Here is a 72089-nt window from a genome sequence, read left to right as displayed (position 1 = left end):
CAGACAGGTTGATTAATAGGAGGGTCTGCAGAGGTGCGTGCCGCAGTATATTTTCACACCCAGCGAACACTCGTTCATTTCATTCGCATGGACTTTTATGGGATGATCCTGTCACTGTGTGAGTTTGTCACTTCATAAAAATGGTCCCCCCTCTTTGAGTGTCTTTTAGTGAAAACTTATCAGAGCTGTTACAGACATGTTGTTTTAATGTCGAGAGAGCACACTGTGACTCAAAAGGGCAACACAGTTCACAGACCATATTAGTCCATAGCAGAATTTGGGTGTAGAGACCTGGTTGTTCCTCTTAACTCCGCACTGTGGACTGGGAGGTATGGAGAAAATCAAATATCACAATTAGGGCCGTCAAAGTTAACGCGATAATTAGGTATTAGCGCAAATTCATTTTAAGGCCTCTAATTTCTCTAACGCATTAACACAACTTGTGATTTTTAGGTTGTAACAGGCTCAGTTTTAAAGCTGGAGTGAAGATACTGGTATCACATGAAACTAGAAAACTTATTTAGGAATACATTGGTACCATGACATACTACCTTGTCGCGAAGGAGGCTAAATAACGCTCCAACTTTACGCTAAATTTTGTCAAGGATAAACTGGCATGGCCATTTTCAAAGGGGTCCCTTAAACTCTGACCTCAAGATATGTGAATGAAAATGGGTTCTATGGGTACCCACGAGTCTCCCCTTTACAGACATGCCCACTTTATGATAATCACATGCAGTTTGGGGCAAGTCATAGTCAAGTCAGCACACTGACACACTGACAGCTGTTGTTGCCTGTTAGGCTGCAGTTTACCATGTTATGATTTGAGCATATTTTTTATGCTAAATGCAGTACCTGTGAGGGTTTCTGGACAATATTTGTTATTTTTTTGTGTTGTTAATTGATTTCCAATAATAAATATATACATACATTTGCATAAAGCAGCATATTTGCCCACTCCCATGTTTATAAGAGTATTAAATACTTGACAAATCTGCCTTTACGTTACATTTTGAACAGATGAAAATAGTGTGATTAATTTGCGATTAATAACTATGGACAATCATACGATTAATCACGATTAAATACTTTAATCGATATAAAGCCCTCATCACAATATTTTTCACCAAATACGTTGATATCAATATTGCAACAATATTGTAAGGTTGACTATTGGTGCTTTCACAAATATTTACACAATGATATTTTTGATAAATGGATCATCAGTAATGTGGCTATAATGACTAAGTGGGTAAAGGCAAATGTAGCCAATTAAACCAGGAAAAGCTTAAGAAGAAAACACTTATGCCATACTACGATATCTAGTCTCATATCACGATATTGATATAAAATCGATATATTACCCAGCCCTACTCTGCACCATATACTCCTAACATTTCTGCACAAATTGATATGAATGAGATTCATAAATAAAACTCTGCTTTACGCTCTGACTGACCAAAGGGATTATTGACTGATGCTGCACTCCTACTGACTGTCATTGATGATTACTGTGCTTTAGTAACTCTCATGCTGACCCAGTCCTCTGTGTGCTGTTGCTTAGCCCAGCTCCAGAGCTATAGGCTGAGAATGATGAGCTGAAGATGGATCTGGGATGTCTGCGGAATTAAAGCTGAAGTGGAGAAGCTGTCTGGCCTTCTGGATCTTGTGTCTGCAGGAGGAGAGAAGCCTCAGCGTAGTGAAAAAGGAGACAGCAGCAACAGGGCGGGACCTTCAATCTGGATGAGTCTACGGCAGTAATGATGAGTAGGCTCGGGGTGATTGCGGTCGTGGAGGGGAGGGAGGGGAGCCGGTGGCAGCGTGCCGTGCGGTCACCCCCTCATCACATCAGATCACAGGGTTCTAATTAACTTCAGCACCGCATCAGACTGCAATCAGCAGAACCACAGAGGAAATGAGATTTTTTTTTTTTCTCCACGGCGTTCAAAAGCGTAGCGTAAAAATGCATATTAGCCTTGTGTTTTTAATTAACATTTTGTGCTTAGGAAGCATGTTAACAGTATCCCTTAATGAGCTTTGTGGAAAACGAGCCGCACAGAGGACAAAGGGCAACTCCCCCATGTGTTTTCTGATGTGCTGTTCTTTATTCTAATACAATGAGATTAGTAATCGTTGTTTAACCCCTCATTCAATATTGCCTCCGCATAATCCTTTACCACCGTCTCTGTAGAGTCGGACATTAGATGTGATAGAACGAGGCCTTTATTTATTAGGACGTTGAGTCGTGGAATGGAGATCTGTCTAGATTTGGACTCGGTTTACTGTGCGCATTTGTTGTTGTTGGACTCTTCACCCATTCGCTGAGACAACATTATCCTCACACTACTGTTCTACGATCTTTGCAGCTTCGTAGTTATAATTTATAGGGGTGTATTGATTCTATGATCAACGATCCAATATCATCGATGCAAAGCGAAGATATCGATATACTGTATATCATCATTTTTTAAGATATGCCTTTAGTTTGAAATTCCCACTTTATATTTATTCTTTTTATTAAAAAGAACAGATAGATGTCTGGAAGAGCCCAGTAATAAAATTGTCAAATCATATTTTAGTAACACTTTTTGAGAGTTGATATACATGTAAATGTAACTGACTGTGTTAAACAGACATATGATATCATCTCATATCGATCGCAGGGCCCTGAATTAAATCAAATCTAAATCGTATCGTGGGATACTTTGTGATATCAGAAAATATCGTACCGTTGTCTAAAGACTCAATATAATACTGTATCGTGATGAAATTTGTGATTTACTCCCCTAATATTTTCTCTTTTGAACTTGACTTTTGTTACAAAAAAAAACGTGGAATATTTTGAACTCTAACAAAGTTAACACAGATTTGTTTGGAGTTGTGTATGTGCTCCTCTAAAGCCCTCATTATCCAGGTCCCCTTACTTGTTTTTTTCTGGTTGAAGGCCACATCATGTGTCTTAGAGCTGTGTCGTTGAGCTTGCTGCTGCTGCTGCTGCTGTCTGTCTTGATTTGATTTCTCATTCTATGACCCTAGCCTCCACGTGTTCTTATTACCATACCTGGTTGTGGCATCTATATATTTTGTGTATCCTGTGTCTCAGTGATATGTGTCTGCTGTGTGAAGCACAAAGGGATTTGTTATACTCTCCAGTCCTGTGCTGCTGTTTAGATTCACTGGGGAATGCACTCGTAAAAACAAAGCCTTCTCCAACCATTTATGCTCGAAACCATCATCCTCTGACGCAAGTGTCTCTAACTGAACTGTCTCTTCGTCGTTATAAAATCTAAACTTTGGGCCGTCCCAGGGAAACTTTGTCAATAACTGAAAATGACTATTATCTTGTAGTGTCCAACTGTTCCAATAACTGTTCAATATGAGAATTCAACTTGTCACCATCCCTCCTGCAGGACTTAGAAAACACTGTTTCTTTCATAGCACTTGGAAGTATTTTTTTCCCCTTCTAACGACTTGCTGAAATTTTGGAGATCCTGTCAGTGGCTGCCAGCTCCTTGCTGGTTTATTTATTCCCTCTTGCATCTGACTGGTCAGTTATTTGTTTTCCACAGTGTCCTTGTGTGTTATAAATGGGACAGGCCTGTCACTTCAATGCAGAGAGGATGTTTTGAGTTCCTTAAGAGATTTTTATTTATTTAATTTTGGTTAGAGCAGAGCAGTGAATAATGCATCTCAACCTGCTACATGTACTGTTTTTATCATTAGCATGCAGCCCGACTTATCTGTAGAATACTTATGAGTACCGGCGAAATGTTTGTGATGTTATTTATTTATGTTGCTCCTTTCAATTATTCATTTGTTTATTTATTCATGGAAGAACTAACTGAAATTGGAAAATTCATTTTTGCTGAAGGGCACTTGGCCCCACTCTATCCTCTCCCGACACAAAGGGAAAGGAGGGGGTGGCACATCAGGCTTGTTAGTAATTGCTTTATGTGGTGTTTCCTTAGACTCACCAGCGGACGTCATTTCCATCCAAACAGATGGGTCAGCAGACAGGAAAGACAGACAGCAAGAGAGACAAGTGAGTGGAAGCTGAGAGGTGGAAAGAGCATCAGAGAGAAAGTAGGAATCCTGTGTTTTTTCTTCCGAAACTTCCAGTTTGTTCACAGGGCTGAGCCGAGGCAACATGCAGCGATAGGTGAGGAAATCCGATTTTCCGAACACCCAGACGGGAACTCCACAGGTTGGTCTGGAGGCCGAGGTTCAGATAGAGAACCAACATAATAAGCTGTGGTTGCCTTCGGTTGTATCCACGGCTTCATGCTCTCCTGGCCTCTCGGTGTTATTGTGTGCTCACTGTGTTTTCTTTAATTATATAGAGTGGGATTTTGTTCAATTTCACACTTGCACAAACATGCAGCAATTATTCCTGATAAGTGATAACGATTCGCTGAACTTTAAATGTGTGTGTCTGTGTGTGTGTGGGCAAGCATGCATGCGTGTTTGTGTCTCTGTGGCAACGACTTTAGCCTCGTGTCACAAACTGCTCACGGACGTAGAATTCCAATTAGCATTAAACGTAAAAAGAAATACGTATTTGTGTGTCTGTGTGCATCCATAGTAATCGCTGATCACTTATCACTTCGTTCGTTCTGACATTGTTGTGTCCTTGAACCTTCTGTTTGTGTGTCTCTGTGTTTGCTCGTGTAGCTGGCGGCGGCGCTGAAGCTGGAGGTGTTGATCCTGCGGATGGAAGTGAAGAATTGGAAGCTAAAGAGGCACAGAACAGCTCCAGCAGGAACGGTACAGTGATCTGCCACATGCCTACGTAAACTCATATTTAGAAACCTTCAGCACACATTCACCTACTCGTAGTTCACCACAACTTAAGCCAAAGAGCTGTCTTTCTAAGTTCCTGGGTTCTCAGTTAGACATGTCTCCTAAAAAGGAAATTGTAAACCAAGTTAAATGTCATTAGAATACTAGTTAGGGCTGTCAATTGATTAAAATATTTAATTACAATTAATCACATGATTGTCCATAGTTAATCGCGATTAATCGCAAATTAATCACACATTTTTTATCTGTTCAAAATGTACCTCAAAGGGAGATTGGTCAAAGGTTTAATACATTTATCAACATGGGAGTGGGCAAATATGCTGCTTTATGCAAATGCATGTACGTATATATTTATTTTTGGACATCAATTAACAACACAAAACAATGACAAATATTGTCCAGAAACCCTCACAGGTACTGCATTTAGCATAAAAAATATACTCAAATCATAACATCGCAAACTGCAGCCCAACAGGCAACAACAGCTGTCAGTGTGTCAGTGTGCTGACTTGACTATGACTTGCCCCAAACTGCATGTGATTATCATAAAGTGAGCATGTCTGTAAAGGGGAGACTCGTGGGTACCCAGACGACCTGTTTTCATTCACATACTGTATCCTGAAGTCAGAGGTCAAGGGACCCCTTTGAAAATGGCCATGCCAGTTTTTCCTCACCAAAATTTAGCGCCAGTTATTTAGCCTCCTTCGCGACAAGCTAGTGTGACGTGGTTGGTACCAATGGATTCCTGAGGTTTTCTAGTTTGATGTGATGAGCCCGTTACAACCTAAAAAAAGTAGTGGCATTAAAACGAATTTGCGTTAACTCATTATTATTATGTTAACTTTGACAGCCCTAAATTAGAATACTTCATTAGAATACTTATCTTTCTATTCTTATGTTGTTGTAATTTACATTTCTATCTTAGTTTACTTATTTTTCTAAATTTCATATGCATATTGCTATTCTATTTTACATGGGTGTTAATATTACTTCTTCTACACTTTATATTTATTGTTTTTATTCGTATGTTGTTGTAATTTTGAGCAATCTGGCAAAAGAATTTCCCTTGGGAATAACAAAGACATATCTTATCTTAATAGAATATTTTCTAATATCAAAACTGCCTTTTTCTCTTATTTCACGGCCAATTCTAGTGTAAGAAAATGGTGCCATCGGCAAGATAACAGTCCTAGCAAATGAGAAGAGGTCACCAAGATCTTGGATGTTCTCCAGTTCTTATTCCTCATTTCTTGTTGATTCTTTTATCTGATCTCATATTCAATCTTCTTTTACTGTAAAACACTAAAAATGTCACAAACACCAAATATTCCACCAATACTTTTAAAAACTTTTTTCATTTTTTTTTGTATTGTCTAAAGTAAGTAAGTTCATACCACCGACTTAAATGTTGAACATACAACGAGTTCAATTTCAAAATGCATGTGGGGCCATTTTTAACTGAAGTACTTTGTTGACAAAACGAAAACACGAGGCTGACTAAAACTGGTTACAAATAGTAACTGTCAGGCTTCAACAAAAGACCTTTTACAAAATGGATTGTTAGCATCCTTCATATGTACTTGAACCTTGTATTAAAGGTGCCCTGAGGAGTTGTAAACAAAGTCATGCTTACATTCAGTGTAACTCACAAAAATACATTATGTGTATCCTTGAGGCCTGACAGACATGTTGAATGCATTTACCTCCTCAAAACATTTGCAGAGTGGAAATATGGAACTATTGTGGAAATATTGAAAATGCATTGTTTACATTCATATTTAAGTTCATATGGTGAACCTGTTTGCAAACAATTCTGTGTTTACACATCCAGCAGACATACAGTAGAGCAGCATTAGTATTCACTTGGAGTTGTATTTCTTGCCACCTGATGGAAATAATTCCAATATTCACTCTCTCTTTAGCTACGGTTTGGGCTCCAGTAACTCCTGAGGGATATATCTGGCTCTTTAGCTGCTAAATGCGTCACTGTGTCGACGTATCCTCATTCAACGGTTCGTATGATATCTTACAAAAAGTTATTCCCTATTTTTGTGCGTTTTCCTACAAATGTGCAGCAACACGTGATTCACCTATCAATTTCTGCTCCAGTCTTTTCAAAATAAACTTCCATCTTCACAGGAAACAACTTAGGTTTAGGCAACAACACTTCTTAGTTAGGTTTAGGAACAGATCCTGGTTTGGGAAGTGGCATATCTTAAGTATGGAAGTTTTGTGACAAATAAATAAACGTTGACTTCTGGTTTCACACGAGGTACGAACACCGGTCTCCTGGGCGAAAGTTCGCTGTTGTTTGACGCGCCCATCCACCCCGACCTCCTCCCTACGCAGCGTTTCTCGCTCTTTATACTTCCTAGTTTACAATTCGAATGATTTTGTGGGATATATAAGAATTACAGTTCATTAACTTCCGTAGGTATAGCTGCGAAAGCTGTATGAGAACAGCCTGACTGTGTTCACCAGCTCGATGATAACTTTGTCTGTCTGCTGTTTGGTACTGAGCAGGTAGTGTACAGTTGGTTTTTAGAGCTTTTTTTCTCCCTAAAAACGGCAGTGAGGATGAACAAAAGAGTTAATTTGTGGGCTGTAAAATGGAAACAATGAGTTAAAACACACTGTAGAGCTGAGAGGAACTGTAGAGTCAGGGGATAATTCTCTATGGGTTTTCACACACAGTACACAGGATCCATTGTTATGAGAAAAAAAAGATATATATATATATATATACACACAGTATGCTGTATATATACATATATATAATCGCAGCGTTGAACATTAAAACAACTCACTTCAAGAGACCAAAAGGTGAGCAAGTCTACCGTCTGGCCAGGACTAAATTCACCATGTACCTTCAGTTTAATGAATTCTATTAGAGATGCGATAGAAGTGGGCCTCATGAGGGTGGTCAGGCGTGTCACGCTCTCTTCTTCAAGGTGTCAACAAACACCCGCACAGCCATGGAATGACAATTTGTATCATTTAATTAGAGCACGCTTCTCTTGGCTCAGTTCATTTGTTGTAATCTTGTTTATGCACCTTGATTGTTTCTCAATACAGTTTTTTCTTTTAATTAGCTCAGATTGATTAAATTGCATTGATTCGGTATCCTTATTAAAATAAACCCCCCACCGCTCTCCTTCCTTATTTTTCATAATTAATGGTACAGTGTGCCGCTTTGGGGGAGGCACCGGTGACAGTGTTACACATTTTGTAATCAAAGCAATGGTTAGGATTATTTATAGTGGTGGCTGTCAAAGAGCAGCACGTTGACAGGCACTTTATGAGTTTGTGGAGGTGTTATGCCATGTGTGGTGATAGATTCACATATGTGAACGTGCTGCTGACTTAAAGCACCAGAAGATGAGAAATTAAGCTGAGCTCACATGTTTTGTTTTGTCCCGGCCAGTGTTCAGATCAATCCCAGAGACGCCGCCCCACCCGTCCACCCCGCACTGACCTTGGCTGTTTAGGCCCGCAGCATGCGAGCATGTATGCAGGCGTGCACGCATGCGTGCATACGCGTGCCTGCTAGTACAAAATCTCATTCCAAACCTAGTGCTCGTTTTAATTTTGATTGATGATTCCGTTTATCTTTGGAATAACAATCCTGTGATACCCCCCCCCCCACCACCACCACCACCACCTCGTCGACAGCCTCCGTTTCTCCACATCGTAGCCCCTGATTCCTCTCCCCATCACTCCCCCAGTATGAAAATGATATTAGAAACAAAATGAGATTTGAAATTTTGTGTTTGACAAGCAGCTTGATGAAAGGGTTTCATAGCTGGGCTTGATCCATGGACATTTTATGCTAATAATACTGCTGGCCAAGCAATCTAGTTGGAAATTAATCAGGGGGCTGGATGGATAGAAGGAGAGGAGAGAGGAGAAGAAGGTAGGTTGCTCCATAAACACCCTTCCCCCCTCCTCACCCTCATTCCCTCTCTCCAGCTCTGAATCTCATCAGAAATAGCCATGGGGTGTTGTCTGTGTGATGGGGTAGGGAGAGAAATAGGGAGTTAGAAAATTACACTGCAGCTTAGCACTGATTGATGCAGTAATGTATGCAGTAATGTATGCAGTAATGTATGCAGCCATGCAGCGAGCCGCCGTATTATGGATTAGACCTCTCCCCTTCTCAAGCAGTCCCCTTCCGCATTAGAGAGGACACACACACATTTAGAAACAGATACACACACACACATCTCTTTAGCCATGTCTGTTCTCCTGTTATTATTCTATTTATCCTGTGCAGCCTTTGGTGGTGTCTTTTCTGTATGTATCATTTTCTTCGTTTTTTTGTGTGCGGTTATCTAAATAGTGATTCAACAGACCACCTCAGTGCGCGTGTTCTTTCCTCTGTCTCGTCACACACACATATACACTCTTCGTCTCTCTGTATTTATTCTCTTTCCCTCTAAACCCTGGGAGTTATCATTACACCGAGTCACTAATGAAGTCATTATCAGATTTCACTCGTTTAAAACAACACAATTAGTGCAGAGGCCTTAATGATGTTTGCAAGTTAAATGCAAACGAATCGCTTTTTTTCCCCATTTCTCTGTCTCATTTCCTCTCCTCCCGGCTTGCTGCTCAGTTGGAATAAAGAGAGTAAATGAATCACTGAAGTGTTTCGTGGATGTGGGTGTGTTTGTGGGCGCATATTTCTCAACCGTGTTACAAGTCTGTGTGATTTATTATTTTTACCCCGAGAGACATCTGTTACACCATTCCTTATTTTTGTAATGCATCATCAGCCAGAGGAAAAAACAATATTATCCAGTCTGGGATATTGTACTCTGGAGTCTAATAATCTAATGTACACTAGAGCTGGTGTCATTAAAGTGCCAGTGGAGCTGTAGGGAGATGGTAGGTACACATCTGTCTGTCTCTGAATCCCCACCGGTGCTCGCGCTCCATCCCACCACCTGCCCCAACGCAAATACACACATACTAGAGCAAGACACACTCGCACACTCAGTCACAGCTAGTTCTGTTGCTGTTGGAGCGGTCTAGTAGCCAGCAGGAGGCAGAGAGGAGAACGTGACCAGGCGCTGAGCTCCAGGCATCCTAGGACAGTGTGCAATAACAAGTCCATGATAGCACAGCTCTGCTCTGACATGGAGGACACATAGACTGGCTGAGGACTATGTGGCTGATGCACAAACTGTTTCTATAATAGACTGCAGAGCTATATGTGGCTTTAAAGGAACAGTGTGTAACATTTCGGGGCAATCTATTAGCAGAAATGGAATATAATATTCATAAATATGTTTTCTTTAGTGTATTATCACCTGAAACTAAGTATCATTGTGTTTTTGTTAGCTTAGAATGAGCTGTTTATATCTACATAGGGAGCGGGTCCTCTTCACGGAGCCGGCCGCCATGTTTCTACAGTAGCCCAGAACGGACAAACCAAACACTGGCTCTAGAGAGGGACATTCACATTTTCACATTTCTGCGTCAGCCACCATAGTTTTTCAACACGCTGGGCACATGGGAGAAGCTTCAGTTGGTTGCAATCTGCAACCTCGCTGCTAGATGCCGCCAGATCGTGCACACTGCACCTTTAACAAAAGTATAATTTAAGGATATACCTTTTTCAATGCATCTACTAATTAGAGTAGACATCTACGTGCTTCTCACTTGGAGAGAAAAGCCATATGCAGGTTCTGGAGGCAGACCGGTGACACAGCAACCTCCCTCGCTACCCTTGGAGCTCTACAGCTCTACAAGCACCAAGCTTGCCTCAGTAAGGTGGCCCAGCAGGACAGCACTCTTGTTTGTTTAACCGGTTCATAAAACACTGAAAACCTGACATAAAGTCTGTGGTTAACACAAGCTTATCAGCTTATCAGTATTAAATATCCCACTCGTGAATTTTGAAGCTTTTATGCATCTTTGCTAACAAGTGGCTAAATGAGACCACAAAACGTCATCACGCCGAACGCTAGTCTGCCTTTAGCTGGTGTCGTGAAGTCATGCTATCTTATGGAACAAAACAAGCAAGTATCATAAACGTGTGTTTGCCACAGAGCTTTTTTTCTGCAATAATCCAAAACCCATTGGAAAAATCCCATTGGGTTTTTGTCGAGAGAACCATTGCGATTCTAACTTCTGGGTTGGTCTATAAAACTACGTCATGCCTGTAGCACTCTATGAGCCATATGAACATAAAATCAATGTGGAGAGCATGTGTGGATGAGCCGACTCACGACTTTTGGGTGGGTGGTGTGTGTGGGCCAGTCAGGAGCCACTGATTGCAACCACCTGAAAGCCCAGGCGGTGTTTCTGCAAGGTGAAGGGCAATACACAATGCCAGTGATGGAGCTTTTTAGACATCTGTCAGTTGTCCATCTCGTGAAACAAATAAGCTTCTGTGTCTACAAATGTGTTAGTCTAAAGCAACTCAGAGATATGCGACCCTCTCCATTTTTGATACTCTTTTCTTGCACACCTAAAGAAGCATATTCTACATCTGTTGTTAAAATCACATAAATCTCCTACTATCTATATGTTGTAAACTTTTATCTATAATAATCAATCATTGCCTCCAGTTTCACTTTTACCTTTCCAGTTTCACTATGGGCAGAGAGGAGTGAGTGAGAAAGAGAAATTAAATTAAACAGCAAATTAAAAAGGGGCCATGTTCTACCTGCAGTATATACATGGAGGCTACTTAAAACTACTTTTGTCTGTTGAGTTTCTGCCTGGTTAACAAAATGTTGTCTTTAGGGGCCGTGTTGCTGAATGGACAGGTGGTTGGGAGGACAAATTGGTTTGAATGATGCTAAAATAGTAAGGCGGATTAGCTGGATGGAGGAGAAGGGAGCGTCAGGCGTTGTAAGAGCCAGCGTAGTGAAATGCAGACAGAGCTGAATAGCAGCTGTGTCTAAAGAATATGATGTGGTCCTTGGCATTTTGCAGGAGGTTATTGCGATGTTCGCTATGGCTGTCAACTCTCTTACACACACACTATTATTCTTATACCAGCTCACCATCCTATTCAGTCAGGTTCCAGTGTCGGTCATTAACAGATGCTCTGGCATGTGATCTGCCTCTTTTACAGATATTTATCAGAAAGACAACCTCAATGAGTGCTTCTGCTTATTCTCATTGAAGGCAGTCATGGGGAACATAGCAAGAAAATGCTTGACTGTAAAACAAGAGCAGATCAGAGGCCATCCTGCTTAGCAATAGAGCATCATTCAGAGGCAGGGAGGGAAATTCAGGGAGGTTTGGTGACCTTGGACTACATGGTCCACTCCAAGAAATGGATGAATTGATGTTTTGATGAGTAGCAAGTTGTATTGATGTATGTGATTGTGTGTAAATGTGTGTGAGAGAGAACGAGTGTGTGTGCATGCTTGAATGTGCACATGCAGGATTTCCTATGCATACTACTGAGTGTGCGCACATACCCAAGCCTGTGGAGAGACAAAGAGGAGAGACCATCTCAGAGCACTGATGGACTAAAGTGGAAAGTCATGCTGAGGGAGAGATGTGTGCGTGTGTGTGTGTGTGTGTGTGTGTGTGTGTGTGTGTGTGTGTGTGTGATAAATAATGGGTGTTGGTGACCAGTGGAGACCAGTAGTGGAGGTGGCTAAAGGTCTGATGGGGAGCTCACCTCCATCTGGGGAGGTTTGGTGATCTGTGTGGAGGTGCTGCTCCCTACACACTTACTTTCACACTCATTTTCTACTTGCTCATAAAGTGCAGTAAACAGACACAACAAATCCCTCAGTGCTCAGTCCTGCTCTTCCAACCACAGCTCTCCCCGTAAGCATCCAAAGAATAGGAATCTCTGGGTGTCACTCTCTTACGTCAGACCTTGATTAGCAAAACCTCTTAATCACACACACATATTGGGGTGACCAGGTGTCCCACTTTACGAGGGACTGCACATCCTTTTTATCTCTTGTCCCACATCCCACATATTGATACGATGTCCCACATTTTCATTGGCTCTAGTTTTCAAAAGTCAAACCACTGCAGGACAGATGCTTTTTTTAAATCTGGCTTTTTTTTCCAATGGCTCTGAAGAAAGCAGGGAAGGCTGTCATCACGGCGCTGTGTTTGCTGTCAAACTGCGCACACGTGGGTCAAGTGCAGGTTTGACATTTCACCGTCTTTGCTACGCCCAACGGAGAAAATTGCAAGTCACCACAAAGTCACAAGCTATGCAGATTTAGGAGGAAGATGGTGGAAACTACCACAAAGAAAAGAAAGAGCAGCTCCAACAAAGACTGCGAAACTACGTATTTATAAGCCGGTGGAAGGCGATTCATAGAGTTTTGGGGGAAATATGCCAGTTATTGTGCAATTTCACACAGGGGGGTAATACGACATGAAGCGACACAGTTCATGTGAGTCTCACAAGGAACATTTGGCTCAAAAAGAGATGTGCCGATCTATGGATGCATTCGGGCAACATTGAGATGTTACGAGCTAAGGGGCAGAATAGAAATGTTTATTATTTAAGTTAGATAGACATTACATCAAAATTGTAGACTACCTCTCGGCCTTGGTAACGTGTCCCACATTGTCCCACACAAACATACTCTTTGTCCCAGATTTGGTTTGTTGGGATCCGGTCACCCTAACACATACTGTAGGCCTGTCACACACAGCACGGATAGTTAACCGGTTGTGTACCCCTGCACTGTTTACTATAGAATTTAATACAAATATGACAGATTATTAAAGTTTAAAAAGTTACGAACATTATGAAAAGGATTGATGCCAAAGGTATTTTTCCTGTATAACTTAAACCCAGCCTCTATAATTATTCTCAATTAATCACTAGCAGGAAGACGTGGTTTGAAGATTAGAGAGACTTCTCAAAACAGGACCAAATGTGTTAATTAACTTGCATCAAACAGATCACACAAAAAAAAGCTTCGGTTAAAAAGGTGAAAAGATGGTGTCAGAGCAAAGGTTGAACGCCACCGATTTAGAGCATGTGTTCCTAATGAGAATCATGATAATTACAGAAAATGTAACAGTTTCTACCAGATAGAAGAGCAGAGGGAGGGTGTAGTGAAGATCCAGGATTCTCACGCAGTCAGGAGTTACAACTGCTACAGTTTTACATGTAATGAAGTTTACTTATTTCACTCACCAATACAGAGAACAAAAAAATCCTTCCTTCCTCATAAGACATTTGAAAAGCCAAGTTTTTGATTATTTTGAAGCCGCATTGTTTTCATCTGTTTACTTCTTCTTCACCGCTTTTGTTGCTGCATTGCTGTGTTTTTTGGCACATTACCGCCACCTGTCGATCAGTGGAATAGTTTCATTAAACCCGTTTTATGTGGTTCAAGTCATTATTAGTAATTTATCAATTATCTCTTTGGTATTGATGATACCTGAGATCCATGTTAAAGAGTCAATTTTGTTGGACAATGTTGACAAAGAGGTTGATTCCAACAAAACAGAGAAGCCTGTGTATTATGGTACATTTTGGCATAAAAAAAAAAATGTCATTCAAAACAAAACTTGGAAAAGTTGTATTGGCACCGAAAAAATAAAACTCAAGCATTCAAATATTTTATTTGATACTTTATGGATTCTGATGTTTTTCGATGACAATCTTCAGATTTTTCCTTCATGGTACTCTTTTTTTTCAGTGTCCGATTATTTTCCTATGACTATATGAAATATGTAGTAGTTTCACTGCACATTACTGTATAGGGAAAGTCACCTCAGAGGACATTGTAACACATTGACAAATCCTCATATTTGACCTTTAATAAAAACTTTATGACTACATATCATCAGTGGATTATGGAATCATATGCTAGCTGTGTGATGATGCCAGAGGTTTCGGAGCGAGCTGTGGGGCAGATTGTATGTAAATCACGCTCTCCTTGCCCTCAAAATCCTCCCCTCCACGCCAAAACGGTGACAAAAAGTTCAAACTGAAAACCACTGACATTGGAAAAAAAATCTGTCAGCGTAAAACAATCATGCATTGAAAAAGAGTGACATGAAGGAAAGATTGTCGTCAAAAAGCACATCAGAATGTAAAAAACTGAAATAATATCTAATGAAAATATCTTATACGTGTGTTTTATCTTTCAGTGGAACTTGTTTCAGTGCCAATACAGCTTTTTCCCAATACAATGCCAGTGTTTCCTTTTTCAATTGAAGTTTTGTTTTTCAATGCCATTTTCTTATTCGGTGCCAAAATGTTCCGTCACTGTTCGCTTCATGGTGTATTTAGTTATAGAATTATTCATCGTAGTGCTGATCTAAGTCTCTGTGTTTGTATTGAGAAAAGTCCCAATGACTGGGTGCTCTGTGATGATCATGAATGATATACAGTACCTGTGACAATCACAAAAGAACCAGGGACATAAGGTTCCTCAGTGCCCAAGAAAGGAGGTGAGTGCCCATCACCAGGCAGGCCCTCGGCATGTAAAGTCCATACCCACAGCAGTGACTAATTGTTTGTTATGTCAGTGCTTGTCGTGCCCGTTTGCCTTTAATGGAGTGTAGTGTGGTGATCCATCAGGCTGTCGAGCAAGCCCCATGTCAGTTGAAGTGGCTGTGTGTCAGTGGGGCGAGCGTGCCGTGCAGATGTGATTTACTGCCCTGCTTGTTGCGCCGCGTTGTGCCTCGCCTCTTACCCACGCGATGCAGCCCACTCCTCGTCTCCTCTTTCCTCTCCTCTCTCTCCCCAGATTGATTACCAGCGCAACTGGCTCACGACACTCGCCATCTTCTGGCAACCTTTTAGTGCCGTTTTATAGATGGTTAGCGCACCTCATTTGGCTATTTATACATCTGTAAGTGGCCATGAAATATAGATTTGTCTTGATGGGTGTCAACATTGGAGCTGTGGAAGCAGAGCTCAGTGACACCTCGTTATTTTAATGGTGTGAGATAGAGAGGCCGCGTGGCACGAGTAATTTTCAAACATGGCAAAATTATACTGTTTTTATTTTCATTTAATGTTTGCACTCATATTTTACTCAAAGCTAAACGGCTTTTTTTGCGTGCAGTGTTTGGTTGGTGCTGAGAGATGGAAATAGGGAGAGAGAAGTGACTGAGGATATGCACACACATACTCTAAACCACATATTCTATGTGAATGTCGAGGTGGTTCAGAGTGAGAAGAAGCCTTAACAGTAACATGATGTGTGACCTGTCATCCACACACACACACGCACATATTTCACTCCATTCACAGTCAAGGTCTCAGAGGTAATTAGGTGCTGGCACCCACTCAGTGCGATGTGCTGGTTAATTGAATAGTTAACACATCAGAGGCAGGCCTGTGCAGATTGGAGGTGACACCTGTCAGGAAGCTGTTCTCTCCCGACCCAGGACATTTCCTGCTCTGCCTGATACATATGTCATCTTTGTGAAAATACCAAATTAGGGGCAGGCAGCCGAGTGAGTGCAGTGCAGCAGGTGTGGAGATAGCTTGGGGGTGGAGGAAGGCAGGCGCTCCTCTGCTCTGTCCTTCAAGAGGATTTGTAAAGCTCCGGGCACCTATCCTGACTTCACCTCAGGCCATTTCCATGGGTATGTGACAGGAAAGTGACAGCGATGTGCGCTTGTGTGTGTGTGTGTGCGTGCGTGCGTGTGTATCGTACACTTCGGCAGGCTCTCCCCTAGGCCCCGCAGCAGTGTGCCCAAGGCATCCAGGAGTTGAGTATGCATTGCGTAGAGGTGTGTCAGCTGAGTAGAGGTGTCCAGACTCAACCAGCTCAAAGACGACTTTCTGACAGGTAGACTGGCATTTGCAAAAAAAAAATGCCAGTTTATCAAATGATGACTTTTTATCTCCACATACCGTAAAAATTGTGTGAAGTTACATATGTGTCCTTACTGAGTGCTTGCATTCTTGTCTTTAGGTGTTGCACCTTCAGGAGGCAGGGGATCGGCTGCAGGCGGAGGTCCTGTCAGGGGCCGGTGCAGTCAGCGGGAGGATAACAGCTCGAGAGCAGAGGGTTACCATGCTGGAGCAAGACCTGGAGGCTGCTCACAGCCAAACCACTGAAAGGAAGCAGGTACCAGCTGGGACATGTACAGTACTCATGTTACAGTTAGAAGCCAATCCCTACATATGAAAATTGACCGATTAAATTTGCATGCATACAATCTCTCACACAATATGTCCTCTCACATTCTCCACAGCAGGGCAGAAAAAGGGATGGACTACTGCATTGGGTAGAGGTGGATCTGTAGGAAACACAGGCAGCTCTGTAGAGAGAGGCTGTGAAAGCACAGCAGCAAGCAGCTGGAGGCCCACAGCCGGATAGCAGTACTCCACTGATACAACACAGAGTGACCCAGCATGGCCTCCCCTCAGCCCAGCTGCTGCCGTGTGTGTAGGTGCTCAAGGAAGACCACTGGAAAGACTCGGGTATGAGAAAACAGTGTCTCTCTACCTGACTGGGTACGTATTGTCGTACAGTTCTCAGTGGTTTGTAATAATAAGTTTAATGTTAATATAGCCACTTGAATTTACACTGTGAGTTTGAGTTTACTGTTCAATTTAGGGGTTGTTTTTCAGAAAAAATAATAGTTTTTCCTACAATGTACACACCAGCACATACGGGTACTACAAAAGTCAAGGCCGCGCCCCCTTTTGGGAGAAAGAAAACCAGAAATCCCATAGACTTCAATGCAATTTGACATATGTTTGGATTGTAAATTTGACACATTCGTATGCCTTCATCTCTTGTTATACAAACGTTTGTTTTATACACGTCTAATAATTATTTTGCGACCTTGCCTGAACCTGAGCTTTCGCGATAGCTTAATAAAATAAGGTTGATCGCTGCCATGCCCCTTCAGTCTTCCCAGGTCTCAGTGGTTTGTGTGAAAATCGCAATAGTTCAAGACAGTGTGTCTGTGGGTCCAGATTATCACTTGTGTGACACATCACACTTCATCCCTTTGTTCTACCTCTACTGTCATTCTTCACTGTCAGATGGGGTAGAAATGTTTTGAATCTTGAAAAAAAAAAAGTCTGTTGGAAGGGAAAGTTGTAAGACAACTGCTCTACTGTCAGCTTCTCCTCAGTGTCTGTTTTTCTCGTCTTTGAGAAGAGGCTATTGAAATTACAAAATGAAGAAATGAAAAAGACATTGAAACAGAGAGAGAGAATGATTGAAAGCGTATAAGTCAGGGAGAGAGGGATAAAGGAGGGGGAGTGACAGTGACAGGCTTTCGTGTCAGGTCAGCTAGCCTCCAGTCCTGGCTCTAATATATTGCGTGAGACAGTCACCTGAGTACGTGATGTGGCAGCTGCCTCAGCCACTCACCTGCAAGGAAATTGCCCATCAATTCACAGCCCTAGGCCTTTTGTGTGATACACACCATTAATCCACACAACATACTCACTTACAAAAACCCACTCACACATTCCACCATGCATATACAAAATTAATCTTTACATATGGATGCATATAAAAAGAAGATCTGCAAAAAAAGTAAATACAGGGAAAGAAAGTGAACAGGCCAAAACAAAGTACGGTACTTGGAATTATTTCAAAAAGTAAGTGTACTTGGCAGGAGACTTTATAAAACTCTACACACTTGTTAACACTTTATGGCAACCACTCTTTAAAGTGCCACCCAGCAAAGCGGCGCTGCAGAGACAAATGTGTCTTTAGGATGTGTGTTTGTGTGAGAGTGCATATACATTTGTTTTTGTGTATGTTTCATTTTAGATGTCTGTTTTTTTTGTGTGAATATATCAGCCCAAGGAACAGGCAGGAGGAGAGGACTTTGTTGTCAGCAGGTGGGCATCAGCAGAGGTGGTGAAGCATCTGGGTATCTCCAGAGCAGTAACCGCAAAGCTACAGGTATACCATATTCCCTATAGTGTTAAAAGATTAAACCTGAAATATCTGCATCTCCCAGAGCTGTTACGATATGAATTATCAAGAGACGCCAGGAAATCATCTGTGAATGCTTTAAAAAACACAGCTGTGCTCACAGACACAACTAGTGGCTTTTTAGCGCCGTGACTCTCGGTGTCCTGTATCCTCTATCCCCTCACCCTCCCGCCCATTCCCGTTCCTCCCATTCCACACCATCCATCTGGGCTGTGTGTGGGCCAGGCGCTCAATAAGCGGATCATTTCAGGTCGGGGCCCTTGTGTGAAATCAGATGTTTAACTGGCCAGCTGAAGTGGGACAGGAGCATCTTAACCAGCACCTTGCCAAAGGTCTCATGTTCACTCAGCCACTGGGGCCTCTGCGAGTACGCCCGCCACCTGCCAATAGGCATTAGGGAGGATTTAGTAATTAAGTGATAGGCTGAAGACTAAATTGGGTGTTTGTGGGCTGGCGAGCCACCCCAAGGTCCCTACAGCCATGCAGATAGGGGATTCTAATTGCCAAGAATATTGATCAGCCTGGCGAGGGGGGTGCACAGGGAATTCACAAGCCATCGATTAGCTGTTACTGCACCTCACTTGTCAATGGAAGAGGGAGGTGAGCATTGGAAAGGCTCCGGGCTTTTCCCACAGTATCCCTCACCACCGGCAGCTCCTGACACGCATACAGAGTCAGTGACACAGCATGTTGTGATGAAAGCACTCTCTAAACTTCCCTCTACCCCCTCCGCCATAGCTGTAAACCAACTTTATTCTCTTAGGCAGTCCAGAGGTGAAACTGGGAGCAGAAAAAGGGCTTTCTAGAGGGCTCACTAGCAGTGTGTTTTTTTTTTTTATACTGATAAAATGCAACCCGCTACCCAGTCCCATCTTTCTCCCTACTCTGTGCTTTTTCCTTTTCCAAACAACTTGCATCCAAGTGTTAAGGGCTCTGACCCATGGCTGTGGTCCTAGTTAATGTTGGAGGGATAGAGGGGACTGAGCTTTCCTGCACTCTGATATTTAATTAGTTGCTTCACCTGGCAGTAAATAGGCTCTGGTTAGCGCTCTCTCTCTCTCACACACACACTTCTCGGATTCTAGTTCTATCACTTATGCTCCAGTGACGCATCACCATCACATAACAACCTGCCGTACAAAACAAAAGCAAAAAATCCTCTCATTAAATGTTAAAGCTCTGCCTGGTCAGATTGAATCTGTCACACATGCACACATTGGGTTACGTTTATTGATTTAGTTCCATGCATGACATACTTACAGCACTTTAATTTCCTACGACTGGGCTGAATGGAGAAGCAATCGATAAGGAGATGTGTTGGAAAAGGATTCATAATAAGTTTCATGTTAATATAGTCACTTGAATTTACACTGTGGGTTTTAGCTTACTGTTCAATTTAGGTAGGTTTTCAGAAAAGTTTTTATTTATATATATACACATAAGGGTACTACAAAAAGTCAAGGCTGTGCCCCCTTTAGGGGTAAAGAAAACCAGAAATCCCATAGACTTTACAGTTTACAGTTTGACGTATGTTTGGATTGTAATTTTGACAAATTCATACGCATTCATCTCTTGTTATACAAACGTTTGTTTTATGGACATGTCTAATAATAATTTTGTGACCTGAACATGAGTTTTTTCGATAGCTAAATAAATGAAGGTTGATCGCCTTCGATCTTCCCTCGTCCAACACAGTGGCCGGATATTGCTTATCCAGACATCTATACATATTTGATTGAATCACGTTAGGCTAAGTGTTGTCTGTAAATAACCAACCAGTTAATAGCCAACTGTTTGATCTATAGGTTGAGATTTAGTTGGAGACGACAGTCTGATGCTGCTATAACGTTAATGTATGACTGTATTACCGCAGCAGCCTCCCCCTCAAGCCTCGTAACATTTAAGTAACGTATAGTAGCGTATATTTTCCTCGAACGAACATATAACACATTGCAGCTCACGACTATCACTGAATCAGTGCAGTACGATCGCGCGTTCCTTATGTCCAGTCTATTGTGCAATTTAGTTTTTGTTGCATTCATTGCATAAAACCGCGCTTCGCAGAGATATGCAACATATAGTAGGTCACCGGGTGATGATGACGGACTGATGACCTTGTGTGCATGTGTGTTGTGGGCGTGACAGGGTTGAGGAAAGGTGCAGCACAGTCAGACCGTGCCAAGTTCAATGTAATTACCACACAAAGTCTTTTATGTCATATGTTTATTATTAAGTGTGTTTCCTCTCGGCAACTTTTTTGCAGCCAGGTAGCTAGGGACCGCCAATTTAAAGGATGGCAGGATGAATTGTTTTATAGCATGTGACAATGGATTCAGGTGGAGTTTCTAAAGAAATAGGTTGATGAGAATTTCTGCTGCCTGCAGAAAGTCCACAACCCTAAACAAGCGCTACAGCTGGAGGGAGAGCGGAAGGAAAGTAGGGAGATGTATTAACTTAAGACCAGTCAACAGAGAATATACTCAGATCTCAGCAATTAATGATGTGATTGAGTAATAAGTATAATTTAATTTTTATTTCCATTTCACATTAGACCCAACATCTGTATTATATTTAGATAAATGGCGTCATCACCTCAATCATGTTGCATATTGCTTAAAGCAGCTTCCAGTCAATGAAGCAGGAATGTGTTTGGCGTCTTGCTCAAAGGACACTTGTGAAGGGGACATGTGGAAACAAACCAGCAGGCTACTTGCATCTATGTCATTTGGATCAACAAAACATGCATTTCAAATGTTTCATAGTTGACTTAGTTTCATTTTTCTCTGTCCTCTTAGCTGGTGTTTTATATCTGTGCTGAAATGAATTGCACAAGCAAAGGGAAGCTTTGCTGCACAGCAGTCTCTAACCTGAGTCATTTAGAGCCTATTACAAGACATCAATATATTGATTGAAGCAAGTGTCTCAGTGTACTGCTCTGTAAACACACGGTTGGTGCAGTTGTGCATGTTTTATCTGCTGGAATCTTATCAGGATTTAAATCTTTTCATCTTCAATTCACTTAATCCTTGCACTACAGGCTTTTGACCTAAGATTCCACTCACTCTACCCTGATATGTTTGGTTAATTCATAACATAATGAAAAATAACAATGTAAAGAACATTTTTTATTTTATTTATTTTACTCATGTATTAAAGGCTCTGCATGCAAAGGTTAGATATGTTTGATTATCTACTTTTCATAACAAGAATGAAAGAGACAAACATATTTCAAAATGTCTTGTACATATTGCAGTGTATAACCAGAAGAAACCATGGTCGATACGGTATATGGTTTGAAAGCACCTCCTCAAATAATGAATAAGAATTTAAGATGAATTGGTAAGTCCCTAATCAAAACAAAATTCTAAAACATTTAAATTACAGAAATACATTTCATAACACTATATCTACTAAAGTAATCATGTAGGATAATGTCAAAAAAGTCACAATATAGTATGTCATAAATGAAGGAATCCATCATTAAGTACATATACCAGTCCAGTTACTTTGTTCTTTGTCAGTTTTTCTTCATGGGTACATAGAGTTTTGTTTGCTTTTGATCTACCAGATGTACCTGCCTGCCTTTTGGGAACCTGTAAGTCTTTTGTTTGATTAAAGTATCTTCATTGAATCTGACAGTGTCTGACTCTGCATTTGGGCCCTGCTGTATGTCGTCAAAAAAAGTCATAGTATATTGTCCTAAATGTCATAGTATAACATGTAATTAAAATGTCATAATATAGTAGGTCATATAAAAAGTCATAGCATAGTCTGTCGCAAAATTATATCACAGTCATAGTATATCGACAAATTGCATAAAAGTCATAGTATAGTATGTCAATTTTTTTTTTTTAAAGTCATGGTATACTATGTCAAAAAAAGTTAAAGTATCCTATGTCGAAAAAATTTAGAAAAGTCATAGTATATCAAAAAAAAAAATAAAGTCATAGTCTAGTATGTATGTAGAAAAAATAAAAAGGTCATAGTGTTGAAAAATCTTTTAAAACTCATAGTATAGTACATCAAAAAAAAATGTAAGTAATAGTATAGTATAGTATGTTGAAAAAAAGTCATACAATAGTTTTGTCGTATAAAGACTCATACTATATCATGTCGAAAAATGAAAAAAGTCATTGTATTGAGTAACAAAAAAAAATAAGCCATAGAATAGTATGTCGAAAAAATAAAAAAAACTCGTACAGTATGTTGAACATTTTTTTTAGAAAGTAATAGTATAACATGTTGAGCAAAGTCATAGTATAGTATATCGAAAAAATAAAAAAAATCATAGTATAGTATGTTGAAAAAAAAGTGATGGTATAATATGTTGAAAAAATAAAAACAGTCATAGTATGGTTTGTTGAAAAAAAAGTTATAGTATGTCGAATATTTTTTAAATTAATAGTATGGTAAGTCGAAAAAAAATAATTTTAAAAGTAAGTTTAGTGACGAAAACTGACAAAAAAAAAGTCAGTATAGTATGTCGAAACTGTTTTAAAAAGTCATAGTATAGTTTGCCGAAAAAAAAGTCATAGTATAATATGTCGAAATAATTTAAAAAGTCATATAGTATATCGAAAAAAAAGTCATAGTATGGTATGTCGAAAAAATTAAATGGTCATTGTATAGTCTGTCGAAGACAAATAAGTCATAGTATGGTATATCAAAAAAATAAAAAAGTCATGCTATAGTATGTCGAAAAAATAAAGTCATAGTTTAGTATGTTGAAAAGAAATTATAGTATTATATGTGAAAAAAATAAAAGTCATAGTATAGTGTGTCGAAAAAATAAAAAAGTCATAGTATAGTGTGTCAAAAAAATAAAAAAGTCATAGAATAGTATGTCAAAAAAATTTAATAAAAGTCATAGTATAGTATGTCGAAAAAAAGTCATGTCATGTCGAAAAAAGTCATGTCAAAAAAAGTCATAGCATTTCGAAAAAAATCATAGTATAGTATGTCGAAAAAACAATAAAAGTTATAGTATAGTATGTCGAAAAAAAGTCATAGTATAGTATGTTGAAATTTTTTCAAAAAGTCATAGTCGTGTGTCGAAAAAGTCAGTGTCACAGTATATTATGTCAAAAAAATGTCATAGTAAAACCTGTAAAAAATGTAAAAAGTCATAGTATGTTGAAAATTTCAAAATTCATAGTATTGAAAGTCAAAAACATCATAAAGCCATAGTTCAGTATGTCAAAAAAAGTAAAAGTCTATATCGTATAGTGAAAAAAAGTCATTAAAAAAGTCATAGTATAGCATGTCTAGAAAAGTCCCAGTATAGTATGTCGAAAAGTGTCATAAAATAAGTCATACTATAGTATGTTGGAAAATGTCATAAAAACAAATGTGGAAAATGTAATTAAAGCAGTCATAATATAATTGTAATGTTTTGAGGTGGTAGACCTTTACAAACAGTTTCAAAGCCAGCAGGATTGAGGTGTAAAGCTCGGTGGAGAGAAGAGCAGCAACATTCAAACAAGAATTTTTCCAGATAAAAAACCCTCAACTCTCACCAACAGGTAGAAGACAGATGGTTAACAAAACAGTTTCAAAGGTGTAGCAGATTCCAGTGACTGGGGTAACACTCACCTGATTCCCTCTATCTGACACACTACACTGTTTTCCCACCTGATATATACTGGAAAAACAAAGTTCAGAAACTTGTGTTTGGTGGATTATTTCTCTGTTGTTACAATGCTAATGGTCATTGTATTTTACATCGTTGGAAAGCCTGTTTATTTACCTTCGCAATGATGTCCAACTTGTAAGGATCATGCATTTGTGGTATGAGCAGCACAGCTGATTATGTGGGGAGCGCCCAAGAAAAATTTGCCAAAATGCTCTGCCAATGGTAAACAGTGTATTGTCATAAGGCTACCAGGAAGCCTGCAATGACTGCCCTTCACCGTCAGGCCCGTTTGCGCTGGTGTCGACAACACAGACAATGGAACCTGAACATGTGGGGGAATGTCATGTTCAGTGATGAGTCCAGGTTCTGTCTGCAAAAGTTGGATGGCAGGGTCAAAGTATGGAGACGACGTGGAGAACGCTATGCTGATTGTTGCACCGATCGAGTAACAGCTTTTGGTGGTCGGCATCTCCCTCACTGGCAAAGCAAGGCTTGTCATCATTGAAGGCCATCTCAATGCAGGAAGATATCGGGATGATATTCTGCAGCCAGTGGCGATCCCATATCTCCACAATCTGGCACCTAACTTCATCCTCCAAGATGACAACGCTCGCCCCCACAGAGCCAGGGTTATCACAGACTACCTCCACAATGTGGGAGTAGAGAGAATGGAACGGCCTGCCAAGAGTCCACACCTCAACCCAATTCAACACTTCTAGGATCAGCTTGGGCGTGCTGTACATGTTAGAGTGACCAACACAACCACGCTGGCTGACCTGCAACGAATCCTGGTTGAGGAATGGAACGCCATCCCACAGCAACGTGTGACCAGGTTGGTGACCAGCATGAGGAGGAGGTGCCAGGCTGTTGTGGCTGCGTATGGATCTTCCACCGCTACTGAGGCTCCTGACGGTGTAGTAAATTAATAAAGTGTAAAATTGCCAATATGTCTTGTTTGTTCCTTGTTACTGATAGAGAGTTCAATCATCCAATCTACCAAACAACTCAAAACAAGAGTCAGTACCAACAGGAGAATATACTGTTTACCATTGACGGAGCATTTTGGCAAATTTTTCTTGGGCGCTACCCACATAATCAGCTGTGCTGCTCATCCCACAAATGCATGATCCTTACAAGTTGGACATCATTGCGAAGGTAAATAAACAGGCTTTCCAATGATGTAAAATACAATGCCAATTAGCATTGATACAACAGAGAAATAATCGACCAAACACAAATTTCCGAATTTTGTTTTTCCAGTTTATATACCTTCGGTCTCTTCCAACAGTGAAGGGCACAAACACAATAAAATAGTATGTTGAAATATGTCATAAAAAGTCATAGTATAGTTTCTTGAAAAATGTCATGATAAAAAGTCATAGTATAGTATGTTGAAAAAATCTGAAAAACATCATGGTATAGTATGTTGAAAAATGTCATGAAATAGTCATAGAATAATATGACATGAAAAAAAGGTCATAGTATAATATGTCGAAAACAGTGATAAAACTTTAGGTCGAAAAATGTCATAAAAAAAGTTATAGTAGCTATAGTATGTCATAAAAAGCCAAAGTATAGTATGCCATATAAAAAGTCATCGTATAGTAGGTCACCTATGCACGTATCAATATATGTGTAGATATTTGTATTACTAAGGAGAGAGCCTTCTTGTCAGTGTATCTGTTGATATTTATGACATCCAGCAGCACCAGACTGTAAGATGAGTATCATGATTTGAATTCATGTTCCCATATGATTGTCTGAACTGTGTGATTTCCAAGGTCACTTTTTCATCTCTGAAGGGGGATTGTTCCCTCATGCTTGTCTTCTGATTGAAGCCTCGCTACAACGTTTATACACCACTCAGAGTCACCCTCCAGCCATGCTCACAAATTGAATTAGTTTCAGTCTGAATTTGTGTTTCAAAACTATTAATTATGTTTTAACCCCAGAGGAAGCCAAGAGAAATGAGTCAGATCTTGAAATTTGACGATATATGATTTTACACCAGCCAAAGGGACACAAGCCTGAAGCACAGCAATTTACCAACCATTCATCTGTTAGCAAATTAAATCACACCACATTTGACATCTTATAGAAAGTTAGATAAATCTGATGAAAAAGTTTCTCTCTCAATTACCATCTGAAATTAATCTCCTTAATCCCAATTTGATCTCTTTCATGCATATAAGGGGTATCTTTCATCTGCCCACCTATGTGCTTTAAATCTCCACCACAGAGTTGAGATGGAACGTGACTGTCAAACTTAGTCCTACGTGAAACTCCGACACCCATGCAGCTCCATGAGATGGGGGAGCTGATTAGGGGAGATGAGGACAGAGGGGCGTAACTGACAGCCACCCATTATCTCTCTCCATAGCTGGTGGAGGACGGTAAGCAGTCTCCAGGAGTGTGTGACGGAGCAGCAAAGCACTATCCAGAGGCAGGTATGGTTCAGTTGCAGCAGTGCAGAGCAAAGCTGGAAAACAGAGTCAAAGAGCCAAAAATACAGCTTATTTCCACTACAATTATTTATTGACGTTGATACAATCTGAAAAGGTGAATCATGCTAATTTACCATCCTGCATTAAGAATGCCTGTGATGATGTGCAAGCAGGTATTGGTTCATTTTAAGGGGTCACAAGAAAAAAAAAATAGATAAATAAAGATAAAGATAAAAACAATAGATAAAGATTCTGTGTTTTGTGAGCACATTACTTACTCTGCCATATGCAATTTAGTTTGTGCGCTGTGCATATTTTGTATTGACATGTAGGTACCTAGGCTCTAGCATACGGATAGCAACTGTTACTCAACTCAACTTGTACAGCACCTTTCATGCAATCATGCAGCCCAAAGTGCTTCACAGAGATTAAAACAGCACAGACAAAAAAGAGAAAACAAAAATAGACACCAATATATATAATTTTGAAAGAAAGAAAAGTACAACAATAAACAATAAAGTGTTAAAAAAAATATATAGAAGAAGACATACTTCATTGAGACCTGAGGGGAAATTAAATTTTTTCACTCTGTTGTCAGAGTTGTTAATGGAGAGATGTCAGAGCGAGGAGGCTGACCATGGACAGGCGCCTCAAGCACTTGGGGGTTTGCTGCCTTGCTCAAGGGCACCTCGGCAGTGCCCAGGAGGTGAACTGGCACCTCTCTACCTACCAGTCCACACTCCGTACTTGGTCCATGCAGGGACTTGAACCGGCGACCCTCCAGTTCCAAAGCGAAGTCCCTACAGACTGCAGATCTACTGTCGCCAAATTGTAATATGAAAACCAATGATTAATCTACAGCAGAGGAGTTTCCAGCTGACAGAGAGAAGACCAACCGGAGAGGACAAAGCACCAAAACAAAGAGATGATCAGACAAAAGGCCACTAGCAGACACTCACATGGTGAGTTGCAGATTCAGAATATGCACTTTCTGTCGCCCAAAACTGCCCCCAGCATCCGAGCAGCCAGGACCACGGTTGATACTGATCAGGCCTAGTTACACACCAGCTCTCCCCTCTTTAAGCGGCACTTTGACCAGCCAATGACCTACAAGCCCCGAGCACCACTATGATGTGAGTGCTCTATAATAGGAAGGAAAAGGAGTCTCATCTCCTTTCTCAACAGTGGGTATTAGTTTAAGATAGCCAGAGCAAAGAATGGGGCGCAATGCTAGCTCCTTCACAGACCATTCTGGTCATTAGCGTGGACCACACAGCCTTTTTTTCAAGTCGTAACCTACAGAGGTCACAGTGTTCACTAATGCTAGCTACAGGCAAGATCAGATTCTGTTGTCAAGAAAAGGGAAGACTTGTAGCTTTGCCCTCTCTCTGTATTCCTAAAGCTGATTAGATAATGAAGTCTTTTCCCGGACTCGGGGCCTGGATGTTCAGTAGTATTTAATGCTTTCTGATATTACCAGCTGGATAGTTTTTTCGCAGACCTCAATACCTCATGTATTAGTATAATGTTAGTTATATATTTGTTTTGGTCTGGAGCTACACATTGTCACTTGCTCTTTGCTCTACTGTGCCAGTCCTTTTATTGACGTCTGTGACTGTGCATGCATGATTGCATACACGTGTATTTCTCTGTATGCATGTGTGTGTGTGTGTGCTGACTCCTGAGCCAAGAGCACATCTCTGGCTCGTCTCTAAGGCCTGGCGTCAGCCTCCTTAAGTGCTGTCAATGTCACATGGTAACATCAGCACTGCAGCCTCTTAATTGGTTTAGGAAAAGCATCCTTGTCATTTTGCGGTCAGTAAACTCCGCTCGAGAAAATGAAGTCCAAGCTGCTGCCACCTCCTCAACCCCCACACAGCCAGCCTAACAAAAAAATAATGATTATGTGCCGTGTATATTTGTGCGTTCGCTGTCTGTTTTCACTTTTTGCTTTTAGAAATAATTGCTGTTGGTTGTGTGGCTGCATCAGAGGAAGGGCATTAATGATTCTCACTGGCCGCGAGGAAACGCTGCGCTGCAAAGGGCGGGAGGAGAGTAACTCATTTTCTGGAACTAAACATGTGTGTGCATTTGTGCCTGATTGTGTTTGTGTTCGGTAATTCATTTTTTAGTAGTTTCCTCATTTTGTCGTGCAGTACATATGGCATGCAGCCTATAACAATTACGCTAGCAGTGAGTGCAGAAATGTGTGTGTGTGTGTGTGTGTAATTCACGTGTGTGTGTGTGTGTGTGTGTGTGTGTTTGTGCAGTGTATGTGCACTGCTGTCCTTTTGCACGGATTAGCTGGTGAATGCTGCGAGAGGATGATCAGACTGGGAGCACACCAGGGTTGCTCTGCGATCACACAGGGATTACGGGGGATGTGGAGCTGTAGTGCATTCCAGGGCCGCCTCCAGTTAGGCTCATCTCCGCCACGCTCCCCTCACACACACCACTTTAATTGCCTTTGCTTCTTTCATTACTTTTATTGCCTCTCCTCTGCATTGCATGCTCCCTGGGCTTGTGGAAAGGTCATTGTGATGGTGGTGGTGGTGGTGGTGGTGGTGTGCTCATAGCCTCCATCTCACTGACTAGCAGGAAATGGCTGTGGGGCTGAAGCTTGGGGAATGAGTGACACAACAAGGTAACCACTGACAGATTTTTATCACTAAATGTATAATTATTTTTTTCAAAACAAGTCAGTGAAGTACACCAGAATTATATTTTTGAATGCCACCCGATGTGTTGAATATAAGGTGGCAGCCTCAGTGGTAGAGATATAGATAATAGATCCTCACTCTGACTAGCTATATGCAAACTGTGATATTGAGTGGAATGTAAAGTAAGGCAAATGCATAATCCTTATTAAAAAAGGCTTCATCACCTGACAGTCGGAGGAGCTGGGCAGGCAGTGTTAATGGCAGTGGCAATATCTTGGCTCGGAAGCAGTGAAGAGGTGACGACCCTTGGATGAGGGACATATTTCTGCCTTATTGCATCTCCTGTGCACAATACTAAGGGAAAAAAAGAGGTTTTAGTTGTGGTAGGATCAAGTGACTTATAGTTTGAATTGTGGTACAATAAAAATTGTCGTCCCTGGTCAATTAAAGTTACTTCTCCCAAAACATCCTAAAGATGTGCACCTTCCTGATAAGTACATACAGAGCCCCCTGCATGTTTTAGAATATGTACTTTACACATATGTTGTATTTTTAATAGTATTTTTTGTATTTAATCCTATTCTAACAACATGAGAATTTCACTCATTTAAAGGAGCAGTGTGTAGGATTTAGTGACATCTAGTGATGAGGTTGCAGATTGCAACCAATTTAAACCTCTCCTGTGGCCAACTATGGTGGCCGACAAAAGAACGTGAAAGGCCCCATACAGAGCCAGTTGCTGTGTGTGTTTGTACGTGGGAAGTGAGTGGTGAAGCAAGAGAGAGAGAGCTGCGGTGAATGTGTGTGAGCGAACAGGTGAGCTATAGTGGAGCGGAAGACAGAGTTAGTTTAGCTTTGACAATATCAAGTGAATGTACAGTGGAAGTTGCAGTTTGTGTAGAAAAAAATGCTGCAGTTTCTCAAGACCAACAGAGGTTTCCCGTGTCTTGTTTCCCGGCGGCTGAGCAGAGTGACGAGGGTTAAAGGACCAGTATGTAGGATTTAGTGGAATCTAGTGGTGAGGTTGCAGATTGAAACCAACTGAATGGTCATGGAGGCCTTCAGGTAATGTAAAAACATGAAAGAGACAGTATTTGGATTGCCCGTTCTGGGCTACTGAAAAACATCTCCGTGAAGAGGAACCGCTCCAAATGTAGATATAAACAGCTCATTCTATGGTAACAAAAACACAACGATTCATATTTTCAGGTGATTATACACTAAAGAAAACATAGTTAATATTATATTTAATTTCTGCCAATAGATCCCCCTAATTGTTACGCACTGGTCCTTTAAAGGGCTTTTAGTTTTTTTATTATTGCTATTATTCTTTTGCAAATAATACCATATTTCATCATGTTTTCTAATCCTTCAGGCTTATATGAGTGATAGCAGGTAGTGATAGTATCTCTCAGGGATAGCTATGACTTTAAGGTATTCCAGGCCAAGCAAAAACACATACAGTACATAGGCCCCATCAGTCCAATACCATTATTAGTCTTACAAATGTCCTCTGTCTTCTTAGTGTCCCTGTCTCTTTCTTTCAGGCTTTATACTCCAAGCCTGAGTCTTTAAAAACAGAAGTACAGCACAACAGCAGCTTTATGTTGTAGATATGGGATTTTTTTTATATATATATTTTACCTCCCTCCCACTACTTCTGTCTTTTACTCCCCGTCTCTCTCTTCCTCCCTCTCTGTCCCAGTCCAAAGGTGGAGGTTTTGTGTTCTGTCAGGCGGTTCTCGTGTCCACAAGATGCTCTCCACTGTCAACCAGTTGGTCCTGGAACGTAAGTAAGGCCTTAATACACATCACATTACTGCTGAGGTCTCTCTGCACTTGCACAATAATTGGTTTCTATCCCAACAAAAGCTAATACACATTTTATCATATCCCTACATTGCTGCAGGCAAGCAAATGAAAAACTGGCACTGAAAATAAAAGAGCAAAGCACGAAGCACGCATCCATCTCTGCCAAGAAAGAGAAAGTGGACAGAGGAGGGTTATATTTATGTGCTTTATGAACCAATGCAACAGTGTGTGAAATATAGTGCACTTTTTGTTTGCGTGAATGTGTGTGTCTTTGTGTGTGTGTGTGTGTGTATAGGCACACATGAATCCACCTGCAGGAGGATGGGGGAGCTCGGCAAATTGAGGTCAGGAGACTTAAAGCTGAGTTTGATGAGAAGAGGATTGAAGAGGAGGAGCTCCAGGTATACACACAGAGAATAAAGACACTGAGCAAAATCTACAAATATCGTTGTGCAATGTCCAATTTTTATGTCAATTTTCATTTTATATATGTTAGGCCATCACACAAACAGAAGCCTTAATGAAGCCTTAAGAAAGTGCTTGAGCATAATGTCAATATTTAAGCATTATTAATACATAATTTATACTTGCTTAACATGATAATGGCATTGTAATGTCTGTTAAAGATATTTTTCTGTACTAGAAAATAAAACATGTTTCCTTAGATGTTTTATGTGAAGTTTTGCATAAATCAATTATCTAGAAAACAGCATTTACTATCCACCACAGTTCATTCATTGCTATGGGTCTCTCCCATGTGTTTGTAGTGTCAATTAAATACACAAAATATGAACATGAAACATGAAACTGTTTCTTTCATATCATATTAATACAGAGTATGACAAGTTTATATTGGTAAACTGTCAGTCCATTTACAAATTAAATAAGAGTAACACTAGCAGATAGCTTTTATGGGGACATCCTTTGGTTGAAGTTTTCAGCTTGTTGCAGTGACGTAGAGGTGTACATCATTGTTGACCACTATCCTCGGTGATGATGGGCGCAGTCAGTGTTGCAAAAGACCTGAAATGTTGAACCAGAAAAGGTCATTGAAAACAATTATTTTCAACTTGGTGTTAAGTCACCCTTTAATCTTTTAATGCAACATGGGAACTAGATACAGAATGTATTGCAGTGAATCGAGTGTGTGATGCGTTTGTGTAGCAGTAATCTCTATAAACAGATTCTGGATTCACATGTAGAATCAGTTGGCAACGGGACAAGATGTTGGTATCGGAAGCGTTCTGGTTTGTATACTGACTAGTATTGACCAATCACGTTCGACCAGGCTTTGGTTGAATGCAGGTAAACAGTCTGAGTGGAGAGCAAAAGAGGCGGAACACATTGGCCGAAATGCAATCTGGGAATCGTCTGACGATGATTTAGCTTTTTATTGGTTTAAAATTAGTTTGTAAACTGGCTACTTGTGAAGCACTCCGGTCGTACACGCCATCTCTCAACTCCAACTCCAGTCTCGTGTCTCAAGTTGCTAATCGGACTGTAAACAATGAGCAGCACACGGAAGAGGAAGTCTTCTGCTATATCTGCTGAAATATAGCCCCTTACCATTAAGACACAAATCAAGACATAAAACATTTTTTTATCAGCATGAACAAATCCCTTTTTTTTTTACTTTTTAGACAAAAGTTGCCGGGACTGTTGCTCCTGCTAAGCACACAATATTGTTTCTGATTAGACCTATTTGAAAGCCCAGTGCAGAATTCTTGCCAAAATATAAGTATATAATGACTGATTCCTATAGACCAACACGTTCTCATACCAACTCGTCACATACTGCCACTCGCCCCTTGGCGTCACTTTAGGTTTAGGCATCAGAACCACTTAGTTGGGTTTAGGAAAAAACTACATGGTTGGGCTTAAAATGACTACGTTTGTAAAATGAAAATGAAACTGAACGTTGTGAACACGGGACACGAACGAACAGCTGATTGTAACATGAGAGTGAAACCTAACGCACGGGAAACAAACAGCCGTCTCTTGGATGAAAGCCTTGTGTTTGTTGGGCTCATCCACCTTCCCTCCCACCTGCCCTGTGTGTGTTTTCGCTCTTTAAACCACATCACCACAGTCACCTCCAGCACATGGGTTTACATTTTAGGCGCTAAATGGTGCCTTCTGCGGCGATAAAGAAAACGCCGACGGCCATGACAAAGCATCAGTATTTGACGCAATGAGAACAAGCATAGACGCAGTCAAATCATCCTCATTAGCGATGTGTCTGCCTTCCTCTGCATCCTTTGACCAAGTTTCCTAGTGCGACATTGCAGACTCTGACCTGACACAGTACATGATTGAGCGTCTCTGATCATTCTACTCTGTTAAACTATCATAGTCCTGGCAAAGACTCCCACTTCTCCTCCAAAAAGGAGACTCCAAATCTATACAAGCCCCTCTCTGTGACTACATGTCCTCTGCTTTTGCTCGGGCCCACTCCAGAGACAGTGTCAGTGACAAAGCAGTGAGCTTTCAGACAGAGCGTGAGTGTTTCTGGAGTGGCTCATCTGAAACACGGGTCAATACAAACACTCACCAGCACATCACAGACAGTATCACTGAAAAGCAAAGCTGTTGCATAACTCCCAGGATTTTATCGGCTGTCATGTTGATTTTGCTTGTTCTGGGATTAGCATAGGCCTCAGTGTGTGACTAATGGTCTGTGTTTTCCGGCTGTGAAATCAGCAGCCTGAGAGCCCTGAACAGCCTGCACATCAGTGTTTGAAGTCCGCCGCCCCCCCTGGGTTGTACCTCTGGGTCCTGCTGCTAATGCAGCCCCAGCACATTTTGCCTCTCTATCTCACAGAGCAGAAGCTCTCCTTTACATACAACCATGTTTGGCACTCCTCTCCTCCTGCACCCAGGATGACCCCCTCTGTAATCTGCTCCACTCTGGACGGCTTGTGTCATCCCCACCTGTGTGGCCCAGCCTCGACTGATGGCTAAAGCTTGTTAACACATTTGTGCAGTTAGCTGGGAAATGTTGGGGGTGGCAAAGGGAGTTGGTGATCAAAGGACATGCTGCAGCAGAGGGAAGAGGTCTCTCCTCGGGCACAGTTTGAGCCTCTTGAGTTGGCAAACTTTTCACCCAACTTGACCCAAGGACGCTCCCTCCTCTGGCCAGACAGACACATAAGTGTTTGTCGCTGTTAGTGTTCACCGAGGCCACACAGGACACTTTTAAGTATCACTCAAGCATCACCATGGAAACTTTTTTTAAATAAAATGTGAATTGTATGTGTTGCTTGAGAAAGGGGTTATTTGTTGGTGGAATGGTGTCCCACAGAGGAAGCCATCTCATTTTTTCCTCAGCCAATGCCACCTTACCTCAAAGTAAGCCAGATTTGTGTTACCTGGCATTTGCCTGCAACACATTCCTATCTGATATCCTCTCAGATTGAAAGCAGGGAAAATGGGGCTGATTGAAGGGATCAGTTTTGGTGGTGGAGGGACAGAGGCAGAGCGAGAGCGAGGGGAAAAAGATGTGAACCCAATCTGCCACGTGTTGACTGTACTGATTAGGGGCTTGTGCTAAGAAGAGCCTCTCTATCCCCTCATTCCTTCTGTTTACTTTGAGCTGCACCACCCTTCTCAACACAGGCATCGCTGACACCACAGTGCCCTCCTCGCTCTTCTCTTCTCAGCTTCAACCATATCACCTGCATCACTGGAGGCACAAGTGCTCCTTTGTATGCCAAACTAGTCCGATTGAAAAGATGACAGCTTAACTATAGGGCTAGAATGGATTTGGTCAAGTTTGTTAATTCATTAGAGAGAGTGGAATAAGCAGTGTGATTGCTAATAAGAGGAGATCTGTCTGAATATTTGTAGGATTTACAGTAGTCTGACAGCTCTTTGTGTGTGTGTGTATATTTGTGGAGGCCAGCAGTGGAGAGCTGATGCAAACTCAGCCCATTAAGGGCCGTAGGTGGACTAGAGAAAAGTCCAGCTAATGTTTTGGGACATTGAAAAGCCTGCAGGGAGCCAAGAGTACAGAGGTGGGCTGAAAGCAAACCAGAGATCCGGGGAATAATAATAAATAGATAAATAAGTGGATGGAATGGTAGGAGAGAAGCTAGGGAAATAGCACATCTATTCTCACGCAGCACGTTTGTTTATTTATGGCGTCTGAAGGCTTGGTCTGGATGCCGGATGGGGGCTGGGGGAGCACAAGCACAGGCTTTCCCTCTCAGAGCTCAGCTCCCTGGCTTTCATTAAGTGTCATTACCAGTACTTTCAGAAAGCTGGCCAGGCTGAGACCTGACATCCCCTCCACAGATAGTTGGCCATGCATATGGATGGATTTCTGATCCCTCTTATCCACCACTGAGGAGGGGGAATTAGGCCAGCGAGAAGGAGAGCGGGGGGCTTAAAGGGTGCGTCCATATCTGACTTAAATGCCAAAGATGGAGCCATTACTTCAATTGAGGGACAGTGTTCATGCTTGGCTTGTTGTTGCGTATATGTCACTCAGGTTGACAACATTGTGAGTGTTTCACTTAGGATTTTCCTTTTTATGAACGGATCATGGACACCCATGTCTATACGATCAAACACATTTTACGCTCTTGTGAAGAATTGTGTTTTCATTTCGGCCACTTTTACAACATACCCACAATGGTATTTTAAAATGTGCATTTTTAGCAGCATGGTGCTCATTAGCAATTTGCTCTTCCAGTTCACTTACACTGAGAACGTCCCCTGATTGATGGAGGGGGGGCTTGTTCCCAGTTATTTGTATATCAGGGAATGCAATATTCATATTGTACGCTTTTCTGAGCAGAAGTTATCTAGATTCTGTGTAAATGGTACTTGGGATTAGATTTTCACAGCAGATTGCTGTTATTAAGGGGGAAAAGCCAACCCCTTTGAGCAGTCATCTTCCTGGGAGGCAATCTATTTCTCTTTCACGCAGCAAGAGTGCTGGACCAGGCTCTTAATGCACTGAAGCAAAAGTGCTTCGGTCCGCAACCTTTCACGCCTTCAGCTCTCCTTTATGTGATTGAATAGTTAATAACTATGAGTCGCCTTTGAAAGCTCTGTGCCGTTGGTCCTTCTGAGGCACTTCTCTTCTTTTTGTCTGTTTGGCTGCTGTACGGTACCTGCCCATTGCTCTGTCTGCCTGCATGTCTACTTGCCCCAGATGCCAAGTCGACTGATAGCCCACCTCTTCTCCGCCAACCCCTCTTACTTTTGTCTTTGTCTCTCGCCTGACTTGCCGCTTGTGTGTCTGGCTGTCTGGCTGTCTTAGTCTGTACATCAGAATTTTGAGGGCTTAGGGATCAGCTTTTTCATCTCTTACTTCCTCTTTCTCTTCCTATACACATTCGCACAAACACACACTCTCGCTCACACAGCTCATTAGCCCATCCCACGCTCACAGCTCTGGCAGAATGTGACCCTGCCTAATTGTGTACTATGCTCATTTGTTCTCCCTGCATGATGTGACGATTGCTTATTTATTCTCCTCAGGGCTCCCATCTCACATTAAAATGATTGACTCATTTCATTCACTGCACATTTTCAAGCTTTATTTGATAAGCTCATTTCCCTTGGCATTCAAACCCCTCCTTTTCCCATGCTTAAAAGTTATAATGTTACCGAGGCACATTATTATTCATACTCTGGATTGTTTCTTTCGGCTAATTATCTGTGTTAGAAAATAATTTTGCACGTGTGATTCTGTTTATTCCGGTGGAATTGAGCAGCACAAAAGGGCGGACATTAACGATGCTGTTGGAATGGCTGAGGAGCCAATTGTGTACACAAAGCTGGCAGACGCGGTCAACAAGAAGCTTAAGAGGGATTGGGACACTGCGGAAGCTCGGCTAGAATAAGCAGAGCAAATTTGCATTTACATCTGGTTAGAGACCTGTTTTACAAATAAAAAAGCCATCAATCAGGTAATAAGGGAGTGTTTTGACACAGAAAAGAGCATAACAAGGGATTGTTGATTGGGGATTTGGGCAGCATTGTTACAGCAGGATTTTAGCCCTTGTGATTTTGCCAGCTGACAGTCGATGTTTTCTCCCCCCAGCTACTGTATATCGACCAGGCCTCGGTGACACATCAGCTGATGGAAACCTGCTCTGTGCACTGGTTGGTCATTTCTGACGCCTTAGTGACCTGTTTGATAGAGTGAAGTATTTTGGTCCGAAATGCCTCAGAGTATTATAAACGAAGCAAAAGTATTTACTTATTCTTTACTTATTCTTACATCTAAATTTTAGACTGTTTTGTTTAGCCAAAGTTGTGTTGCTGATGGACAACATTTAACGTTTGAGAACTTTCGATTATTTTGATTAAAGGGGACTACAGCAATTTGGTATTACACTTCCATAAAACTGAAGGAATCTGGTAAAAAAACAAAAAATTAAAATTGAAGTAGCAGAGTCCGAGATATCGTGCTTTTTAGTCCCTATATGGGTCAAGCTCCAAAAACAGTGGATCCTGTTTTTTCCATAATGCAACTCAATAGCATCTCTTATAGGGGGGCGAAGTCCCGCCCCTTCTGGTGGACTACCATAGGACCTTACTTCGGAAAAAATATGAACGGTAGTCAACGACGAGAGACAAATATTTTTTTAATCCCGTTTGAATTGCGCCAGGAATCACAAATAATATGATGTTTGTCAATTTAAAAGATAATTTTGCAAGTCAAGAAAGTCGCAGTTTGTTGTAAAACTGGTGAAGTATTAGACTGTGAAAATACATAATTAGAAAGACTATGCTATATATGTACTACACCCAAAAGTCGCGTAAGTGACGTCTCTCTCTCTGAAGCTACGATGCCTGTGTGTTCCGTACTGGGATGAACTCACACGAGCAATGAGTCTGATCGTTTTTTCTCTTCCCGGCTGATAAAAAGACCAGGAGTTGCTGGATGAACCAGGTTAGATAACGTTTCATTTGTGCGTGGTCATATCTAAATTAGCTAGCTAGCTAGTGTTGGTGACGTATATTGTGCAAGACGAGAGATGTAGTTCACTGAGCGGATTCACACAAAACTAAATGATACTACGACAAACCTACGACAAACTGAGACTTTCTTGAGTTGCAAAATTGTGTTTTAAATAGACAAACATCATATGTGTGATTCATGGTGCAAATCAAACGGGATCAAAAAAATTTGTCTCTCACTGTTGACTACCGTTCATATTTTTTTTACAAAATAAGGTCCAATGGGGGACATCGGAAGGGGAGGGACTTCGCCTCTCTATTAGATGCCTGATGACATCATCAGTAGTCAAACTTTGGGAAGCTTCCTCCAGGGAATTCAAACAAAACACAACCCTAGGCATCATCTTGTTAATTTATAACAAAAATAACGATTAAGTGCATTGCAATGCCCCTTGTTTTTAGCATTCTTAATACAATTTATTGCATGTATTGTCTAAATGAAGTCTCTTGTGCTTTAGCTGTGCTCTGACTGCGAGAGGAGTTGTGATTAGTCAAGCAGAGAGCCAACAGACGAGGCTGCTGGCCTCCTCTAGCAGCCACATGTGCAGCGTTGGAGAGTTGTCTGCAGGCCCAGGAGAGAGCACCTGAGCAGATTTGGACGTCATGACCTTCCAATCTCAGGGACGGACATTTATCTATTAATGAAAAGCACTTAAACACATGAAAAGAGGATTTGTTAAACCTCGCCAAGTTTTCATTAATGATTTCACAGCGCCATACACTCATACTGTACTTATGTGTACTTGAGTGTAGAGTACAGTTTTGTTATTTTGTGTCTTTGTTGAGTTTGGAGTCTAATTCTGATGTGTTTTTGTTATAAGTGCTTAAATGGCCAGATGTGACTGTAATTATACTTTCAGAATGTGTACAATAAAGCTTAAAAACTAATCATGAACCAGTTGTGATTGAAAAGGTTTCTGCATAATTAGAGACTTTATCTATGTAGGTGGAAACTGCTGTAGGATTCATTTAATTTAATTTAGTACCCTGATGTTTTTCTGTTCATATGCCCTGAATCACAAAGTGTTTTGATTTCATTAGATTTTAGTACATGTAAGTTGAATACACGAGGAGCTATTAATCTATTTTTTATGATTAAGTTTCCGTACATTGATTTTTTTTACAAAAGAAAAGCGCTTGATGTGTTTTGCGTCGCATACAGTAACTACTCCTAGAGCCACAGACTCCACAAGCCAGTGTAGCCAAATCTTAATGAATATGGGCAGATAGACAAGAAATTGCAGCCAAATAAAAGAATAATAAAGGCATCTACACCCTAACAAGTCTGCCTTTGTTCTTCCACTCCACCCACCACAAGTTGGCTGTGTGAAAGCAGGCATTGTTGCAGCTTTGAGGGCAGCTCTGAGAGTTCCATGCCCATCGGCCTTCAATCACATGGGATGTCTGAGTTTGACAGTATAAAGTCTTTCTTCTAGAACAAAATAAGACCCCTAAGCAATAGTGGATGAGCTGTTAGTAACCGTACAGTCCACAGGGAGGTAGACCAAGCATGGTAGTACAGTATACACAAAGTGTTGGTTAGGGATAAGACAATGGACCAGTAAAAACATTACTGCATGCTGCAACACTCTTAAATTTCTTGCATTTACTAACATTAGTAAACTGTTTTGTTTTGTAAAATTCCATTTGAGTTCATACAAACCAAAACAAAGTTCATGAAAATGGCAGTTAATGTTGTAAAAACTTACCAATTTATTCAAACAATATTGAAAGTATTACTTGTTCTGTTGCAGGGGATGTAAATGATAAATATTGGAGCAGCTATTGTCGTTTTTCTTTTTCTTTCGCACATTTGGTCGTGCCCATCCCTTGTTTCGTTTGACTTTTCAGAAGCAGTGAGATGGCTCGTAGTAGGTATAGGCTAAGTTATTTACTCACCGAAAGCGTGAAAGGATTAATTCCAGCCTTACAGGAAGAGGACACCATCGGTTTCTGCCTTGGCCGGATCAATAGGCAACATTCTTTCCAGCATAGCAGTCAATACGCCACACTTAAGGTGTCTGAGGAAACCAAAGAACACCAATAATTGTTATTAATGCCTTGGATGTCCCCAAGCATTGCATTTACAGGCAGTCCCCATCTTAAAAGACATTCAGCCATCACATACTGTACATATCCCACAAAGGCCTCCCAGGCTCTAGTAAACTGGGAATCCTCATACCATAAAAAATGTTGACCAATATAATAATAATTAGTTTTTCCAAGATGCCCGATATGCCTGTAGTGTTGACATTTGGGGGGATTTTTTAGCCATGATAATGATGTGACTATAGAGATGGCAATTTGGCTTACAGACATTTATGGCTCCCAGAGGATGAATCCTACTGACTTTGGTGATCCCCTGACTTTTCCTCTACTAGCGCCACCATGAGGTTGGGTTTTACTGAATTGTCTCGACGATAGAATTGATTACCATTATATTTTGTACAAACATTCAGAGGATGCATTGTGATAACTTTGGTGATGCCTAGACATAATTTGTCCAAAACTTTGGTTTATGACCAAATACCTGCAAAACTAATACATTTCCCATCAGCATAAGATGTACTTTGTGTCTATTGCACATTAAAATGTTACCATTCTAACATGCAGAACTAAGATGATGAACATGGTAAACATTATGCCTGCTAAGCATTCGCATGTTAGCCTTTTTATTTTGAGCATGTTACAGTAGCATGCTGATATTAGCATTTACCTCAAAGCACCACTGAGCAAACGTACAGCCTTATTGAGCCACTAGCATGGCTGAAGACTATACATTAAAACAAGTGTTTTAAATGACCACTGCTATTTAGAGTGGTTATTAGGTTGTGCTGGTTGTGAATTGTTCTTGGCATTATACGTAATTTAAAGTCGTGGCATGTGTCCTTGTCAAACTGAATTTTTCACAGCAAAAAGAAATGTATGTTTTTGCGTTTTAACAAGAAAGTTATGTGTCTTTTTTATCAATTGATAATCTGAATGTAGCCCACTCTCCCATTTTAGGCTGGAGCTTCTCATTAGGGAGTGGTATTTAAAATATTATATATGTTTATGATATTTGGATGTTGGATGAATTTACCTATATCGTTGTGATACATGTTATTTATTATTCTTACTAAAAAATGTTGATACATCTATATGGACGTGGTCACTGATGAAAAGTCACAAATAGCTATTTATATATTTACTTCTCTCATTTTATTATTATATGATGTATGATTGTTTACCCTGCTTACATGCGGCTTATTGTTCTTTCCCCATTTTTTTGCAGCCTGACGGGGATGTTATTTAACAGAACGTCAGTCTCATTTCTGTTTGACTCTGATGAAAACGCACTTGTTGTTGTTTTAGTCTTTAATAAAGTTGATAGCCTTAAATCCGTGTGTTCCAGTGTGCTTTGGACCTGATATCTGAAGTCTCTCCGGTAAAAAGAAAATTATATTACAAATGTTTTTAGCATCCTAAAATATTAATGATTGAGTTTCCTTTGAATAAAAAAAAAAAAAAGATTGTTGATTGACTCAGTATAATCTCCTTTACTGACTTGAATAGATTTTCAGTGTTTATTCAGTTTAAAACACCCCAATTAACTCATTCTAATCTCCATTCACAACTCCTCACAAGAATATACGGTATGCTGCAGGGACACAACACACAAACAGGCTTTGATGCACCAATTCATGCCAGCCATTACACATTGTATACAAAGCCACTCTATCAGTGCAAGCAGTTATCAAGAGAAGGACAGCCAACAACAAGCATACATTGCCTCCTGCCTCCATCATAAACCACATGTGGGTTCAGAACTGGTGAAGGTAAGGGACTACAGAAGATGGCGTGTGTGTGTGTGTGTGTGTGTGTGTGTGTGTGTGTGTGTGTGTGTGTGTGTGTGTGTGCGTGTGTGTCGGGGTGTAACATTCAAAATTCAATCAAGTGAAGGCCATCTCCAGCAGGGTAACAGGGAGTGGAGAGGTGGGGGGGAGATGAGGGGAAACTCAGCTGAAGTTTCCACTGGGCCTGCTGTGCTCCTAATGCAGCCTTGGATGTAATTGGGTCCCAGAAGGCTGTTCATTATCGGGGGTGAGCGAGGCAACAAAACAGAAAGGGGTGGAAAGAGAAAGAAAATGTCTCATTCTTTGCTCAGTGCCTCCGTCCTGGCACCATTATGGGACAAGAGTTAATTAAAAGAGCAGTTGATGCCTCTGTTTTTCTCATCAATCTCACTTCTGCTCTTATTAAGTTTGTAATGACAGCAGAGCTTGTCCCTGTCTGCCACCAGACACACAACAAGGGGGGAAGAATATGATAGGAAGGCGAGGGCGGGGCACTTAATGTGAGGCACAGCTCATCTCAACAAATCTCACAGTGGTCAACAACGAACATTCACCCTAATCCCTCCATCAAATCTCAGGGTGACGATATACGTAGGCGTCGGAGGAGAGCTGTGCTTTATTTGGGGTGTGGCAGAAGAGCCCATTTAAGAGGCGTGGCTTTGCACCCTAATCCCACGGCTCCCATCTCCACCGCCTTGGAGGCCATTTTAATTCCCTCCATCATTACAGGGACCATCCCTGGAAAGCTTTTGGTAAAGGTGACTGCTGACACTGTCATTCACAAGGACTATTTCAAAATGTCAGCCCATAGCTGAGATTTGTCTCATTAAAGTTGGTGGAGTCCATTATATCCATCCCCTCCTCCGCCTGCCACACTCAATCAGGATGACTTAGAGAATTGAGGGGGTCGAGGGAACGCTCATAATCATGCTTATTTGCATGAGGGTTACAGTGAGACAGACTATCATTGACCAACAAGAAAGGAGAGCAGAGGGATTCAGCTAAGAGAAAAAAAACACTGCTAGTTGTTGCGCACTACATTTGAAGAAATCACTAGCAGGCCAGCGTCTTTTCTGTCTTTTCCCTCCAAATTGATGCCAGCTATAGCGGTTTCAGCTAAGAGACATCAAGAAATGTCAACCTAACCGTGATGAAGACACTGGAACACCATCCAGGCTTTTGTTCAACAGTCTTGTGACCTGAAGATTTACATACAGCTTCAATAAAGCCAAACACAAGATCCACCCACATATAGCCTGGCTCTTCATCTAACGCATATCAACGTCTTTACAGCTGAGGGGTTTCAAAGCCCAGGGATCACTCATGTAGATGTGTGACATCTGTGGGTGCGAGCGTCTGAGTGAGGGAGGGACAGACCCGGGCTTTTTGTTTCTCTCTGATCAGTTTCACTCGCCTCAGCTCGCAATTGTGAAGCTGACAATGAAAACAACCATTCCATGGGAATTTCATTAAGACCATTCCAGTTGTATGTAGCTCACAGGACTTTGCTGTGTTCGGGTTGTTCCATATTTATATTTACATGTAAACATGTGTGCTACAAAGACCCATGACCTCACTGACCTCAAGTTAGTTGTAAGAAAAAGTTCATCACATGCACGACAGTTTGGATAGTATGAAGTCCTTTCCCAATCGAATGTTCAACACCTTCATCATCTATCCGAATGTGGATGTGCAAGTTTCGTAGTTGATTGACAGAAAAGGAATTAACTATTACTATAATAGTTAATCAGTTAATTGTTTCAGTCAAGAAAAAAATGCCAAACATGGTGCTGCTTCTAAAATGTGAGGATTTGCTGCTTTTCTTTGTCATATGATAGTAAAATAAGATCTTCGGATTTGGATTGTTGATTGAACAAAAATAGCAATTTGAAGTAGATTCATTTCGATTAGTCAATCAACATAAAATTAATTAGTTACTATTTTGATAATCCATTAGTTGTTTAAGTCAGTGAATCAAAACAGCGGTTTGAGGTAGAGCTGAATTAGTGAATCAAAATTAATTGTCAACTATTATTATTTAAGTCATTGTTTAAGCAAAAACGTCAAACATTTTGTGGTTTCAGCTTCTTAATCGTGAAGATTTGGATTTGGAGCTTTTGGGCGAACAAAACAAGCAAGTTTAAGATGTTACCTTGGGCTTTTTTAAAGATCGACAAACGATTAATCAGTACTAAAAAGGTTCATTAGTTGCAGCCCTAATTTGAAGACGTCCCCTTGGGATGTAAGAAATTACAATGGCCATTACACTAGTTTCTGAAATGATGTGGAAAAAAACTATTAATCCAGAAGTAATCTGCAGATTAATTGATAATGAAAATAATCATTTGTTGTAGAAAATGATTGGATTGTACACATACTGTATGTGCCCGGCTGAGAACTGTTTTTATAGGGAGACCCATGTCACATATAGAGAATTTATAGCCTTAACTAATTTGCATCAGTTTCACTTATTGAGCTATCACTCATGCTACCGCAAAACTAACTTAGAAATGTGCATCTAAATGACATAATTATGTTAGGCACTTGCAGTGCACAAAGACACATAATGTGACATTAATGACTACAATATCAAATGAAATCACCTTGGATTAAAAAAATAGCTAACATTTATTTTTTTTTCATTTACAAAAGATGTTGAGAGAAAAAAAAAATCCATTAGCAGTCCTTCTGCCGTCTCAGATCCATGTAAAAAAAAAAAAAAAAGACAAAACAGAACCACTGTCACTATCCAAACATGGCCCTCGCTAAACTGTTTTGTTTCAGACAGACCAGTCTATCTGAAGCTGCACGATATTCTGATCAGCTGAGAGGGCAGAAGAGGGCGACAATCAACAAACAGCTTTACCCATTTAAAAGACACATTTGCAAACATTTGTTTAGAGGAAAAGCACAAAGGAACCGGTGTGCTATTTTGAACACAAGGACCATGAAAATAAAACAGTTGATATGTTTAATCCAGCGTGATTATGTCTTTTATGAAGCAAAGCTGTGGTACATTACATCCGGGGAACAAGGTTAAGAGAACGTAGAAAAAAGGACAATTGCCTAAGCCTGCATGAGTGTGTTGTGTGTGTATATTGGGGGGCATTACAATACAACTCTGAGAGTCTGAAGACACTCATGCCACAAGTACAGTTTGAATAGTGCTTCAGCCTGTAGAGGAGCACTTCATGGTGGCACACACGCTGTTCAAGCCACGACAGTACAAGAACTAGCAAATACAAGGACACAAAGACAAGCAACATTGAAATTAGATCACTATTTATCAGTTGTCTTCTGATAATACACTCAGGGTGGAGAAAAAATGCAACAGAACATAGAAAATTAAATGTTTCTAGCTCAGGTAAAATCATTACTGTATAGAGACATCTGTAAAAACACTTTTCAGTAATGTCAACATATAAATACGAAATATACAAAAAAAACAGTCCTTTATTCCTTAAAATTTTATCATGGAAACCGCTATTGGCTGATAGAGGTGGAGGGAGGCATGTTTGATGAACCTGGCTCATCTTAGAGTCTTGTGCCTTATACAAGTTCTCACTCTAGTGGTCGGTACATGAACTGCAGTTGATTCTGGCCGTGCTGGGAGGGACAAATGGCAGCTGGAAGTTACACTTTGTTTGCTTGTGCTGGTGTGGTCCAGGTCTGGATGATAATGAGTCAAGATGGTTGGTTGGTTCTACAGTCCGAAGCGGGCGGGGGTGCGTCTGGGCGTCATCGGGGCCTCGTCTTTTCTTCCTGGTGTGCAGATTTTCACAGCCCTGAATCAGAGAAAAAAAGTCAGCGGGAAGAAAAGTTTTATTCGCCTTGACATACTATTCAGCCTCATTCTTTATTGCTCTCCAATGCTAAATGTCTCTCACATTAGGTGAGCAGCTGTGGTTTAAAGAAGGCTGAAGGTGAGGAGAAGACTGGCCTGAATGTGAACATGAAAGCAGCAGGACTGCAGGAGAGTGAAAAGGCAAGCTGGTGTCTCTGTGAAGAGTGTTGGGACGTAGCGCGCCTGACGCCTCTGACAGCACAATCTATCATCTTTAATTACAGCAGCGTGACACCCTGACACTGCCCACACTTCCCTCATCTCTCTCCCTTCCTCTCTCTCACACACACACTCACACACACCTGCAGCAATTACAACCATCAGGCCATAACCCCCTTCTGTCACTGTGTCCCATTCTCTGTCTCCCTGTTCACTTCAGGAGAAATTGTTGCACTTCCCTCAATACACAAACTGCGAGTAGTTTTATAACAGCAATGCACACAAACGCAGACAGTAGGTGGACATTGGACAATGCAAACAGTTTTTGCATGTTGTAGACTATTCACTACAAATTCTGTGTATTTAACATCACAGCAAACCAAATAGCCAACCATGCTGCTGTGTTTTAGACAGAATGTTCAAGGGATCCCCAAGCTTTCATTCATTTCTGTACAACAAGAAAATCTCAATCTCAAAACTTGCAGCAAACAACTATTAGCTATGTAAAGATATAGAAAGGTAATGTCTACCTGAACAGAGAATGAAGTCGCTCTCCCTACGTGTGTGTGTTTACATGGCCGGGCCGTAGGTGCCTTTTAGTGCATGTGAGCGTGCCCCGATGGCGAGTTCATGGCCGCCACTCTGCAATGTGCTCATACGGCGGCTGGACGGCGTCGTCACGGTTGACTGTTAGCTCTGTCAGCGCTGTTGCTATTGTTTGCACCGTTAGCGCCGTTGGCTGCGAGCTGCCAGCTCAGCCGTCGCCATGATGAGAGCCGTGTGGAGGCAACAGATAGATATGATATGTAATAGAAATGCTTTGAATTTCGCATTGAGCACCTTTAGTCAGTCTCATTGAGATTAAAATCTCTTTTTCAAGAGTGACCTGGCCAAGAGGGCAGTATGAACATTGTTACAACAATAAAGACCGAGAATAAAAGCAGACAAAATTTTCACACACCACAAGTGAATGAGCACAATATCCAGTTGTGACACATACAACGGGTCAAATTTGAACAATTTCAGTGAAAGATTTAAGAGTAATCACGTTGACCAAGAGTGCCATTTTCTCGATCCTTTAAAATGGACTTAAGATCCCCAACAGTAACCAGCTCTAACAATTTCAGTTCCTTCTGTAAATTTTTCCAGGAAGAAGGAGCCGCCGCGTATTTAAAAGCTTTTTAGCCGAGTTCTGTTGTAACCTTGGGGACCAACATCTGTAGAATACTGTGAGAGTGCAGACTATATTGATTCTGTTTTTTTACACATGTATGTACACAGATAAAAAAAGGAACCAGCCCATGGAGAGATTTATATATAAAAGTCAACCAATGTGAAAGTCTGCAGACATACAGAGATGGCCATTTAGCAGCAGCATAAAGAGAATCTGTACCTAAACTGCATTACCACACAACAGTACTGTAACTTTGACAAAAATGAAGGAACATTACTACAGACTATGATGGATTACACAACTCAAGAAAGTTGTAGAAGTCTTCTAGTTGATGTTCAACTCAAAAATTAACAGAAAAACCTGTGATTTTTTTCCTGGAATTGTAGAAAAAAATATATCCATAAATCTAAACCTGTACAGCCTGCAGTCAAACATGTGAAGAACACATAGGCCTGGGTATAGTTGTTTGGTTTTGCTTATTCGATACTCAAGTCTGATATTTTTAATATCCTCTTCTTTTGAGGAAAACAAAACATTTTCAAGTTGAACAGCTGTCTAAACACAGAATAAGCAAAGAATACTACAAAGCTGCAACTAACACTTCTTTCTTTATCAATTAATCTGCAGATTCTTTTCTCGATTAATCAACTAATTGTTTGGTCTATAAAATGTGAGGAAATAGAGAATGAATAAGGCCCATCACACTTTCCTAAACCCCAAAGTGACGTCTTAAAATGTCAGTTTTTTTCCCCCAACCAACTGTCCAAAAACAACAAGGATATTAGAGATGCAACCGATAGCAATTTTCTTGCCTATTACGATTTCTGATTCCAATTTTCTTTTCTAAGAACTTTAATTGACGGCAAACACAAACATTTTTGTAACTTTTCTTTCTTGGAAAATTGGAATTCAATTCTACGTTCATAACGAAACATTGACTATTAAATAACTACTGGACATAAATACTGGACAAATAAAATCCAACTGAAAATAAATTGCAGTATTTCCCACTTAATCTAACACGTTTCAGAAGAAAACAGGTACAACATATCTATACAACAACACAGCTAATGTCATTTACATCAAAACTTCCACACTAACAACATGATGTCTGTGTGGGCGGCTGTGACGTTACATAGCTGGCTGGAGGGAGATCACCAGGGAGATGAAACTCACTACTAACAACCTACTTAGAGTTAGCTATATTGTATATAATTTCCAGTAAATATCACAGTATAAGATGTTGTTTTCTGTTTTAAAAGTACAAACTTAGGGAGATAGTAAGTAGCCTACTCACCATCTTTTAAGTGGTTATGTCTCCAGTCTGATCTCGAGCACACAGCTGATGGGTACGAGGTTTGTTTACATGACGCAACCGAAGTGCATATTTAACCGATTCGGTGTGGACAGAGAGCGTCTGAAGTAATACAATGTGACAGCATGTGGCACATGTAAATATGACCAGCAAAAAAGATTTAATTCAAGAGACTGATCGGCCAGTCATCGGTGATGCCTTATCAGCTGACAACCAGCCGGTTTGATCGCCGTCCGATCGATCGGTGCATCTCTTAAAGATATTCAATTTACAGTCATGTATGATAAAGGAAAGTCGCAAATCCTCACAAATGAGAAGCTGGAACCAAAGAACGTTTGTCAGTTCTCTACTTATCTACTTGACAACTTTCAACGTTAGGCCTTACATACACATTTTAGTCAGTACCAAAAAAAGCAGGTTTGAGGTTTGATACCCAGCCCTAAGTATACATGATTGTACATAGGAAGCTAAAACTTGTTGTACTGTCCTTTGAGTGCTTCATAATGGGCCCACACTTCTAGCTCTTGCCACTGATGTGGTTCCAAAAACACTCACACTTCCACTTTTAAACACAAAACAAGACTAGGCCATTTACTAATTCACACCACTGATCTGTGCTGGTGAGCAGGGAGACAGGTGATAAGCAGCTGGCACATGAAAGGCGTACTCGAAGAAATATTTCATCTTGGTCACACTGAACTCATAGAGGAGACTCTTGTGAGGCCTGCCGGAGGACAAAGGCAGCCAAGGAGCCCAGGAGAGCCGACGACATTCATTATCACACATCCAGCTTCCTCCGCTTAAATCTAATTCTTAATCCTATACCTCCAGTGTGATTATTTTCAACAGATCTGTTACAGACGTGGTCACGCAAACTCAAGACAGATAAACCGGCTGATTAATTAACAAAAGTTTTTTTTTTTTTTTTTTTTTTAAATCTGTCTTTATAACCTTATTTCTCTCCGTAAAGCTCACGGATGGGTGTGAAATTAATTTTTTGGTCTAATTTGAAATTGAACGTTCCCCTCCTTTCTCTGCTCCGCTATGGCACAATTTAAATTGCTGCAGTAATGGGGGTCAGCCAGGAGTCAATATTATTTCTTTTTGTCTCGTCTGGAGGGACCAGAGGTGAGAAAAGCTCATCATGAAGAGTGAGAGAGGTGGAGTAGAGAGAGAGGGAGAGGAGGAGGAGGAGGAGGAGGGAGGGGTGAAGATATGGATTGGCAGAGAAGTAGGTAAATTAAATGTTTCTATCTTGACTGTGTATAGAAAATGAGGGCCATGGGGAACTATTGTTAGATGAGGACCCGTGTGTGATGAGGCGGCAAGAGGAAAAGAGATGGTCGCCGACTCACTTAACAGTGCCAGTGTTGCTCTTCTTGTCCTGCTCATCTCGACGCGCTCGCAGCTGCTCCTCAGCCATGGACATCTCCTCCTCCATGTTGGTGAGCTCCTCCTTGGCCCGGCGACGGTTCTCCTGGAAGAGCAACACAAACAGATGAGAAAAGTATACAGGAAAATATACCACTTTTTAGTTGAACTGGCCTCAACCAGTGGACATATGCAACCAGTGGACATATGCAACCAGTGACAAGAGGTTGCAAGTAGCCATTTCTTCATTCTAATAGCCGGGACATACTGGGAACGTGAGCTTTATGTGTGCGTCGCGGAACCTCTTGCTTTTTATTTCGCCGTGCCGCGTACGGTTCACAGCAAAGATAGACAGTGAAAATGTTCTTTTGACAATATATTGACTTGATACCAGCAACATTGCTACAGTTTTGGTGTCTATATCTGTAGAAAACGTCACGAACATAAAAGTTCATATATATATTTTTAACTCATCACTTCCTGTTTCTGTTTCAAAATAAAGTCCCTCTAGCATTTCTTTTTCTATGGACAGAATTCCTTCATTTGTTAACACAAGGCTTTTATTTTGAAATATTTGGAGGACAGTGTTGGGAAAATGCATTGACTTGCATGGCTCCATAAATCAATAGAGTACCGCCTTTAAATGTGGATTATTACAAATGAGCACACACTTCTAATCCTTTTTCTGTCTAAAATAAATATAAATGACATTTATAATGAAATGGCCAGTATGAAAGGCAACCCTATGTAGAAAGAAACAGCTGGCAGTAGCAGCACAGCAGCAGAAACACTGCCAGTATGGACACCAAACACGTGAGAGACGCAGCAGTTCAGCAAGGTGCTGAAGGTCACTGCTGGACTTGGGGTCGAATTGTGAAATCAGCCCCGGACCCAAAGTACACAGACGTGGACATTCCTATCTACATGCTTTTGGTTCTGTTGTGAATGAAGCAAAGTACCATGCCTTACCGTTCTGCTTTTTCCTGCATGTTTGATGCTGTAAAACATTGGCCCAAGTTCTGCCAGCCACTCTCCATCCACTGATGTCACACACTGCATGTACTCCTACAACACAAAGCGCAAGTTAAACATCAACAACACATATATCATTAATTGTTTTAATGCTGGCGAGCTCTGCAGCCGGCAGACTTTTTACCTTGGTGGTCATGACAAGCTCGTGGTAGATGATATAGTCGGGAGTGTAGCCCATACCAAACAGGGAGCTGGTAGGATGGAGGTGACAAGGCATGCCTGTCCTCACGTTCACATATTCACCAATGCCCTGGGAGCAAACACAGACATAAATAACAAATTAAATGTGCGACTCAGAATTTCTGGATATAAAAATGGGACCCTGTGTGTAGTGTGCTGCAGTTTAACTGTGCAGGTGTGTTTGTGCCTGCATCTATGGGAGCACTGTAAGGTCAGAGCAAAGCAGGTCACGTGGGCTAATTTGCTTCTCTACCTGGCTCAGACAGCAGGAAAATAAATTTGAAGTATATCCGACACTGCTACGATTGCTTGGGTTAGCCGGCTACTCATAAGTCAAACGGAGAACCTTGATTATACAGTCATGATTTCAAATTCCCTTTCAGATTTTAGCGCTGTATTAATGTGAGGCCAGAAGGGATATTTCACCACTCTGTAATTATGCTGCTATAAATCTGCCACAACCAGTTGGCACTAGGCGTAACATATTAACTGAGGAAAGTGCAGGAAGTACCTTGAGCTTAGCAGCCTGGTGGAAGTATGCAGCGCAGATGCACTTTCTGATGATGTCCCAGTCTGACCCGCAGGAAATCAGGTTCATCCTCTGCTGCACCATGATGTCCTTTAACTGGGAGCGCACCTCACGCACCTGCACGAAAACAAGACGGATTGGAAGTGGAACCACGTAGAAAACACGTCAAACCTGTTGGCTTGCAATCAATTGTTTGCTGGGAAAAAAACATCGCTAATGTCAGATGAAAATTTCTTAGAGTATTTGACTAACCACCACATTTTAAATAACACTGCAGGATACTGAATAGGCCTCAAATGACCTGACTCCAATACTACACATATTTAAACACCAAATTAAAAGCAAGAAAACAATGCAAAACTTAAACTTGATGTGCTGTAATTCAAGTGAAAACTGAATGACAGGTTTCCATCTGGGGCCAGAGGGTGTAGATAGAGAGAACAGGTGAAGAAGCGGGAGTCTGACCTTGCGCATGGCCTTGGTGTGGATGAAGTGGTCGTTGCACCAGATGCTGGAGTAATTGTTGTTCTTCCACTGCATGTAGACGTTTAAGTAGGTGAGGTGGTCGCTCTCTGGGACTGAGAACTTCTCTCTCACCTGGTCACTCTCCTCCTCACGACCCTGCAGAGACACACACAGATCCAGTTTTCCATACATCACTGAGATTTGTATTTTTATTTCCATTTTATAATAATATAATTTTTTTTTTTTTCATTGTGGAATATTGTTCTACACAAACACATTATTTTATGCATCTAAAAGTGTCAAATACAGAATTCATATGTCTGAAAACAAGCTGTGAACACAACATAGATGAACTGTTTGCTAACAAATTTGCCAGATCAGCTTAAAAGGTTTGATACCCACATCCAGCAGTTACAGAGCATTTGTTTGGAGTTGAGTTGTTGGTGACCTGGCGAAGTACATTATTTACTCTCCTTTTAGTGCTGTTTTTGTTCTCCACTAGGGCTGGGTGATATGACAATATACAGTATGTGGTCAAACAATATCTATCTATTAAATATTTTTGTCTATATTGTTTCTATCGTGATGTCGCAAAACCAGCAGCCGAACTGCGTTACGGCAATATTTACATCATTTGGATGACGCTTTATGTTCCTTGCATGTGGGAGCCTGAGCAGAGCGGAGCTGGAGCAAACACCTCTTTTGCCTCGAGAGGCCACAACAAGCGGAAACTTTCTCAGACTCAGCCCAACCAAAACAAAAAGAGCTTATTTCTTTTTTTCTCTATAATTTCACTTGAAACTGTTATGTTCAATTTGCACTAAAGTTCTTAATAAAATACACAGTACTTTTCATTTGTCAAGTATTTAAGTATTTAATTCACACAGAAGTATGAAATATGTATATGTATATATGTGTACATGTATATATAAATAGGCTTTCCAATGTGGTTATTTGATATAGACTATTTATTTATTGAATTACCAGAAAACATTCTATATCGGGATATATAACGTCATCAAGATATGAAATTATCTATATCGGGATGGAAGATTTTGGCCACATCACCCAGCCCAAGTCTCCACTTTTTGTTGACGGAGATATTTGCCTCTTTAGATGCTAAATGCTCCACAATGTTCACCAGCTAGTCTCGGACCGTCTGTCTGCCATTTGGTGCTGGACAGTAGTGTACAGTGGGTTTTTAGCTTTTTTTAGCCTGCCACCACCAAAAACAACACTATGAGAGTGAACTAAAACAGTAAATATTCGGGGAATAATTCTCTGTAGGTTCATCACTTTGAGTGACCCCTTTCACATACAAGGGGTCATGTGACCCATTGTTAATTTAAAAAATATGGATTGTAGCCACTTTAACACAACAAAATACATTAAAGTATGTATAATGTAGCATAAAGGGGCTACAACTTACATTTCATTGTGCAACCCTGTGTTGTAAAATTACAAAAAAATTGTAATACAAATGGATGGAAATATGACAATGGGGTTGGCAGCCTTCTATCTATTTCACCTGATTAAACAGTACCTGTTTCAGTTATACAGCAACTGTATCAAATGAGACGTACCTTAGGTCTGTAGAAGATGGCCGGCACAGACAGCATGGAGACGATGATGAGGATGTCAGCACTGCAGCCCATGTCGCAGGACACAATCAGCATCTTGGAGAGGGCGGGGTCGAGGGGAAACTCCACCATCAGACGCCCCGTCGGTGTCAAAGCACCTGAAAGGACAAAATAGAACACAATTACGAGGTTAGCCGTGAAGATTATAAAAGCACATGCGACGTAAAGAATTGAGGAGGAACAAGCACAAGACGAGTAATAAGCTCCTTTTCCGTCAAAAGCCTGCTGGCGTGAGGGAGAAGCCAGCATAATGTCACACTTATTTGTCTCTCACCGTGAGAGAGGATGAACTGCTGACAGTTAAGAAAAAAAATGAGAGTGAGATCAAAAACTTTGCCAGTTCTGATTTAAATGATTAGACGACAGAGTCTAAGAAGCTTATGAGGAGGAAAAGCAGAGAAGCAGAGCAGCCAGTTTGGGGCAGGTAAGCCTTAATCAGAGATAATCTGCTGTTAACACACCATACAGGGAATCATCAAAAGTCCCCCCTCATCCCCAAATCCCTAAATCCCCTGGAATCTGGCTAAGGATGAGACAGAAATGAGACCCGACCAGTCAAATCAAACACAGGATCAGTTACTAGGCAATTACTCCACTGGCTAAACTTCACAACTACCTCCTCAAGGCCTGTTTGCTGTGTCTGCATCATCACTGCGGCATCCTTTAAACAGCTAGTCTCCTGCCTGTGTTTGTGGTGTCAGCTTCACTATGTGGGAGCTCAAAGCAGCGCTGAGGGGGAAATACGACCCTGAAATACCCCATATTTTCTGTCACAGCTTCATCTTCATCTAAACAGGAGGATGATTTATGTTGTTTGGCCCCTCTGTATAGAAGACTGGTCTAAGCCTTGTAAGGCCTACGACTAGAGGCAGGGAAAGAAAACTGATATAACATATAATATAATTAGAATACTTTGCATGGTGGACAAGTATTCATCTTTTTGTTTAATTTTGAATATGTTTGAATTAGATCTGCAACAATTAATTGACTAATCAATTAGTCAATAGACAAATAAAATCATCTGCATGGTTTAACTTTTTTTGGCAAAAAATGGCAAAACTTCTATGTTTCCGGTTTCTCAAATGTGAATATTTCTGTTTTCTATTTTTGCTTTGACAGTAAAATTGAATATCTTTGGGTTTGGGACTTTTGGACAGACAAAACAAGACATTTGAAGACAACACCTTGAACTTTGGAAACTTTCGATGAAAATATTTCACAATTTGCTGATATTTCACAAACCAAACAATTAATCGATTGGGAAAACAATCAGTAGAATAATGAAAATACAGTGGAAACATCACGTTTGATCATGTTTGTCTGAGTTAAATTCATCACAATAAGCGGATGATTATTATTACTAATTTTTTCTCTTCATTTATCATGCAAATTACCATCAACTTGACATTTGCATATTTATTAAATGAATATAAAGTAATGAAACGGACAGCTTTGCCATTTACTGGATTTTATTAACAGTTTTCCCGCTCAAGGGGGCATTATGTTAACCTGACCCGCCATGAAGCCGTCATTGGAAAGGGCAGGCACGGAAGGTGATTGGATGAACTATCTGTTAATAAAACTCTTACCAAAGCCTGTCAGTAGGAGAGCTAATGTATCTTTTCCATCAAGAAACGCCTGCAGTGTCGTTCTTTGCTCTTCTTTCAATGAAGAAAAACTCTCTAGTTCTGATAAAAACTGATGCTACTGCAGCATCTACGCTAAACTCTTCAGGAGCCGCCATTGTTGTTTAGAACAAACAGTCACCACTCAGTGTCGTCACACACACACACCTAAGCCACGCCCGTAGCTGTAGCAGTGTATAACAAAAAGATATCTAATCAACATTATATTATGATGCCTCTGGTAAGACCAACCAATGTTCACCACCCACCTGTGTTGTCCAAAGCTCCCAAGATCCACAACTGGTACATGGAGTTGAGCATGTTGTCCTCCGGCGGTGGGTCCATGAAGTGGAAGAGGAGCAAATCCTGAACACCCAGAGACTTTAACAGCAGGACTACGTTGGCCAGGTTAGTCCTCTGGATCTCTGGTATGGTGGTAGTCAGCATCTCATTCTTATAGGCGCTCTGAGTGTAAAGCCTGGACAGAGAGGAGGGCATGGAGACAGACGTGGACAGAGACAGACACAGTGAGGGTGGAATTTAAGTCACCAACAATGATGTTATATTACAATCAGATTTTTCTAAACAAGAAAAAAGATTATTTTTTATTTTTTATTCTTTTGTTGGGATCAGCTGCAGAGGAAAATACAGGAAGCTACAATGTATAAAGGGAAACATCCAGAGCCTGAGTTAAAGTTAAGGACCCGACTTAAAGATCTTGCAACAATCAGCAGTGAATTAAAATATTGTTAGTAAACTGAAACTAAATAACTATATCATTTAAGAAAAACTAAAACTAAACTGAAACAATGTTGTCTGGTTAAAAAACTAACAAAATTAAAATGAAATGAACGTAAATTCATTACAGTTTTATATATATATACAAAGATTAAACATTATGGCTGTTCCTACACAGTTCTCCAACCATCGATTTGTATGTATATGTAGCTACATACGCCTGAGACATTATAGCTGGACCTAACAAAAACGAAACTAAAACTACTGTAAACCTAATATATATAAAAACTAAAACTAAACCTTTCTGAAAAACTGAAACTAAACTAAAACTAGCAAACGCACTCTGAAAACTAAAACTGAACTAACATGAAATCAAAAAGCTAAAACAAATAAAATAATAAAATATTGAAAATTCAAAACTCTTATAACCTTGGTCTGAACTAGGCGCTTATAATCACAGAATGATTTGAATGTATATGGAGGTTTTGAGCTTGTGAGTGAGTGCCTGCAGTCACAGCTAAAAGGGTCTTTGAGTGGAGGATTCTCCACGCAAGCGGAGCAAACCAGCGTGACTCACTCTCTCTGCTCTCCAACACATCCACAGCTACTCTAACACCTTGACTGTACTCAGTGTAAAGCTCCTCCAAAACTGATTCTTCATAGATTTGTGTGAGCTTGTGTGTAAGAGCAGGTGGGCAGGACTAATCCAGCAATATGTGAGGTTTCATAAGCATCCTAAATCATTAGCAATGCAAAATGTATCACCCTGTGTGTGTGTCTCTGTCACTCAATCTTTACTTAAATAAATATGGTAAAGGAGGGAGAGGTCAAGTGAAGGAGTCTTTTGTGTCATAAACAGAGTTAAACTGCATGAAATCCTCTGTAGATTAGAGTTCTAGCCCTCTTCCTGCCTCTGACCGTCTTGAAAGCACGGTCATGTCACACATCCAGAGCCCTGAGAAAATCATCTGAGGATGCCACTGATCTCAAACGACTGAAGGGTGAAAACATACTTTAACAACGGTTATGCTAAAATGATGCTATATTCTCAGGGAAACAGGAAAAAACATGAAGGAAAAGAAAAATCATATTTAGGTAGTTCTGTTTCTGAATGTGAACTAGAGCTGCAACAATTAATCGATTAGTTGTCAGCTATTAAAATTAATCACCAACTATTTTGATAATCCATTAATCGGTTTGAGTAATTTTTTCAAATGTCATAAATTCTGTAATTCTAGCTTCTTTATTCTTCTAATATTTTCTGGTTTCTTTACTCCTTTATGATGGGAAACTGAATTATCTTTGAGTTGTGGACAAAACAAGACATTTGAGGACGTCATCTTGGGCTTTGGGAAATACTGATCGACATTTTTTCACCATTTTCTGACATTTTATAGACCAAACAACTAATCGAGAAAATAATCAACAGATTAATGGACAAATAAATAATGAGAATAAATGTTAGTTGCAGCCCTAATGCGGACTAAGATAGTGGGTAAATAATATATGTTCCTGCTCTCAGGAGACTATAAATAGAATGACAAAATGTAAATATCCTCCCTTTTGTAGTATCAGGAGACCCTTTGTATTGTCAGCTAAAAGCCAAGTTCAGGAGGCGCCTTGCAGGAACCGGAATATGGCACAACTTTTAACTATGCACCAATTCCAGCTCAACACTGATTGTTGGCTGTGTGCATGTGTTCATGAACACAAGCTTATGCAGAGAGAAGACAAGGGCCATTACCTGTAACACTGTCCTGGTCCTGTACGTCCTGCTCTGCCAGAACGCTGGTTAGCATTGGCCTGGCTGATGGGATAAACCTGTAGAGCATCCATTCCAATGCGAGGATTGAAAACCTGTTGACAGGAAAAAGAAGTGAATTCAATGTCAGATTAGTTTAAACTTGCACACAGGGAAAGGACTTTTTAAGAACTGCAGTATAATGTGACTGAGGTTTTGGGGAATACCTTAAGTTTGCAGTATCCTGCATCCACGACAAACATGATTCCATCCACAGTGAGGGAGGTCTCAGCGATGTTTGTAGCGACAATGCATTTCCTCACTCCATCTGGAGCCTAGCAGAGCATAAATTAAAGAAGTCAGCTTTGTTTTCTCACTTGAGTCTGTTACAAGGACTCGTAGATGTAAAGTGTAGAAATGCATGCAACACTATGGGCAGTTACTGATACAAACCTTCTGGAAGATCTTGGCCTGGAGGTCAGAGGGCAGCTGGGAGTAGATGGGCAGCACGGCGAGAGCAGGAGCGTTCTCCAAGTCCTCCAACCGCTCCACGATCTGATCCGACGTCACCTGCAAGGACAAGGATCACGTTACTTCAATTGGGAACACAAAATGGAAAGAACCTCGTGTTCCTTGTCAAATGGAAAAAATATATGTAAAATATACATAGATAAACTATAGACAGGAAGTGGCCAGCGATTGACAGGTTACTCTTGAGAGAAAAAACTACTACTTTACTTATACAGCACCTTTTGTACATGAAATTCAGATCACAGTCCTTTATGCCAAAATGAATATGCAACAACCATTTGAGTGATAATAGTAGCCATGATGTCCCTCACCTCGATATCCTCCTGCCCGGGCATAAAGATGAGGATGTCTCCTATCAACCCACTGAGGTGGATCTGCAGGGCCTGCTTCACTGCTGCCTCCACGTAGTCCTCCTGAGGAGTCTACACAGCACAAAACGAATCAGGCCAATACCAAACAAAACCACTGAAATGACCCTACAACAACCAAAACAGAATTCTTTGAATTTTGACACAACAGTAGAGAGCTTTACAAAATGACAAATGAGCAATAATTCCTAGGGGTGGAGGAAAAATCCATACAGCATAGTATCGCAATATTGTTTCGATACACGGACGTCAAGTATCGATCTTTATTATATCAACTATTAACCTCTTAATAATCCGTCTTCCAGAGGTTGTAGCGAGCTCAGTCTTGTATCACATGAAACTAGAACCTAAGGAAACGGTTGGTATCAACCATGTCATGTTAGCTTGTCGGGAAAAATGCAAAATAACGCTCCAAAGTTAGGCTAAATTTTGGTGAGGAAAAACTGGCATGGCCAATTTCAAAGGGGTCCCTTGACCTATGACCTCAAGATATGTGAATGAAAACTCTGAGATGAACAGAGTGGAAACTGTATCTTATTAGATAAAACAGATGTTGACAAACAGCATAATTTGCAGTTGAAAAAAGGTAATAAATTGCAATGTATCAAAAATATATCTTATCGCAATACGCAGCATATCCCAAAATGTTTAAAATCGCAAAAAGATCGTATAGTGACTTAAGTATCATGATAATATTGTATCGTGGGTCATGTCGTGCCTCTGGTGATTCCCACCCCTAGTAATTCCTGAAATATGGCAATAACAATAATAATCTGAAGCTGCCGTTCGATCTAATGGCAATAATGTAATGTATTTAGAATATAGTGTAAGTGCCTTTAAGTGAAAGTAGAATCGAAACAGACACATACCTTACTAAACAAGATGTCTACAGGAAATGTTCTTCCTGGAATGTGGAAAATGGGTACGTTGCCAAAAAATGCAGCAAACTTGTCGGAGTCCATAGTTGCAGAGGTAACTATGAGTTTCAAGTCAGTACGTCGAGATACAACCTGATGGAGAAACAGTGGACAGAAGAGAGACAGTTGAGTGGAATCACACTGTATTTACACTGAAATCATCAAAAAAGGTAATTCATCATTTAGACACACAGCAGATGCAGCTGTGTGTATGTCTTGAAAATAATAAATAGAGATCTATCTTTAATGGGTGTTAGGTTGGGTAGTTGTGTACTGACCTCACGTAGCAGGCCGAACAGCACGTCAGTATTCAGGGAGCGTTCGTGAGCCTCGTCCATAATAACAGCACTGTAGTGGTCCAGATCCGACTCCCTCAATGACTCCCTGAGCAGGATACCGTCTGTCATGTACTTTATCAACGTTTTCTCAGATGTGCAGTCCTCAAAACGTATAGCGTATCCCACCTGCAGGCAACGATGTCAGTATAATCAACTCAAAACAATATGTATGATAGTTAGAGTACTTGCTTACAGCAAATACTACTATATGACATGAATAGGGATTACAAAAAAGACAAATTATACCTCATTAAAATCAAAAATGCAATCTAATCTCAGTGTTTGAAGCAATTTTTGACAAGCACTACCTGATATTTCAGCAGCTCCAATGATTCCCTCCTCAGTTTAAACCGCAGGCCAATAACATACATGATATTCTCCCTTTGACCACCAGATGGTGGTGTTACACAGCATATGACTTGCTATAAAGTTTGCACAAGGGAGCCCTCAGACTCGGCGATGTACAATACAGTAATTATTGTAGTGTACAAGTCATTCAAAACAACTTCACAGCAGAGATACAAGGACACAGTAGCTCTTTGTGTCTCTACTCAGAATTCATGGGGAAACTACACGAGCGATCAGACAGGATTTAAACAAGTCCACAATTTTAACATATTGAGTTAAACGAAGAAAAAGAAAAAAAGAAATCTACTCTCTGGTTCAAATATAACATACTATACTTTCCATAGTTGTACCCACATGCAGTTCCAATAGATATGTTGTACGCACTCACAAATATGTCTTTACATTGTTACAGGCAAAGACATGATCGGTGAAAACCTTCAGTTATCTGAGTGCCTCTCTACCTATCTATCTACCTATCTATCTACCTATCTATCTACCTATCTACCTATCCATCTGTCTGTCTATCTATCTATCTATCTATCTATCTACATATCTATCTATCTATCTACCTATCTACCTATCCATCTGTCTGTCTATCTATCTATCTATCTATCTACATATCTATCTATCTATCTACCTACCTATCTACCTATCTACCTATCCATCTGTCTATCTACCTATCTATCTATCTATCTATCTATCTATCTATCTATCTATCTATCCTCCAGGAGTTGGCAATTAATAAATTTAACTGACAGAGGAACAAATTAATGTTTTTAATGATTGTGCTTACACAAGGGGACCCCTGTAAAATCATGTTAGCATGCCAAATAGTAGACTGCACAAAAAGGTCTTGGGGGGGGTCGTCTTAACCAGACTAAAGATTCAAGCTTTAAATTTAACTTTTAGATTTCCAAACCAGCTGGTAATAATAATGTAAAATAGACTCTATAAAAACATAATATTCCTCCAGACACCAAAAAACCCTGAGTCTCCAAAGGAAATGGAGGCACTGGTGGACACCAGCTAAGCTCACTATCAATGTGCACCCAAATAATTGGTTTAGATAACTGTGTGATACACTGAGAATGTATTTAAATCTAATGCATTGTTAAGTAAAGCTACTAATTTTAAAATGTCACCAAATATCATCAAGGGGATTAGAGAGTAAAATATTATAACAGACAGGAGTAATGGCCAAAACTGTGTAAAAAAAAATAAATTGTTTTTTTACATCAGACCACATTGAAAGAAGCGAGATTGGGCAAATTCTCAAACGGAGGATTATGTACTATAAATACAGTGAACTCCTAAAACCATTTTCTGCATGATCAAATCACAAGGGCTCCACAACCAGAGATACAACTGCACACAGACTGCTGGTTAACAACAGTAGGGCTAAGTATTATATATATATATATATATATATATATATATATATATATATATTGTTTGGTTGAGCATCAGAAAGCTGTCTCACCTCCTCTCCAAGGTTAGTGCCAATCTCCTCACTGACTCTCTTGGCCACGCTCATGGCTGCCACTCTTCGGGGCTGAGTACAACCCACCATGCCATAGCTGGTGTAGCCATCCTCATGCAGGTACTGAGTCAGCTGGGTGGTCTTCCCACTACCCGTCTCCCCAACAACAATCACGATGCTGTTGTCCCTGCAGAACACATTGACAATGTTATAACTCATCACAGTTTTGGTGTGAAAATTGGGAATAAAACTTGAGGACAGCAATGAACTCTGGGTATCAATACCTTATAATGTTAAGAAGTTGCTGTCTGACAGCAAAAATAGGCAGATACTGTCTCTGCTCCAGAAGGGTCTTCTTCTTAGCAAAGTCACTGCTGGCCTGACTCTTTCCTTGCATGTGGTCTGCAAATTTCTGCTCTGCTCTGTAAGAAGATGAATCACCCAAAAATCAATATGGCAGGTCAATCATTACAGTTCTACGAGCCTGTGAATTATTAAACAGAAAATGTGAAATGTCATCTAGATCTTTGTCACCTGTAGTCGACTTTGCCGTCCTCGCCTACCGCTTTGCCCCCAGAGGTGTCGTCCTCCTCAGTCTTCTTGACGCCCATGATATCCCCCAACTTGGTGCCTGCCAATTCCCAGTGTTTGTGCTGTGCCTGAAAACAAAAGATTATTCCAATTACATCATAAGATTATGAAGATGAAAGCTTTAATTAGTACCTTCACACACACAAAAACATCGCAATTGTGTTCACGTTCAACACGGAAGAGATAACGGAGCGTCTGGTGTTGCATTTGTCAAGCTGTTTCACCTCACTGATGGTGGTTTGCAGTTAAAATGTCATCAACCGACCAGGTGAGGTGATCATGAATAAATTATTTACTCAAGTGATGAAGTTTGACAGTGTTGGCATTATCAACCGGACATGTGCACACCAACAACCCCCCATTGACATTTCTCAACAGCAGAGTAAGATCATATCTGCCTTGTGTTTAGCGCTCCACCATAACAATGATATAACAAATGACCCCCTTTACACCTGGCATTAAAGTCCGTCTCGTATCCAGATTGTATCTAGATATGATTTAACCTGATTACATTTACACCTGGTATGAATATGTGTCTCCAGTGTCCACATTGAGATCCAATCGCTCTGTCTGAAAGGGCTAAGAGGAAGGTTGCATACACATGGGCTTGCAGTCGAGAACTGGCGGAGAGGCTGAGTGTAATTTATGGACACATCAGCCTAAAAACGTTGCCATTTAGGGGGGGGAAGGGCCCGCAAACGTGACTTTGAGGTACAACTACACTCGCACACACAGAGGGATGAGGAGAGGAGACGCTGAGCACAGAAAGGGCGGTGGCTGTGATCTCTCTGGTCACAGTAGTAAACAGAGGAGGCTGAATCAAGCTTTGAATATTCGCTGTTGATTACTATCAAAGCTCTGCCAGGTGTCAAGGGGGTCAATGATATATATTTATTTAAAATCCTTACTGGTTTTAGCTATAAACACATTAACAACAATAACATTAGTGTTAATTATTAATCTAGCCAACCTTCTTGCGTTCTTTCTGCTCACGGTGTTTCCGGACAAGCTGGCTGCCTTTACGAGCGATGATGGCCATGTCGGAGGTAGCATCTTTCACAGGGATGACAGGCTCTGGCTGAAGCAGGAAAACAAATACACACATTAAAAACCATTCAGATCAAAAATAAACTCTTCAAGTATAGTTGTGACCAAAAGTTGACATCTGAGGGTGCTTTCACAAGCCAACATTTAGTCTGCTTTACTTGAACTCTGGTGCGGTTCGTTTGGACGGTTGTGACAGCAGTAATTGTACTCGGACGACATCAACTGGTCTGAGACGGCTTGCGACAGGTGGACTCGGGCCGTTTCCAAGCGAACGCAAAACGCAGGCTGCCTGTGCGGGCATTTTTTTAGATGGACGCGGGTAAACGACAGGTTAACATGAGTGGGAGAGGACTGACGTGGACTTCTGCAGAAGTCTGATGTTCGTTTGATGTCTGAGCCGAAGAGAACACACAGAATATGCAAAAAAAACAAAACGCAAACACAGTTACGGTTATAATGACAAACTAGAGGAGAAGGGATTCGTGCGTAGTCGATCAGTGCCGAGACAAAGTGAAAAAACTTCGGCAGCATCATATCAGCAACTTATTATTATGTGCACTGTGAAACCGAACCAGACTAAACAGAAAACAACCGAAAGTATCAATTTCATTCTGATTTGGACTAGCCAAACGGACCATGGCTTGTGAAAGCGACCTAATGTTATTATTATTCAATATTTTGTTAGAGTCATTTGTCAAGGTAAAAGGTAAACCTAGTGACAAGAGGCCTTTTGATCATGAACTGTTATGGCCTTGTTTACCTGCTTAGTGAAGACTATTCTTCCATCCAGAAAGGGAGGTACCAGGTTGTGAACCAGCAGGTGAACCTTAGCAGCATTGTCCTCCTCAAAGTCTTCATCCACCTCCAACCTCTGCACCACACCACTGGTCAGCATACGATTGGTCTCCCACCGCTCGTTATCCTGAGACAAGAAACACAGCCTGTTACAAAGATAGACCAACACAGACAGTATCGTACACATATGGAGTATATGCATGTGCTTGCAGACACACAGTTCTGATTATTAGGCTGACATGAAGCACTGTGGTCGTACCTCGTTGATCTGTCGCTTCTGGGCAGATATTCTTTTTTGAGTCTGCTTCTGAAGGATCTGCTCTCTCTTCTTCACATATTCTTCAGAGGTGGTAGTGAAAGGGTTGTGGAACTCGTCATAGCCTTCATCCATCATGTACCAATCTCTATCAGCTTGCTGCAAAACAGTGAGAATATTAGAGATGTACGTAAAAAAAATAGAAACAGAAAATCGTTAATAGCTTCTATTAGGCATAAATGAGGGATAACTGTGCCACTCACCTTCTGGTCCTCCTCCCACTGGTCTTTCTCATCCACATTATCAAACATAATTCCTCCCGGACCATCTTCTTTCCTACCTGAAGAAGAGACAGAACAAGAAATGTTATCGGACATACAGTATTTAAATCTTGCATGTGAGCACAAAATGTCTTGTTTTAGAATAGTACCTTTGCCTTGTGATAAACGTGGTGTAGAACCCAGATGCTTTCTGTCGTTGGCCCACTCGTTGTACTTGTATGACGGGGTAGGCAGGGGTGTGTCGTCAGGGTAACGGCCTCTGACTGACCTAAGCGCACAGCAGACAGACGTTACGTAAGCATCAAGTAGCATTAGTTTCTCAGCAGCTAAGCATTTCATGTCAAACGTGAAGAGTAGAACTAACAGTGAGGATTTATAAAAGCCTCTTAGATGTGACAGTACATAATACAGGTGTAATGACAAGCTAATCATGCAGCTGAAAAATGTTGTAATATCAAACTACTGATAGTTGTCATCACCATTGCGTTGGAGGAACAACATGTTTGGAGAATGAACCAAGTTTGAATATTTCTTTTTTATCTTTACGAGAACAATCCCAGTTAAAAGATACTATATGTAACTTTCAGAAGATCCTTGTTATTAATGACACCTGTGACTGCTTAACTGCAGCAGTCAGCATCCGGACATCCCTCCACGTCGTCCATTAATTCCTGATAATGGACAGCTCGTCGGGCATTATCCCTTACCTAATGTTCTGTAATGTTCCTATATTTTATTTGGGCCATTGGCTCCATAATACTAACTAGCTTGCAGTTTGCAAAATACTTTATCAGCTAATGTTATGCAGAAATCAATGGCAGATCCATGCTGCATAGCTACAGTAAGTTACAGCAAGCTGGCCAACCTCAGCTTAAACACTTAAGACAGTATTTTGCTACATTAGCTGCACACTGTTGGTGCTTTAGAAGAGCTGAAGAGAGGCAAGGCACTCGGGAGCGCCCATAAACGTCATTCTTTGGACAATATCCATGAGTAAACTTACAACAAGAAAACACTAAGTACAATGAGAATTAAAACTCTTTTACAAATTGTATGCCTGCTGAGGAATATAAAGAATTTTCTGTCTTTATTCGTATTAAATCTGAATTATTAAGTGCACTGAACAATCATGTATTGTTTGTTATTACAATTCCATTATCTACTTTAAGAACATCTTTTAAATAAACTAAGACTTTGGGATCAGGAGGATAAACATGCGAGATAAAATGAATTGATAATTGTTTACCTGTCTCTCCTCTCACTCTCTCGACCGGAGCGATGGCTTCGCTCTGAGCGATCCATCTCTCTTTGAGACGGGGCAGGGGACGGAGATTCCCACTGGGAATGTCGTGAACTAGCATAACCGCTGTCATCCTCCTCCCAGTTGGAGCGTGAAGGTGTGAAAGAATCTATGTAAAAATAAAATAAGTTTGTTCAACCAATTAAGTGCAAGGACAATTATAAATAATGCATTGAAATAAAAAACAGATTAATAAAACGAAACTACCTCTGGGGCGATGCTGTGGCGTTAGAGGTTCTTCTCTCTTAGTCCCCCGGCTGAGTCGTTCGGACGAGCCATCTCTCTGTGAGCGCTCGCTCCTCTCACCGCGCTCCGACCGGCTGCCGCTGTTTCCACGACTATGGCCGCTCTCTCGCTCATCTGACAAACAGAGACAGGGAAAGCTACTCTCAGAAATCCTGACTGATCCGACATTTGCATTCATTATCAACTGATCGACCAATATTGTTTTTCAACTACTTCATCCACTTTATAATACATACATAAATGTTAAACAAAAGTAAAATAATGAACCATCTGCCCATCACAAGTAGTCCAAAATGTAATTGCTTACTGTTCTCAAAACAGTAAAAAAAAAAACCACCTTTTTTTTTATTTATATTATACAGAAAAAGCATGCAGATCCTCCCATTTGAGAGGCTATTACCAGCAAATGTTTGGAAGTTTTACTTGATAGATAGACTACAACCCAAAGTCAACCAACCTTTAGAATCTCCTCTTTCACTCCTTCGGTCTCTCCCCTTATCTCTGCTCCTTTCTCTGTCTCTTTCTCTGTTCCTGTCCTCTTTGGAGGAGGTGTAGACTCCATGCTCACGTCTGTCTTTCTCTCTCTGCTGCTGTTTGCGTCGAAACTCTTCGCTGACCCCTCCGGGGCTCGAGGGTGTCTCGGAGCCAGTCACACGATACTTCCTGCTGGCAAGACGAAAATAAAATATTACACATTAGTCATACTATACAATATTTGTGCGCTAATACAGCTCGTAAAATAACCAATGAGTAAGTGCAACAAAGAAAATACAAGAAATGTATAAACATTAAAAGAAAAGGGTGTTAATGTTCAAAGTTCATTCATGTTTTGCACTGACTCACAATGACAGTGCTGGTTTAACATTTGCACTGCTTTAGTGAGCTGGTCTTTTTCTCTGAAAGGACTCACAGGCTAAGATACACACCGAAAAAGTGATTTAAAAATTCCCAAATAGTGAGGTCCAGGAATATAAAGATCCAATTCTATATTAAATGAATAAATAAGAAATAATGATAATCTCTACTGCCATGAGGGATAGGTGTTGCCTGTCTATTTATATATTATCCATTATTTTCAATCAAATATTTTATTCAGTGTGAAGCATTGACACTTACCTCTCCTTCTTAGCACCGCTGCTCTTTTCGTCGTCTTCTTCATCAGACCCGGAGTCACTTTTACCTTCCTCCCAGTCCTTGTAGGAGGAAACCTTTGACTTCTTTCTATTTCTCTCATCGGCAGCAGCATCTGCCAGTTCCTTATTCTCACGCTCCTTCCTTTTCTGGGCTGCCAGCAGATCCAAACCCAGCAGCGATGTGCGTGGAGTGGGTGCACGAAAAACATGGGGCTCTTCAGCAGCACTCTTCTTCTTCACTATCAGTCCACCAACTTCATCAGCTGGATCAGTCCCTTCCAGCCTATGCATGGACACATCGTCATCCATTATCTGTGGGGATATAATGATATACAAAAGTTGAAAACGTGTAAAGCTACTAAATTGTTGCTCATGACAAAATCTGTTAGGCGTAATTACTCAGTTATTGTTTTTAACTAATGGTTTGAGCTTTTGGGCAACATGAATCATATGTCAGAAAATAGCAATAAATGCCAATAACGATATCCCAGAGTCAAAGGTGACCTCTTCATATTACCTGCTTTGTCCGACTACCAGTCAAAAACCCAAAGATATTCAGTTTACTGTCATATACGACTAAGACAATCAACAAGCAGTCACATTTGATAAGTTGGAACCAGTGTAATTTTAGCATTTCTGCTTACAAAATTACTTGGACAATTAGCTGATTATCAAAATTGTTGTAGATGAATTCTATGTCAATCAACTGATTGATTGATTGATTAATCAGTTCAGCTCTAATTGACAATGATATAAAACAGAGACTAGCAGCAAATCCTTACAGTGGAGAAGCTGGAACAAGAAAATGTTTGCTATTCTTTCTTAATAAACTTACTTGAAACAATTAATGGGGTTGTCAAATGTTTTGTCAATTCAGCACTACACTGAACTGAGATTTGTGTCAGTTTCCTGAGCCTCGACACAATGGGGGTGTAATATTAGTTTTTTTGTCTTTATCTTCCATAAGAAAAACATTTTTTTTTATATACTTTTCCCTTTTTTCAAGGTTGTTTTCATATATGCAATTTACAGTTCGTAATTACAATAGTTTATAAAAACATTTTTTAAGTAGATGAGCTTATAGACAAACTCATTAAGTACACTAGAGAAAACAACTTCAACATTCAAAATTTAAATAAAATTAAGAAAAGAAATAATAATAATAATAATAATAATAATAAAAAGAAAGAATAGTTAAAAAAAAACACACACATAACAAAAAAAACAACAATAATAATACAAAAAGAAGAGCAGTTAAGAGCATAAGAACAATTATTAATCAAAATGTACTTTCAGCTCAAAGGGGACAACGTCTAGTCGTCTCTACACTGGCTCCCTGTCTCTCAGAGAAGTGATTTCAAAATACTCCTGCTGGTTTACAAAGCACTAAATGGTTTAGGGCCCAAATACATTTCTGATCTTCTGCTATGTTATGAACCATCCAGACCTCTCAGGTTCATCTGGATCAGGTCTGCTTAGTGTCTCCAGAGTCACAACTAAACATGCAGAAGTAGTGTTCAGTTTTTATGCACCAAATATCTGGAACAAGCTCCCAGAAACCTGCAGGACCAACTCAACTCTGAGTTCTTTCAAATCAAAGCTTAAAACTTTCCTGTTTGCTGCTGCCTTTTATTAAACCAGATAATGATCTTATATACTGAACTAGAGCTTTTACTCTTGTGTGTTATATTCTATTTTAGCTTCTATCCTAGCTTTTATTTTTAGCTTGTTTTTATTTTCTAATATTTCATGTTTTTATGTTTATATAACTGTTTTAATTATGTTTATATAACTGTTTTAATTGTGTTTGTATAACTGTCTTAATTATGTTTATATAACTGTCTTAATTGTGTTTATATAACTGTTTTAATTGTGTTTGTATAACTGTCTTAATTATGTTTATATAACTGTTTTAATTGTGTTTATATAACTGTTTTAATTATGTTTATATAACTGTTTTAATTGTGTTTATATAACTGTTTTAATTGTGTTTGTATAACTGTCTTAATTGTGTTTATATAACTGTTTTAATTGTGTTTATATAACTGTTTTAATTATGTTTATATAACTGTTTTAATTGTGTTTATATAACTGTTTTAATTGTGTTTGTATAACTGTTTTAATTGTGTTTGTATAACTGTTTTAATTATGTTTGTATAACTGTTTTAATTGTGTTTATATAACTGTTTTAATTATGTTTGTATAACTGTTTTAATTATGTCTTAATGTTCTTTTTGCACTTTGTCTTAATGTTCTTGAATGTGTATGTAAAGCACTTTGAATTGCCCTGTTGCTGAAATGTGCAATACAAATAAAGCTGCCTTACCTTGCCTTAGTAGTATATAAACTTACTCAGAAACAACCCATCAGGAACAGATAACTTGTAAAGTCGTAAGAAACTCATTCAAACATGGCATTCACACTGTCATCATCTATTGAGGCAATTAGTAGCATTAGCCCCATCTGTGACCTCAAGGTGCTAGATGTTAGTCTAAAGTCACCAAACCAAACTCATACAAGCTAAAGGTCAGCTCTAACTAATCCAAACTGCAGCTAACATGCAATGCAACTGTAAGTGCACTCATTAGATTGTTTACTCGCAGGTATATTGAATGAGACGTACCTCAGATGGAGCAGCTAGCCTCAGTTATCCTGCGAGCTAACAGGTTCAGACCGACCAGGCCGGAGCGGCAGACTGCGGAGAACTGCCGCGTGTTCCTTTAAGCGCTGCAACACAGAGCTCTCACATCAAGGTACAGATGTGGAGGGCAACTAATTAACAGACAAGTAAGTCCACAGAATGACGGACTTGCAGCTGTCACTGTGAAATCTTTAAACTGCAGCTTTCCTAAACATAACGCGTATGTTTACAGACAAGGGAGCAGCCATTGCAATCCCACAATTCTTCTCCTTCTTCTATGGTGTTTGTTGACGCTTTACCGCCACCAGCTGGACCGGAGTGTGGGACAGGAGATTGTGCAGAAACAAAATATAAAATAAAATAAAATAAATAAAATAAATAAAATAAATAAAATAAATAAAATAAATAAAATAAATAAAATAAAATAAAATAAAATAAAATAAATAAAATAAATAAAATAAATAAAATAAATAAAATAAAATAAAATAAATAACAAATAATAATAATAACGAGGAAAACTATAGATTCGTTTAAAGGGCTATTTGTAACTTTGTACGCGCATAAATGTAGCGTACATAAATGTATGCGCGCTCGCGTGTGGCTGGAGCCTCGTCTCCGCTGCATGCTCTCCTTCACTCAGAATGCGCGCGCATCCTCGCTGTCTCGCTCCACCTCTAGACGTGAACGCGCGCTCACTACACACTGCAGAAGAGTTTAGCTCTGAGAATATCTAGTGAATGCACAGGGGACGTTTGTGCAGAAATAAATTCTGCAATTTCTCCAGACCAACAGAGCTTTCCCGTGTCTTGTGAAGCGACGGAGCTCTTCAGAGAGTTACGTTACCCTCTCGTTACCGACCGGGTGCCTGTGTCTCCTCTGCTCTCTCCGGCTGCGGGCGGAGAGAGCAGGGAGACACGCTGCAGAGCCCCGCTGCCTCAGCCTGCACTTAGGCAGGAAAAGCCAACACTAGGACCAGATCTAAATCATGTTCATGAAGAGACCTTCGTCTGGTCAGCTAACATTACTGCCAAGCAGCTGAAATATAGAGTGATATTGTGCTTTTAGCTGACGTGTGTCGCCTCACTGTTTGGAGCGATGCTCGTTCAGGTATATTTAGAGCGAGCAAGCGCGAGCCCGACGCTGACTTTCGTTGATTTCACGGCCACAGGTGTCGCTGTTAAGAAGCATTTCTGAAAGTTACAAATAGTCCCTTTAACTAAATCAGTTTCTCTTAAAAACTGAATAATTTCACAGTATATGTTATCTGCTGTATTCCCCGATAGACTTGACAATGAAAAGTCCTGATGTCTTACCTTCCTTAGTGACTGTAAAAGGTGATTCCTCTGGATACTGTAATTCCTGCAGTGTATCAGTACATGTTCGACAGTTTCTGGTTGATTACAATATGTGGGAGTGTGGAGCAAGAGATTATGCAGAAACAAAATAAAAATAAAATAAAAATAAAATAAAATAAAATAAAATAAAATAAAATAAAATAAAATAAAATAAAAAGAATAAGAAGAAGAAGAAGAAGAAGCAGTATAGGCTACTCCCTTTAAGACAGTTTTGATAGAGAATATCACTAGAAATCATAACACTTATCCAGTACAATTTAAATGTTTTTGATTATTTTTTTTAGTGATTCTTTATGGCTGACAGAAATATTTGATCTCTAAAAAAAAAAAAGCGATGGAAAGAAAACTTTCATGTGCATTGCACAGACTGTAAAAATATCTATCAAAACAATATGATCTCTGTGTTGATCTCTGCTGTAGTACATTATGTGGAAAAAAATATTACATAGATCAAATATGCTTCAAAAGACTTACATAGCATGAATCAACGTATAGGTATGTACTTGACAGAGGGAGTAAGGCAAGGCAAGGCAAGGCAAGGCAGCTTTATTTGTATAGCACATTTCAGCAACGGGGCTATTCAAAGATAGCTTTACATAAACATTCAAGAACATTG

At 40.4% G+C, this 72089-nt stretch overlaps 1 protein-coding gene and 2 long non-coding RNA genes across 4 annotated transcripts; 2 read left to right on the top strand and 1 right to left on the bottom strand.

Annotated features, from left to right (window-relative positions):
• Positions 1-21629: 21629 nt before the first annotated feature.
• Positions 21630-40944, top strand: LOC119480375. The gene is made up of 3 exons (XR_005204903.1): positions 21630-21640; positions 36073-36078; positions 40811-40944. It is a non-coding gene; the product is annotated as an uncharacterized LOC119480375 (long non-coding RNA).
• LOC119480380 lies at positions 27548-31605 on the top strand. The gene is made up of 3 exons (XR_005204904.1): positions 27548-27712; positions 31116-31199; positions 31518-31605. It is a non-coding gene; the product is annotated as an uncharacterized LOC119480380 (long non-coding RNA).
• Positions 40945-44987: 4043 nt separating the features above from the next.
• Positions 44988-70416, bottom strand: dhx38 (DEAH (Asp-Glu-Ala-His) box polypeptide 38). 2 transcript variants are annotated; one of them, XM_037756166.1, is made up of 27 exons: positions 70101-70416; positions 67461-67789; positions 66802-67010; positions 66306-66458; positions 66045-66207; positions 64948-65066; positions 64781-64857; positions 64521-64676; positions 64227-64388; positions 63390-63497; positions 62363-62487; positions 62113-62250; positions 61829-62015; positions 59941-60126; positions 59615-59755; positions 58689-58799; positions 58300-58416; positions 58074-58181; positions 57850-57962; positions 55637-55845; positions 53686-53840; positions 52103-52258; positions 51620-51754; positions 51053-51178; positions 50866-50961; positions 49881-50002; positions 44988-45818 (listed from the first exon to the last, which is right to left on the bottom strand). In XM_037756166.1, exons 2-27 carry the CDS (start codon positions 67784-67786, stop codon positions 45737-45739), a joined length of 3780 nt encoding a protein of 1259 aa, XP_037612094.1. In that variant the 5' UTR covers positions 67787-67789; positions 70101-70416; the 3' UTR covers positions 44988-45736. The 2 variants fall into 2 exon arrangements, with proteins under 2 accessions (XP_037612094.1, XP_037612096.1); XM_037756168.1 differs by having other exon boundaries at positions 66802-67007.
• Between the last annotated feature and the right edge of the window lie 1673 nt (positions 70417-72089).

This window comes from Sebastes umbrosus, chromosome 2, assembly GCF_015220745.1.
Source record: "Sebastes umbrosus isolate fSebUmb1 chromosome 2, fSebUmb1.pri, whole genome shotgun sequence".
NCBI classification, from domain to species: domain Eukaryota; kingdom Metazoa; phylum Chordata; class Actinopteri; order Perciformes; family Sebastidae; genus Sebastes; species Sebastes umbrosus.
Note: the sequence above shows the minus strand (reverse complement) of the source record. Positions and strands in the feature narration are given on the sequence as shown.

Excerpts from the sequence above, each read along its gene's own strand:
- dhx38 (XM_037756166.1), bottom strand. The coding sequence starts at position 67,786 with ATGGATGACGATGTGTCCATGCATAGGCTGGAAGGGACTGATCCAGCT. Across the intron at positions 63,498-64,226 it reads GAATAGTCTTCACTAAGCAG|CCAGAGCCTGTCATCCCTGT; the intron begins GTAAACAAGGCC and ends TTCCTGCTTCAG. Across the intron at positions 59,756-59,940 it reads TGTTCGGCCTGCTACGTGAG|GTTGTATCTCGACGTACTGA; the intron begins GTCAGTACACAA and ends TTTCTCCATCAG.